The 72,089-nt window shown below is 42.4% G+C and overlaps 4 protein-coding genes and 1 long non-coding RNA gene across 7 annotated transcripts in view; 2 read left to right on the forward strand and 3 right to left on the reverse strand.

Annotated features, from left to right (window-relative positions):
- Nucleotides 1–21,368: 21,368 nt before the first annotated feature.
- LOC306936149 (cytosolic phospholipase A2 gamma-like) lies at nucleotides 21,369–23,856 on the reverse strand. Its single transcript, XM_079519619.1, has 4 exons — nucleotides 23,817–23,856; nucleotides 22,619–22,767; nucleotides 22,110–22,278; nucleotides 21,369–21,580 (listed from the first exon to the last, which is right to left on the reverse strand). Exons 1-4 carry the CDS (start codon nucleotides 23,821–23,823, stop codon nucleotides 21,408–21,410), a joined length of 498 nt encoding a protein of 165 aa, XP_079375745.1. The 5' UTR covers nucleotides 23,824–23,856; the 3' UTR covers nucleotides 21,369–21,407.
- A 955-nt stretch (nucleotides 23,857–24,811) lies between these two features.
- On the reverse strand, nucleotides 24,812–30,271 carry LOC306936588. Its single transcript, XR_013791511.1, has 7 exons — nucleotides 30,158–30,271; nucleotides 29,613–29,670; nucleotides 29,419–29,530; nucleotides 28,227–28,389; nucleotides 26,947–27,066; nucleotides 26,116–26,244; nucleotides 24,812–25,899 (listed from the first exon to the last, which is right to left on the reverse strand). It is a non-coding gene; the product is annotated as an uncharacterized lncRNA (long non-coding RNA).
- A 4,045-nt stretch (nucleotides 30,272–34,316) lies between these two features.
- On the reverse strand, nucleotides 34,317–42,191 carry LOC306937191 (cytosolic phospholipase A2 gamma-like; the record flags this gene model as incomplete). The annotated part of the gene is made up of 9 exons (XM_079520857.1): nucleotides 34,317–34,402; nucleotides 34,990–35,151; nucleotides 36,139–36,202; nucleotides 36,370–36,437; nucleotides 36,797–36,937; nucleotides 38,615–38,735; nucleotides 38,869–39,070; nucleotides 39,943–40,085; nucleotides 42,180–42,191. The coding sequence occupies 9 exons, from the start codon at nucleotides 42,189–42,191 to the stop codon at nucleotides 34,317–34,319; spliced, it is 999 nt and encodes a 332-aa protein (XP_079376983.1).
- Nucleotides 42,192–55,871: 13,680 nt separating this feature from the next.
- Nucleotides 55,872–63,930, forward strand: LOC306936737 (uncharacterized protein). Of its 2 annotated transcripts, none has more exons than XM_079520357.1 (6): nucleotides 55,872–56,046; nucleotides 56,155–56,368; nucleotides 58,307–58,402; nucleotides 59,755–59,853; nucleotides 60,210–60,305; nucleotides 60,672–63,930. In XM_079520357.1, exons 2-6 carry the CDS (start codon nucleotides 56,185–56,187, stop codon nucleotides 62,645–62,647), a joined length of 2,451 nt encoding a protein of 816 aa, XP_079376483.1. In that variant the 5' UTR covers nucleotides 55,872–56,046; nucleotides 56,155–56,184; the 3' UTR covers nucleotides 62,648–63,930. The 2 variants fall into 2 exon arrangements, with proteins under 2 accessions (XP_079376483.1, XP_079376484.1); XM_079520358.1 differs by having other exon boundaries at nucleotides 56,234–56,368.
- Nucleotides 63,931–67,696: 3,766 nt separating this feature from the next.
- LOC306936880 (uncharacterized protein) overlaps nucleotides 67,697–72,089 on the forward strand; it is a 9,468-nt gene continuing 5,075 nt past the window's right edge. The window contains exons 1-2 of one of the 2 annotated variants that reach the window (XM_079520530.1): nucleotides 67,697–67,894; nucleotides 68,636–68,812. In XM_079520530.1, the coding sequence (XP_079376656.1) occupies nucleotides 68,776–68,812 (37 nt within the window). In that variant the 5' untranslated portion in view covers nucleotides 67,697–67,894; nucleotides 68,636–68,775. Of the gene's footprint in view, nucleotides 67,895–68,199; nucleotides 68,357–68,635; nucleotides 68,813–72,089 lie in introns of those variants that run through there. The other variant, XM_079520531.1, reaches the window with a different exon arrangement.

Consider the following 72,089-nt stretch of genomic DNA (forward strand, 5'->3'; position numbering starts at 1 on the left):
AAATGAAAGAAGCTGACTATCAAACACCCACATAGTACACTCACACCTCATTCATTTTTATGTTCATCTTTCTGTTCAATTAAATAAATTGTATCCAGGCCTTGCTGTGAACTTTTACTCTTTTAGGTTGTTTTATTAATGTCCATTTTTTACCAAGTATATCCATTTTACCATTGTGTTTTAGAGGATGGGTTCGGACCATGGTTTAGGTATGCGGTCTAGTCTAACTTGGACTCAGGGGGGTGGACGCCTCTGCCTTGCATAGTCCCCAGTGAATAGGCAGGTTGCCCTTCACTGGTAACCTTACTTTGGATTTTAAATATATTAAGGTATTGTAGGCTGGGATTTTACAAAAAAGCCCCCCTTTTAAATACATACAGACATACAGACATACATACATACTTATAAGGTATGCCATCTGGTGGCTAATGAACCAAACACACATTCTCAGAAGTTGAAGCAGTTTTAGAGGACCCACTTTTAGGCCAGTGCAACAGAGCATGCTTTTGCCTTTTTTAAAACCTTACCCATTTTAACCAAATACATACATACATACATACATACATACATACATACATACATACATACATACATACATACATACACATGTACGGTGGCTCATTGCTGCCATGTGGGATTATGGTAATGTGCATTGTGCATAGTCCCCAGTGAATAGGCAGGTTGCCCTTCACTGGTAACCTTACATTGGATTTTAAATATATGAAGGTATTGTAGGCTGGGATTTTACAAAAAAGCCCCCCTTTTAAATACATACATACATACAGACATACAGACATACATACTTATAAGGTATGCCATCTGGTGGCTAATGAACCAAACACATTTTCAGAAGTTGAAGCAGTTTTAGAGGACCCACTTTTAGGCCAGTGCAACAGAGCATGCTTTTGCCTTTTTTTAAAACCTTACCCATTTTAACCAAATACATACATACATACATACATACATACATACATACATACATACATACATACATACATACATACATACATACATACATACATACATACATACATACATACATACATACATACATACATACATACATACATACATACATACATACATACATACATACATACATACATACATACATACATACATACATACATACATACATACATACATACATACATACATACATTTCCTCTGGCGCCCCCCCAGCCACAGAGAGCAAAACCCAATAGGACCAGCTCCCGGTTTACCCCTACAACCCCCCTCCCCCCGGTCCCGGAGGACTCTACACTGCCTTCCTCTTCTGCACCCGGACCCCCTAACAGGGTTCGGGAGGTGGAGGTGGCGGGCAGCTCACCCCATCCCCTCCCTTCTGCCTCCTCGACACCCAAGCCTACCCACAGGACCACTGGAACCTCTCCCCGTTTCCAACCCATAGAGTACTCCACCTGTGAGGAGTCCACAGCCCCAAGCCCACTCCAACCCACCTCACTAGTCCTTCCCACCACACCCACCACTCCCCAGCACACCCCAACATCAGGCATTGAATTAAATTCCATTTCCCTTTCCCCCACAGGAGGCGCCGGTGTGAAGCGCGGGATCGGTACCCTATCCCGGGTAATGATGAGTAGGCCACTATACGGCAACAACCGTGACCAAACAGGCCCCTCTGAACCCTGTCAGAACCACCCGATCCCGCAGCCTCTCACTACTGGCGCCTCACAGCCACACACGTCACCACCCCCTCCGGCCCCAGCACTTCCCTGCATACCTACATATCACAAGGCCAGGCCTAAGAGAAAGGTGCAGGACTGGAACATTTTGGTCCGAAAGCCGGTGGCCCTCTTGGGGGACTCCAATTTAAATAGAATCCCACCATCACACCACACTATTATGCAAATAGACAGCTACCCTGGGGCGACCTTCAACCACATGACCAAGGTCTTTGAAAAGGCGGAGGTTCACCCCAGGGTAGAAGAAGTGATTCTCTCGGTGGGCATCAACTGCAAGGACAATGATACGGACCAGACCTCCTATAGGCAGCTGAATGGAATGCACAAGGAGGCACAACGGACTTTTCCGAACGCAACCATCCGTATTCCCCTCATCAACTTCTCCCAGTTCCTAACACCCAACCAGAAAAAGAACATCACACTCATGAACCAGTACATATCAACACATTTCCCATACATTCCACCAGTTGACCCCGGCCAGTTTCACACAGAACCCGACAACATACACTGGACACACACCACAGCAGTCACAATTTTTAACCATTGGTGCACACAGTTAAATTTTCCCTAAACAGGAGCCGAAACCTGGATTCCTGTCCTACCTCTCCTCTCCCTTTGGTACCTACCTTGTTCCCAACAGGCTCCCCTCCTCCTCCTCCTCCCTCTCTATCTCCCCCCCTCCCCCCTCCCCCCTCTCCCACACCGCCCATCACCATTCCTCCCCCCTCTTCCTCTTCCTCTCAACCTCCAACAGCCATTCAGTCCCTCCGACTAGCACCTGACCCCCACTCCAATGTGTTGAACCTGTCCAGGTCTGTCCGTCTCACGGCCGCACAGGCCCAGTTGCTGGAGAGGGGCCTCGCCTACATTCCTCGACCTACAAGGACAGACTGGGAGGCACTTCGAAGGGACACCCACAGATACCATAGGAGACTTAAATTAATAGACTTTTTCAAAGACACACAGACAGACGGACATACACCTTTTGTCCTGCCCTCCACCTGGGAGCCAAAACTCTCCCAGGTGGACGGCAGGATACGAGGCCTCATACAGCTAGATAACCATACACTCAATCAGTACCACCCATCACCAGACAGACCTGACAACCTGACCACAGACGAACGGAACAGCATCACAACACTGCGGAACAACACACAAATAGTTATTAAACCAGCTGACAAAGGCTCAAAAATAGTAATTTTAGATAATTTCCAATACACATATGAAGCCAACAGACAACTATCCAACACAAGATACTACACTCACATAGCAGCCAGCATACAGCCACAGACTCAGGTCAAATTCAGACAAATCATTACAACACTCTATCACCAAAACTACATCACATCCAAACAACGCGACTTCCTCTATGGACCGGATAACCCCAGACCTAGAATATTCTATTTACTACCCAAAATCCACAAGGATCCCCAGACTTGGACTATTCCCTTCGAGGTGCCTCCCGGCAGACCTATAGTGTCAGACTGCAGCAGTGAATCCTACCACATAGCACAATACATAGACCACTTCCTCAACCCCCTCTCCACTATACACGCCAGTTATTTAAGAGACACATATGATTTCCTAGAAAAAATCAAGCCCATAGCCGTGCCACCACACACATACATTTTCACCATAGACATTGACAGCCTTTACACCAACATACATACAGCCACTGGTTTACAGGCAGTTAGAAATCTTTTCCAGACACACCCGGACAACACTAGACCAGACAATGCCATTTTACAACTATTAGAACTCAGTCTCAATTGCAATGATTTCACCTTTAATAACAAACACTACTTACAGATGGAGGGCACGGCTATGGGCAAGAAATTTGCACCCGCTTATGCAAACATCTACATGAGTGAGTGGGAGAGAGAGGCCTTGGCAAAGTGTCCACTACAACCCACCATGTATTTCAGATTTTTAGATGACATCATAGGGCTCTGGCCACACACCTTACAACAGTTTGATGCATTTTTACAGATTTTGAACACACACCATGCTTCCATAACCATCAAACACATCATTCATCCAACAGAGATTAACTTCCTGGACACCACCGTATTTTTTCATACAATAGATCATACACATAAACGACTACTGACAAAAATATATTTTAAGGACACAGACACACACGCACTACTCCATAAACACAGCTACCACCCAAAGCACACCTTTGCAGGAATCATCAAATCACAAATCATTCGGTTTTTCAGGATTTCATCAAATAGGGAACATTTTAATCAGGCCACACACACACTTTTCACAGTCCTCCGTAGGAGAGGTTATAGCAAAAGGTTCTTGCGGACAATCAAGAGCAATGCCCTGGCCTCTCTCTCCCCCACCTGGTCACTTTCCACCAACATACTCTCGGACACTCTGCCGCCCACCCCTAACCCTCCCACCCCTAATTCTAACCCTAACCTCAGCCCTAGCTTTCCTCCCCAGCAACATCAGAGCATGCAGCAGGAGCAGAGGCCTCTCTCTGGCGCGGGGACAGGGACGGACCTGGACGGGGCCCATGCATTACCCTCTCCTCTATGTCCTCCCTTCTCCAACTCTTCTTCTCACTCTATACAGTCCACCGGCTCCTCTACCACTACAACACTAGTCCCATTCATAACTACATTTTCACATACTCTCCAACCACTACACCATAAATTCAAACAGAACTTCGCCACTACACAACAATCCTACCCCCCATTACAAACACATCAGGTCATCTCTGCACTCAGAAGGAACAGGAACCTGGGAGACCTCCTTGTGCATTCCACATTCTCCACTTTACCTCCCAAGCCCCCACAGCCACATACACTCCATTTTAAGCCCCGTAAATTCATCAACAACCCCCATAGTCACACTTCCTCCCCCATTCAGGATCCCCTGTCTCTGACCACCCCCAATATAGTTTATATCATCACCTGCACACAATGTCATAAACATTACATAGGAGAAACCAGTCACACACTAGAAACACGCCTCAAACAACACCTATATCACATCAAACGAGCAGACCTACACACTACCCTGTACACACACTTTCAATCCCATCCCATCGCTAACCTCATCGTTTCAGGTCTGGAATGTGGAGTCCGATGGACCAGTGGACAGCGGAAACTAATGGAGCATAGATGGATTAATAAATTGCAAACAGTAACACCCACTGGTCTAAATGAAAGAAGCTGACTATCAAACACCCACATAGTACACTCACACCTCATTCATTTTTATGTTCATCTTTCTGTTCAATTAAATAAATTGTATCCAGGCCTTGCTGTGAACTTTTACTCTTTTAGGTTGTTTTATTAATGTCCATTTTTTACCAAGTATATCCATTTTACCATTGTGTTTTAGAGGATGGGTTCGGACCATGGTTTAGGTATGCGGTCTAGTCTAACTTGGACTCAGGGGGGTGGACGCCTCTGCCTTGCATAGTCCCCAGTGAATAGGCAGGTTGCCCTTCACTGGTAACCTTACTTTGGATTTTAAATATATTAAGGTATTGTAGGCTGGGATTTTACAAAAAAGCCCCCCTTTTAAATACATACAGACATACAGACATACATACATACTTATAAGGTATGCCATCTGGTGGCTAATGAACCAAACACACATTCTCAGAAGTTGGAGCAGTTTTAGAGGACCCACTTTTAGGCCAGTGCAACAGAGCATGCTTTTGCCTTTTTTAAAACCTTACCCATTTTAACCAAATACATACATACATACATACATACATACATACATACATACATACATACATACATACATACATACATACATACATACATACATACATACATACATACATACATACATACATACATACATACATACATACATACATACATACATACATACATACATACATACATACATACATACATACATACATACATACATACATACATACATACATACATACATACATACATACATACATACATACATACATACATACATACATACATACATACATACATACATACATACATACATACATACATACATACATACATACATACATACATACATACATACATACATACATACATACATACATACATACATACATACATACATACATACATACATACATACATACATACATACATACATACATACATACATACATACATACATACATACATACATACATACATACATACATACATACATACATACATACATACATACATACATACATACATACATACATACATACATACATACATACATACATACATACATACATACATACATACATACATACATACATACATACATACATACATACATACATACATACATACATACATACATACATACATACATACATACATACATACATACATACATACATACATACATACATACATACATACATACATACATACATACATACATACATACATACATACATACATACATACATACATACATACATACATACATACATACATACATACATACATACATACATACATACATACATACATACATACATACATACATACATACATACATACATACATACATACATACATACATACATACATACATACATACATACATACATACATACATACATACATACATACATACATACATACATACATACATACATACATACATACATACATACATACATACATACATACATACATACATACATACATACATACATACATACATACATACATACATACATACATACATACATACATACATACATACATACATACATACATACATACATACATACATACATACATACATACATACATACATACATACATACATACATACATACATACATACATACATACATACATACATACATACATACATACATACATACATACATACATACATACATACATACATACATACATACATACATACATACATACATACATACATACATACATACATACATACATACATACATACATACATACATACATACATACATACATACATACATACATACATACATACATACATACATACATACATACATACATACATACATACATACATACATACATACATACATACATACATACATACATACATACATACATACATACATACATACATACATACATACATACATACATACATACATACATACATACATACATACATACATACTGCTCCCGGGGTGCCGTCTACATTCCGGCTGTCACCCGTCTCTCCGGTCACCAGACTATACCTGGTTGTCACATAGTCTATTCCTATGTGAGTATCTAGAATACCTCAGAACTAAAATTCATCGCATGCACCTGGGACGTATCCTCAGTGATGTATCCCAAGGTCATTGGGGTTTCGGGTCTCCTGAACATCATACCCCTCACTCAGGTGACCCAACCGGGGTGATAAGGCTTACGTCCCCGTAGCTACCCTCGATCAGACCCACTAGGGAAAGACCAGGGCCACACAATCCGTTGGAACCACTCCAAACTACAACTGAAAACGTGCTGTGGATTGTTAATTTGTTGTATTTAATCAAATAACAACAGTGACAGCATGAAGCACATTTCACAGCTGCTTATAGGCTAAAAACGAAGCGAAATGCACGCATTTCAGGCAGTGTGTGTGTGTGTGTGTGCGCGTGCGTGGGCATGTGCGCGCGCGCGCGCGTGTGTGTGTGTGTGTGCGTTTGTGTTTGCCGTGTTGGCCTCGTCAGGTGCCAACGATTGATCAAGTACACGATTGATCACCGTCATTTATAGTGGCATTCCCCATGATAACAATACTCCTCCCACCTGTGTGTCATATACCGAGAGAGAAACTACACCCATGGTGTGAATTACACACACAAACATACAGGCCTTTACACAATACACCCCATGACACAGAACCACCTTATGCGATTATAATCAATTTCTAATGGATGAAGCCTTGGGCCTCATTCACACGTACCAAACACCAATCAAGCAATGTTTGGTCGTTTTTTTGTTTTTTTGGGCCACCACAATGCTTTTCCAATGGGAGTCACATGGTTTGATCAAACATTTGTGTTTGATCGCTGATTAATGATTGCTCCCCCCTCATCAAACAAAAATGTTTGGTCAAACCATGTGACTCCCATTGAAAATGAATTGGAGCAGCAATCAAAAAGCAATCAGGCATCACACACGGACCAAACATTTGTTGTGTAGGTGTGAACTAGGCCTTGGGCCTCATTCACACGTACCAAACACCAATCAAACAATGTTTGTCGTTTTTTTGTTTTTTTGGGCCACCACAATGCTTTTCCAATGGGAGTCACATGGTTTGATCAAACATTTGTGTTTGATCGCTGATTAATGATTGCTCCCCCCTCATCAAACAAAAATGTTTGGTCAAACCATGTGACTCCCTTTGAAAATGAATTGGAGCAGCAATCAAAAAGCAATCAGGCATCACACACGGACCAAACATTGTTGTGTAGGTGTGAACTAGGCCTTGGCCTGGAAGAGAGGTCATCAGGTGGTCTCAAACCTGTTTGATCAACCCTCAACCACTACACTCTCCAGTTGGCGGGTCAGCAGCGATTGGCCATGCCCCGAATCCGCGGAGGGGCGCCCCAGGCGCAGCCACCACCGAGGCGCAACCAGCACCAGCTATAGCATATTGGCCACACCCGGCCAACACGGAAGTCCGTGTCCTGCCGGCCAGGTGCAGCAAACCAGTGCTGACCACACCCCAGTGACCGCCGCGCCCAGGGCACCCCCCTGCGGAACCGCCCACTGTCCTTTCTCTCATGCCAGAACCAACAGCCTTGTGTGTTCTTGGGAGGCTGCAGGCACTGAGAGGTCTTGATTGGACTTTGACTCTAATCTGAAATTTACTTTGGAATGTAGCCAAGCAAAGGTACACTTTCTGGACATGCATGCATGGAGGCAGCTTATCTACCACATATCAGAACGCAACTGATTGTAACTGTTTACTGGCCACTAGTAACCTCGTTATATTACCTATCAGTCAGTTTTACAGACTGAGAAGAGTTTGTTCCTCTGAGGACTTTTATGGAAGTCCTCAGAGATGAAAGTCAGAGGGTACTCATCTGAGTGAATAGACAAATCATATATACTGTATACGTTGGCTTTTATTAACAGAAACTTAAGAAATAGGAGAAGAAATGTTCTGTAACGTGTCATAGATAATCTCCTCATTCTCATAAGAAAAAAATCTTGTTTAAAAAGTATTGCCACATTTTAACTTCTGACCCTGAATCGGCATCGACCCTCTGTTTCCTTCAAACTGTGAAGGAATTTGAGAGACCATCTTGTGCACGCTGGCTTTAAGTCTCCCAAGGTCACACTTGACCCTGTTAGTTCCCCTACCAAAAGGGCAGCTATGTGGCAAAGTGTTTGCTGGTAACACTTACAAGCCACCTTTGTAATCATCTTCATACTGACAAGAAGTTCAAGATGAATAGTATAATTATTATTTGTGTCTCCACACATGTTGTATGTGGTTTGGTATACATTGGTAAATGTCTCTAAATAAGAGCTTTATTTGTAGAAATGACATAGTGACTATCCTTTCAAAATATGAGTGTCAATCTGCTATTTATGCCCTTCCATTTTCCTCCTTGAACTTCTTGGCCTTTTCTGTGCATGTAATCATTAAAATTACATTTATTAATTAAAATGTCCCATTCAGACAATTTTGTCTTAAGAGTATAAGACTTAGCCCTATATCTTGTGCCACCCCTTACCCCTTATCCCTAGACTTATTTGCCATTTTTTACTATTTTAAAACATTTTAAAATAGTACAAATAGCCGATATACAACGTGTCGATGTAGATTGGCCCATATGTGTAAATTATATGTAAAAAGCACAACATTTATTTCCGTGATGCATTAGAATGGTGGAGGTGCTTGTGTTCTGTACCTTTAAGGTCACTTGACTGATTGATTGTCAGTCAAGATGTCATTTCTGATTGGTTGTTTTGTACCTGTCTGGATGTAGCCTGGGCAGCATTCCATTTCGGGTTTATTATGATCTGGTCGGGAGCGGATGGTAACTTTCGTCATGTTGTAGTCAATGATTTATAGTCATCTGGCAGGAAACCAAGACGGAATCAGTACTATGAATGGCAGAATTCTTATTCCGCCTTGTGGTTTCCTGCCTGATGACTACAAATCATTGACTACAACATGACGTATTTTACCATCCGCTCCAGACCGGTTCACACAGCGATTTTGGAACTCAGACCAGGTTTTCCTCCGAGGTGGAAAGCCTGGTGACGCGAGGTTAGTTAGGCGGGGGTTGGTGAAAGGGCCTTTCTGTGTGGAGTTTGCATGTTCTCCCCGTGTCCCCTAGGGTAGGTACCCTCACAAAAAACATGCAGTAATCCTGGTCTCTAAACTGCCCCCCCTGGCCAGCCGGGGCGCCTGATGGAGGGGAAAGGAACTGGTTGGAATAACGTGTTCCTTCCACGCTCTACGTCCAACCAGGGAAACTCCCCCCTGTCAGGTGTAAAGGAGCTCATGCATGAAGGAAGCATGAGTTCAAGTCTGTTGCTCTCCCCAGGTTGGCGGAGGATGTGTAAAGCCCAGGATCACATTAGATAATTGACACAGGGGTGAAAAATGGGTTACAAAATCTTGGGATAAAAATGTAAGGAAAAACAAAAAAAGTCTGGATGTATTTAGTAACACAGCTGGAGTGTGAGCCCTGAAATTGAGAGTGCAGGGTTCAATCCTCAGCTCAGTCTACAGTAGATAGTAGTACCCAATGTTGCTTGGCACTCAGCATAAAATGTAAGGGTTGGATTGCAGGTTAGTCCCTGGCCTGCCGTCTGCCCTATGTCACCTGAATACAATTAATTTGGGGTCTGAGATCCTGAATTGGTTTCGATCTACACAGGAGTATGCAGACTAAAAGACTGGAAAAGTAAGTTCAGACACACACTTGCAAAATCATACATGGCCAGGGGTACTAGGGGCACAGAGGCTCTCTGCACCTGCTCATTGTGCATCCAGAGAGGCACACTCAACTGCGTCTTGACTTTGCCAGGAAGCTGTGTTTCGTAACACTTAATTAATTTATTGAGATTGCAGTTTATATTACAATCTCAAAATAATTCAGTTAATGGCACCTGTCTTTTGAAACATGTGATCATGCTGAAAGGCTAGCTAAATAAACAACAAAAAATCACACCTGTGTGAACTGAGTGGTGCAACTCAGACCCCCCCCCCTCTCTCTCTCTCTCTCATTAGCAGGCAGCAGTGCAGCACTATCTCTCTCTCTCTGTTTCTGGCACAACAGCGCCACTTTTGGTAGTCATTGGTACTCGTGCTCATAGTGACATAGTCACATACTGTGTAGGTGGACACATAGGTGAACACGGACATTGCTGTTCCTTGGAGTGGTTGCACCACTCAAAAACAACCTGGTGTTATGTCCAGGGGGTGTACTGTATATCAAAAACCAGAAACAAACATTAACGCACACACACCCACTCACTAAACTACTAGGTGCCGGGGAGAGGTCAGAATCCAAATACAATACAGTCTGCACTGGATCATTTGCCAATGTTTAACCATTTTAAAACCAATAAATAAATGTTTAACTTTGGAGCATGATCCAGCGTACAGACTTTTTTATTTTTTGTAAGCTTATATCAAGCTGCCTCACACTTAAGTAAACAGGAGGTCATGTCATGCAGATTCATCACTTTGTGATTTGAGAGAGAGTGGAGTTGTGAAGTTGTCAACCATTTTGACAGGTTGTAATTACAGTATACAGTTGTGGTTGTACTGTAAAATTGTCTCAAACAATAATGATAAAATAAAACTTTACATGAAGCCCATGTCTATAATGTATTATTGCGACCATAGGTCGCATTTACTATGAAAACCTGTATCTCCCGTCCGTCAGTTTAGTCACCCACGCCCTCCATATATGGTCACGCCTTGTGACATCACGCCTCCATATATGGTCACATCACACCTCGTGACATCACGCCTCCATATATGGTCCTTCTCGCCCTCAAGGCGTCTTATACAACTATGAAAATCTGCAAAACCCATCCGTCCGTTGGTCACGCCTACATACAGTATATGGTTGCCAATCCATCATGCCTCGTGACATCACACCTTGTGACATGTTCCATATGTCAATCTGACATCATCAAACCCTCTACACTCAAGACACGCTATATATGGCCATGAACCCTGGCCATACCTGTTTTTCATTTCATTTCAATTTTTTGGTCAAAGTTGATCCCATGCCAAAGCAACAGCACTCGCCCAGCAGTCTGCCGTCACCCAGGCCGATCTGCCCCATCAGCGTGACCTCCACACCCTCACAGAGGAGACTGCTGACGAGCGGCGCCACCGTCTGGCCAGTCTCGCGGAGGAGGCCGTCGCGAGTACATAATTAATTCCATTTGTTGATCTGACCCCCCATGCCAAAGCGCCAGCGCTCGCCCAGTTCAGTAGAGGCTAAAGTATAACACTAAACTATAGAGTATGTAATTAGAGACGTTCTTTTTTCATCTCTTTATAATTTAGAGTCGCCAATTATTTTTCACAACCTTTTCTCCCCATTTTAGACATTATGCCAATGTATTCCTCCCCACACACATTTCTGTGTTGTCACTGTCATCTTGGAGCCCCCACCAAGAGTACATAGAGCCCCCACCAAGCCCCCACCAAGCCCCCACCAAGAGTACATAGAGCCCCCACCAAGCCCCCACCAAGAGTACATAGAGCCCCCACCAAGCCCCCACCAAGAGTACATAGAGCCTTCGTCCTACTCCTCCCGCCCAACACTCCCCGCTGACAGGTGCCACCGCCCAGCACGTAGGAGTATGCCTATGTGCTATGAATATGATAATGATCACCCTCCCTGCCTGACTTCTGTCCCCCAAACACGTGTTCATGTAGACCAGTGGTTCTGGTGACTGAGTAACTAAGGGACTGCAATGGAAATAAGCCGTTGGCTTTCTTGCATTTATCCTTTTGATGGTGATGTATAAGTATGTGCATTTTTCTGTACATTGTCAATAAACATATCAATAAACATATCAATCAAAAAACAATTTACATGTGTTATTTGTAAGACGTCACATGTAAAATAGGTTTGTGTGAATATTTTCTTGGTGGATTAAATTCCCCATCTCCATCCTTTATACGCACACGTGTGAATAATATATACCATACCAAGTGAAGATTTAAACTAGTTCTCATATTCTAATAGTTCTCACACACAAGCACTTGTATTTTTCAATATATTTACCTTCATAATCATAATATGTGCCCACAAAGTGTGTGTGATGGCTGATTTGACTGTGGAACAGGCTGCTAGTTTGAACACAGTAGATACATTCAGAGACATTTTACCTTCTTTTGCAGAGAATTTGGGGAGATGAAAAGGATTATACATCTTCTTGCTGTCACTAACTTCCTCAATATATGAAAAACACGTGATGTTGAAGTGATCGTCCTGAAAGTAAAAGGTCAAGTTACATTTGCTTGTTGAGATGGTTTAAATGATTCTGTCGTCAAAAACAGTCTTCAACATGCATTAATGTACAGCGTGTTCCACGGTGCCACAGGGTTTTGGGTCGAGTCGAAGTTGACCAAAAACCACCTGGTGACGAACCGTGACAGCTGAGCTTAACTTAAGGAGAAGAACCTTACATGGGGTGAGACACAACATGCAGCACAAGTCAGGTGACTCAGGTCCCGATGGAGGCAGATCGTCGAAGCCTTTTATGCCCCACTTGGGACAAAGAGGATTAAGTATAGTAAGTAAGTGTTCCACATTTCTAAAATGATAGAAGTGTAATGTTACTAAATGTCAATCAAAGCTACTCTGACAGTGTGGTCTGCAGTACATCAGGAATGTAGGCCTATTTTAATGTAGGTGTCTGATCATACGAACTAATAAAACCAAAATGAGTACAAACAACCATTGCACTTGAAACAAGGTATTGTTACAATTTACAATTTACAATTTAGGCATTTAGCAGACGCTCTTAATCCAGAGCGATTTACATTTAGCAAGAACAAAAGCATGGGAATACATCACATATATAAAAAGCATTTATCAAGAAACATGCGTAAGCTAAGAACGTAGCTAGAACATATCTATATAATGACACTGTACATATAAACTATACATATATACTATACTATGCTGTACATATATACTATGAAGTGCTATGACTACATACAATGCAATTATTGTGCTGTCTACATAACATGCTATAAGTCTGTATCAAACGCTATCTAAGTCTAAAAAGTGCTGTCTAAGGGGGCTATTGTTACCTGGTAGTTCTATCTGGCCATCATCATTGAAAAGAATTTGCCGCACCAGAGACAGCTATAGAGATTCCAGATCCAGCTGAAAAATAAAAAAAGATATATAACTTTCCAGACACAAAACCCACAAGGAGAATGACCTTTACGCCGTCTACAAGCTACGTACAAGAACATCAACACTGAAATGCACAGGGAGAAACTTGACCCCAAGTTATAAAAGTCATGTGAGTGTAATGTCCCGTTCACAACTTGTGGCTCCCGTCCTGTGGGTGTGTTCCCTTTTCTAGGAAGAGGCGGGAGGCTCGTCAGAGAAATGAGGAAAACATACACCAGAATCAAGCTGGGCTTTTGTGTTCTTTTGTTGTTCGCAATTCATATCTTGCAACACCCCACACATTCTCCACAGTCCACACATGCACTCAGCTACATACTGACAATACTGACTTTGCCCACAACATAAAATTACTGTTTTGTTAGTTTATCTTCTTTAGCAATATTGTGTGTCCAAAGGTTATCTATGACACTGACAGCCTGAAATACTTGAAGTACAGTATAGAGCAGATTCTCATCCTTTTTTGGTCAACAACCCTATCTAATGCTTAAAGCCCCACACCCAGTGAAACGTACGTTCGTTATTCTGTTTCTAAATTAATTGAGGAAACATCTAATCACATAACAGATTAAGAACACATTAAACTTGAGTGTTATCTGGGCCATGGCCATTCAGTCTGACAGAAACCAACGCTGCAATCTAATCTAAGCACCTTGGAATGGAATCATTTTGTGATGTGTACTACAGTTAACATGACTCAGCTGTTTGTGTTCCGTTCTCTATGTGGGTCCGCGGACCCCCAGGGGTCCTTGGGGGGTACCAGGGTCAGTGTCCCCAGCAGATTTCTTTTTAATATCGTCACAATCATTTTAACCACTTTAACCATATAGCCTATTAATAAAGTGTCACTGCTACTGTGCCTTATAAATACATTTGAGAATAATAATAAGGTGTAATCTATGCATAATTTATTCTAATAACAATAATATAAATCTAAGCAAAATGTTCTAGTTAGTTAGGTCTACTTTAGTAGCCTACTTGTAACTTAGGTCTGAGTCTGACCGTCTGATTCGGAATCAGGGGTAAGCGGTGATGGTTAGGTTAGGACGGGGTGGGCAACTTTGAGGATGGAGAGGGCCACTATAGTTCCACACTCACTACAGAGGGCCACATTGCATATTAACTTTATGAACAGAAATACAACATTGGACATAAAAAAGACGATAACATTTTAAAACTATACTCATTAAGCTACATAGGCCTATATATATATTGACTGAAGTAATTCATGTGGGTCATGTTTGCATGTTTGGAATAGTTTTTTGCTCGTTTAAACTGTGTTAATCGTTTAAAAGGAATATTTTATTGACAGATCTTTGTCAAGAAGTGAACTATATTTCCTCTTTTATTTGCAGCGCAGCAGCGAGGTAGTTTTTTGTTTTTGTTTCAATGTGCGATGTTTTAGTAGGCCTACACGACTCTGCAAGCTCTCTGGTCCATACTCTGGTCCATAGCATTAGAAGTACCAGAGAGCTCTAGCCTATGTTTGCACTTTCATGACCTGCGTTTAGGTCCACCTTTCTGGATTCTTATCACTTCTGAGGGAAGTAGAAGAAACAGGGAACATTCTGAGGGAGTATGGAACATGCACGAGCGCGCGCACACACACACACACACACACACACACACACACACACACACACACACACACACACACACACACACACACACACACACACACACACACACACACACACACACACACACACACACACACACACACACACACACACACACACACACACACACACACACACACACACAGTCAAATCTTAGCCGGAGATAACGGTGAAAAGTTTTCAGCCTCGTGCTAAGAGCAGGTGCATTGTTGGCTTCCAGTTCATTCAGCCAGGAGGGGGTGTGGTTTTCATGAGTTGTCACTGCAGGCCAGCGTGGGGTAGGATTGCCCTTAATGTGCTGCGTACTGATGGATGGTGTTATGTTGATTCCACGGATGTGCATGCAGGCAGAGAGGAGAGTTGGCTGAAAATTAAGCCTATAGAGACAGTGGTGGGACATAGCTAAGTACTAAGTAGACTACATTCCAAGTACTGTACTTAAATACAATACTGAGGTGTTTTTACTTTATTTGAATATTTATTTATTTTTTGACATTTCTAATCCACTACATCAGAGCCAAATATTGTACTTTTTACTCCACAACAATTATTAGACAACGTTAGCTACTCACTAAGTCACTTTGTGTATTATTTTCATTTTTCTGTTGAGAGATTACATTTTTAGTAACTCAGCTATAGAGCAATACAGAGCAATAGAGCTATAGGAGGGATTGGTGTCTGGTGCATGGTACGGATGAGTGTGCAATCATAATGGGTTAAATATGACATAGCCTACCAATGAAGCAGTGATATGGTAAATGAACTAGATGATAGACAAGTTTAAACAATGGACATACTTGCTGGGTTCCATTTGTCTGTCACTCCATCAACATGACTCAACCACAATGTGGTCATGGGTTTTGGATTATTTCATTTAACCTAATTTGACAAGCCAAAGCGCAGACGCACAGCAGACATATAGGATTACAGCCAAACTAGGAGTCAGGGGTCATTGCAGGACCACATTGGAAACAAGCGAAAATATTGTGTTCACTCGTCTTTCCGTTAACAATATCAATCTTTGCATTCTTCTAGCTCCAGAGTCCAGCCTGGCCAGAGGTTAGAGAACCACATAGGGAATCGGGATAATATATAGCCTTCCTTTATGGGTTATTATGAGCTATAAGAGTTATATAGCTGCTATATAACTCTTTTGGGGAATGACTTTGGGTGGTGTGTAATTTACGTGCTGTGCCACTAGAGGGCTGTGTTATCATTGTCTGGCATGGAGAGAGAGTATGTTTTGCACTCTGTCCGTGTGTGCATCTGTCACACCTCTCCGGCACCATTAACCCGGTCGATGCCAAATTTGGCACACACACTCCCTGGATGCCAACGATGAACATCTATCCCAACATTTCCAGAACGGCCTGTTTTAGCGCCAACAGGAGGCCGACTTTTGAAAAACACTTTTTTTGATATTACTCCTCCAGATTCTGTCCAAAAATCCAGCAAATCGTTACACACTATAGTCATGTGTTCAAGACGGATCTGTCCGATATTTCATATTCCATCCTAATTGGCTAACATTGGCTTTCAAAGTTTGCAGGATTGGCCCATTTTGAACAAAAAGCCTCAAATCATGAACGCAGCGTGCAATTTACGTGAAATCTTTCATAGACTTTCCTACTATAGGCTGAGGAATATATCCCACCATTTTCACATTGGCCATTGGCACCAACAGGTGGAACAGAAACGTTCAACAAAATGCCTCAAATCATCCAATTGCCATCCAAGGCGTAAGAAGAAATTGCACCCTTTTCACATTGGCCTATTATAGCACCACTAGGAGGCCACAACCTGACCTGCCCTGGTGGAGACCTATATGCCACTTTTTCTAGTTGTTTTTCATTTTGTCTCTCTCTCTCTCTAGCTGTGTGTGTGTGTATGTGTGTGTGCGAGCACGTGTGTGTGTGTGTGTGTGTGTGTGTGTGTGTGCGTGCTTGTGCGCGTGTGCGTGCGTGTGCGTGCTTGTGTGTGCGTGCGTGTGCGTGCGTGCGTAATATTATGACAAGCTGGGATAATCTACTGTGTATATATCTAGCAATTAATGAGACAGGCGGATGTCAAAGCAAAGTGGCATAAAAAATACATGACCTCATGATTAAATGCTGGAAGAGAGACATTTTTCAATCACTACACTTTGTTATGGGATTTGTTTTTTTAATTAGTGATATGTGATGTGGCTTAACATTAATTAAGGTAACCATGGTATCAACATGTATTTTAATTTCAGTGCAATTACTACCCAATTAGGCCTATCTATGTATTCAGATTTTAGTCAAAAGTGCAAACGACCTATAGAAAACATGAATGAGAATGAACAAATCACATGCATTGCATTGATGCATAGTAGGCTAATTGTTTTATCTAAATTGCAGTTTTGTATGACCAAAAGAGCAAAACTGCTCTGCAATGGTAACAGTTTTGTTGTGATGCAGAGATGGTTGAACCCAATATGCAGAGTTACAGGAAACAGTGTTGATTTCAAAGTATTTAATAGGAAAATGAGGCATACCATACAATTAAGTAGAACTCAGGAATCAAGGCATAAAACTCCACTTGATTAGAACGCAGGAAACCAGAACTAAACTCACACTTGAGTAGCAGGTATCAGTATGCAGTATGCAGTATGCAGGAATCAAACAGAAAATGACAACGTAGTCAAACAGGAACATGCACCGACATCAAACTATGATCTGACACTGAATGTTTGCAATGAGTCCAGTCTTATAGGGGGAAGGTGATTGTGGAATAGTTCACAGGTGGGATGACGAGGGAGTTGGAGACAGGTGAGTAATTGGGACTGCAGTGTGGAATGGAAAGGTGGGAGTGGCCAGGGCTGACATGGTCTGTGGAGAGACAGATCATGACAGTACCCCCCTCTCAAGGGACGGATACCAGACGTCCCACAACATTGCCAAGGGACGAGCAGGGTGGGTGGAGGGGGCCTGGAGGAGGGAAACTGAGGCGCAGGACCAGAGCAAAGGGGATCTTCAGGGGGGCGGCCAGGACGACGGCCAGAGGGAGGGCTGGTGACTTCAGGGGGACGTCCAGGAGGATGGGAGGTGGCAGAACGAGCGCCATCGGGGGGACGGCCAGGATGCTGGGATGAGGCAGCAGAGGTGTCATCTGGGGGACGGCCAGGATGCTGGGATGAGACAGTGACATCATCCGGAGGGCGGCCCGGAGGTCGAGACGTGGATGCGTCGTCCGGAGGGCGGCCTGGAGGCCGAGACGAGGCTGTGGAGGCGCCGTCAGGAGGGCGGCCTGGAGGCTGAGATGAGGCTGCGGAGGCACCATCAGGAGGGCGGCCTGGAGGCAGGGATGCAGGCGGAGCTGCCGACACTGGAGGCGGGGATGCAGGCGGAGCTGCAGACACTGGAGGCGGGACTGCAGGCGGAACTGCAGACGATGGAGGCAGGGCTGCAGGTGGAAACGCTGACACTGGAGGCAGGGCTGCAGGTGGAACTGCAGACACTGGAGGCAGGGCTGCAGGCGGAACTGCAGACACTGGAGGCAGGGCTGCAGGCGGAACTGCAGACACTGGAGGCAGGGCTGCAGGCGGAACTGCAGACACTGGAGGCAGGGCTGCAGGCGGAACTGCAGGTGGAGCTGCAGGCGGGACTGCAGGCGGAGCTGCAGGCGGGACTGCAGGCGGGACTGCAGGCGGAGCTGCAGGCGGGACTGTAGGCGGAGCTGCAGGCGGGACTGCAGGCGGAGCTGCAGATGGGACTGCAGGCGGAGGAGGCGGAGCTGCAGGCGGAACTGCAGGCGGAGGAGGCGGAGCTGCAGGCGGAACTGCAGGCGAAGGAGGCGGAGCTGCAGGCGGAACTGCAGGCGGAGAAGGCGGAGCTGCAGGCGGAACTGCAGGCGGAGGAGGCGGAGCTGCAGGCGGAACTGCAGGCGGAGGAGACGGAGCTGCAGGCGGAACTGCAGGCGGAGCTGTAGGCGGAGAAGGTGGAGCTGCAGGCGGAGCTGCAGGCGGGACTGCAGGCGGAGCTGCAGGCGGAGGAGGTGGAGCTGCAGGCGGAGCTGCAGGCGGGACTGCAGGCGGGACTGCAGACTCAGGACAGGCGGAGGATGCTGCAGACTCTGGAGGCGGGACCCCAGAGGACTCTGCACACCCAGGGGACGAGGAGGATGCTGCAGACTCTGGAGACGTGGAGGATGCTGCAGACCCTGGAGACGGAACCCCAGTAGACACTGCACATCCAGGAGACGAGGAGGATCCAGGAGACGTGGAGGATGCTGCAGACTCTGGACACTGCACATCCAGGAGACGAGGAGGATGCTGCAGACTCTGGAGACGGAACCCCAGTAGACACTGCACATCCAGGAGACGAGGAGGGTGCTGCAGACTCTGGAGATGGAGAGCCGGCAGACAGCATCGGACGGAAGCAGCCTAACAAAAAGGCCAGGGCCAGAGCTTCCATCACCTCGGTCTGAAACCGATCACCATTGGAGATGACCGACAAGGGCTCTGGCAGGTCACTGGCTGATAGGACTGTCGAGGGTGCAGAGGGCGCAGGCAGGACATCTAGGGAGATGGCTGGCAAGGGCTCTGGCAGGTCGGCAGTGGATATCACCGGTGAGGGTGCAGAGGGCACAGGCAGGTCAACAATGGAGACAGCAGGCTGGGAGGGCTGGTGGATGCTGGGCAGGCTGGGCCGTGGAGAACTGGGCGGTGGAGAGCTGGGCAGCGGAGAGCTGGGCAGCGGAGGTTCCTGGTGGTGTTGGTGGCCACGCCTTCTCCTACCAGGCCCACGGTTCCCCCCACTGTCAGGACAGACGGGGCGGGTGGGCTTGGTGGCTGGGAGACCCCCCCGCCTGTTGACACAACGGGGCCCCCCCCTAGAAAAATAATCCATAGACTGGGTGCCCTGCTGGTTAGCATCCAGGCTAGTGGGACGTAGGCTCATCACTCCAACCCTAATTGAGTGAGGAGCTGGCTGGGAAACATGGGGTGAGCTGGTCTCCACAAAGCTATTAAGCCTCCCATTAACAACATCCATGTAGGGAACAAAATGGTTTGTCCATGGCCTCTCCTTGAACCACTGCTGGTGTACTGTAATCTCCTTCTGGAGTTCAGCACGCAGGTTTGGAGGAGATGCCACAAGACAATCAACCACAGTTTCAAAGTTCAGCACCTTCCTTGTCAACACTAGTAACTCTGCTGGGTTCATCTTATTGGTCAGATCATACTGTTGTGATGCAGAGATGGTTGAACCCAATATGCAGAGTTACAGGAAACAGTGTTGATTTCAAAGTATTTAATAGGAAAATGAGGCATACCATACAATTAAGTGGAACTCAGGAATCAAGGCATAAAACTCCACTTGATTAGAACGCAGGAAACCAGAACTAAACTCACACTTGAGTAGCAGGTATCAGTATGCAGTATGCAGTATGCAGGAATCAAACAGAAAATGACAACGTAGTCAAACAGGAACATGCACCGACATCAAACTATGATCTGACACTGAATGTTTGCAATGAGTCCAGTCTTATAGGGGGAAGGTGATTGTGGAATAGTTCACAGGTGGGATGACGAGGGAGTTGGAGACAGGTGAGTAATTGGGACTGCAGTGTGGAATGGAAAGGTGGGAGTGGCCAGGGCTGACATGGTCTGTGGAGAGACAGATCATGACAAGTTTGTGATTACATTATATTACACTTTAGCTGCCATGCTTTATTTCATGTCTTTATTGGGACCTTCTTGGCCTTCTCCATCTCCCCCAGCAGTGTGTCCTTGGCGAGCGTCACATTCATTTGGGCCATCTTCATCAGGTCAGAGATCATTTCTGGGCGGTACGGTAGTTGGAAGACGCCATATTTTTTCCTATTGTGCTCAAGAACCTGGTGGCTGCCTGAAAATTTTGAAGAGTTTTTTATTTTTTTGTTTACTAACGTGCACAACTGCCCACATGCATCCTCACTTGAATCCAACAAAGTCATTTTCACAACTTGTCAAACTACCAAAAGGAATATTGGTTTAGCCTATATTTTTTGCATTTAGTTTGTAGCGTTCATCAGGCACTTGAATTAGAGTTTCAAATTGACTGGGCCAAGAAAACAATAACCTACAGAAACTTTAAAGGAATTCTCACCCAAATGTCATATAGCATTGTGTTTTAAAGTTTAAAACACAATGATACATTCTTCCTAATACAAATATCAATTTCTAATCAACACTACAACGGAGCACATTGAAGCAAAACCATCCAATATTGGGAGAGTTTTTTGTGCCTCGAGGTCTACTTTCATTATCATGAACAAACATGGGTGACACTTTAATTTAGCAAAATCCATGATCCTTCAAGATGTGTTTACTGAATATATTTGGAATTGACAGTACAATTAGTATTTTCATAGAAAAGTACTATATACTATAGTTACCATCACAGTTTTTCATGTTGAACAGGGGCATGTGGATCACGGTTGGGATTTTGCCATCTCCTGGACACACATAGTAGGGGTCTGGAGAGACAGCGGCGTTGCTGGGTAGGTGAACATGTGGGAAACCTATACCCATCGACTTGGACATGCGTGAAGCTTCTTCCAATGTCTGTATAATTAAGGAACTTGAGTCTTAATTCTTAAAATAATATTTACAATAGTTAATTACCTTTTCATATAGGCTACTGTATTAAAAATTGCTATTTGCTAATGATATAAATACATACATACAGGCTGGAGGCATTATAATTAGATTACAAGCTGCACAATGCACATTTCCTGTCCTACCACAGAATAGGCCTACCACAGATTTTGAACTCGTCGTGTGCAAGTACTGGCATTTTACCATTGACATAATAGAGCCTGTCTGCTTGCTCTGGGGAGGAATACAATTTTGACTTTCAGGTTGTGTGTGTGTGTGTGTGTGTGTGTGTGTGTGTGCACGCTACCATTTCAGGGTTCCAACTGCTAAAGTCGAGAGAGATAATGAGGTCGATGTTTCTGTCTTTTCTGAGGGCGGCGAAGTAGGGAGAGTTCAGAAGTATCCCGGCATCTTCGTAGTCCCTCGTTTCGGTGTCCAGGTTTAGATTTTTAGCTTCTTCAGTGGTACAAAAATACATCACAAAATACATTACAACCAGAGCACTTTGTCCAAATCGATACATGTCCTCAGCTGACAACAATCATTTGTTATGGATTGTTCTTTTTTCCCCCCCTTTAGTACACAAATATACCTTGATTTACGATTTTTACTCACAAAGACGACGTAAGAGATTGTAGGCCTATTTGTTTCATTTATGGGACATGACATGTATAATTTCGTTGCTGTCGTGAGGAAACCGCCTAACTCCATTTTTGAGGTTTTTGCATAAATCATAAATTCCCTTTACGTCTGTGTGTTGGTTGGTTAAGGTTTTCTTAATTTCCTGAAAAATATATATTTTAAACATTTTTGAGTTAGGTGGTTTCCTCCCGACAGCAGAGATTTGATACTGTACCTGAGTTATCTATACAGTTCATAGATACATCTAGTCGGTTTGGCAGTTCAAAATTAAAACGCAACATACCACTCAAAGGACCACAATGGAAATAAACTTTTGAGATTTTTGTGTTTCATCCTTTTGAAAGTTATCTACAAATGCATGTTCATGCACTGTTGTTAATATAAAATGTCAATAATAATCAATTAAAAAACAATATTCTTATTTTTTATTGATTAGAGTATGTATCCTATAGCTGTGTTTTTGCAGAAGCAAAAATACATAATGCAAAGTTAGATATAAAACACCCACCCATCAAACACATCAAACATCTGAAAGGTAAAAGTGTTCTCAAACTAAAAGCTAAAATATTTCATATTGTATGTACACAGTATACACGAGACGATCATGATTAAATGTACTCATGATTACAGAGCTGAGATAGTGAATCTTAAAAAATAAATACCTTAATGCCATATCATTTCATATTTGAATTTTAGGCCACATAATGCATGCTGATGTATTTTATTGAAAGTATTAATATTAGAATACTGCCTTTTTTGTGACTGTCACTGAGCGTTGATTGGAATCAAGGGGATTACTGTTTCCTTAACAGTTGAATACACAGATTGATACAGATTGAACAGTGATAGAGCTCTGATCCTACCACTCATGCCATGTAGGAAGTTGTATGTGGTTCCCCACTTCCAAAGAACTACACATTCTATGCCCAGAGGAAAAATCTGTCTCATTTAAAGCTGATCTATTGCTTCTGAGACAGAAAGGAGCTAAACATTTTGTTTCTCATTTGTGTTTCATTTGTAGACCACTTATGTCTCGTTTACTGCTCCTAAAATCCCTTAGGAGCAATAAGGGGAGCTTTATTTGAGATTATATTGAGATTATAGTGAGAGAGAGATGAGACGTAGAGGAGATCTCTCTATTGGCTACTTTAAGTCTCGTTAGTGTCTCATTCTTATGGAGCCACAAATAAGCAACAACTGACTAGCTTTAGTTGAGATTACAGTGAGACAGAAATGAGATCTCTCTATTGGCTCGAGTCCCATTCTCATGGAGCCATAAACAATTGAGTAGCTTTGGTTGAGATTACAGTGAGACAGAAACGAGACATAGGCGAGATCTCTCTATTGGCTCGAGTCCCATTCTCATGGAGCCATAAACAATTGAGTAGCTTTGGTTGAGATTACAGTGAGACAGAAACGAGACGTAGGCGAGATCTCTCCATTGGCTCGAGTCCCATGCTCATGGAGCCATAAACAATTGAGTAGCTTTGGTTGAGATTACAGTGAGACACAAACGAGACGTAGGTGAGATCTCCAATAACTCTCATTTGAGATATAATTGACCTGTAAATGAGATACAGTAAACATGCAAATATTTATATAAAATACAATAATTTCATTCAATAAAACTTTATTTTTTTATAAAGTGCAAGGTATGCAACACTGTAAAGTAGGGATGCACCAATATGGAAATTCTTGGAGGGAGGGCGAGGTGAATACAAACAGCAAACATTATTTAACATATTGGTATCAGTATTTATTAAATTGTTATTTACAAAGGAATCGGCCAAGAATTCAGAAGGAGCGAGGTTGGCCAGGGGTCGGCCGACCGATGGGCCGACCCGGTCAGCCAGGAAATTCACCTCGATCTTCTGAATTATTGGCCGATTCCTTTGTAAATAACAATTTAATAAATACTGATACCAATATGTTTTTTTTTAGTGTTTGCCGTTTTTAATTTACACTTTTTGTGCCAGAGAAACAAATGCATCTTAAAACAAGAAATAAATGTTCAGAATCTACAGCTTGGTAGACTACAGATAAACACCAACACAGCCAATGCAAAATGTATGCTTATCACCACCAGATAAACAGATGCACATTAACATACTCAGTGATGTGCTCAGTGATGACATCAAAAGCAAGAGTACTCATTATGCAAAATGAGACAATACTAGACAACTAGAAACAACTATGCGGGAACTGCTTTCTGGCCTTGACAGCCAATGCCTACAACCAAACAGAAAAGTCCTGTCTGATTGCATGAAACAACGTTAAACTCACTTTGCCACTCACTTTATGCATACCCTATTACCCTTTAAAAGGGTGGGTGGGTGAAATTTGTTTTTGTGCATTTGTGTTTTTTCATAGGGGGCCGGGGGGAAGAGGGCAAGGGGGAAAGAAGATCAAGAAAAGAAGCAAAGTTACACAAAAATTAAATCTACATATTCACATATAAACCTGAGATGATGTCTAAAGGTGCATGAGCATAGCAGCAAGACAAAAAGTCAGCGTGCACAAATGTCAGTCCGTGTCAACAGCATATTCTACATAAAAAGACTGACACTGGTATAATATGCAGATTAGGTCCATGAGGTACTACAAAGAAAAAGATACCTTGTAACTGGTATAATCCACAGGTAGGTTCAAAGGAGAGGTAAATCCAAGTCACTTGTCCCTGGCTGGTATAATCCACATGTGCGTTCAGGGAAGAGCAAAGTTCTGAGACCAGCCTGACGACACCTCCTGTCATCAGGCTGCCGAACTTGCACGGGGAGCTCGCCTCCCATTATGTGCTGAAGTCCACGATCAACCTTGGAAGTACTTGGAGACGTTGAGGACGAGGCTGGCGCAGCTTCTGCATTTATTGGCCATATGGCCTTCTTCAAGCCCTCCGTGTAACACCTAACTGGACAATCTGTCCAGTGTGGCACACCATAAGGCAGTCTGAAGACAGAGAAGATGACATGAGCTACACAAACACACATTCAACATGACCCCCCGCCCGCCCCCCAGTTGGTTAAAACAAAGAGACTGTGTCCCACCAGTTCACTGGCTGCATTTCTTTACTGTACGAAGGCAGACATTATTTCCCAAATGATAATGTATTGGCTACATCATAAATTCAGAATATACTTTACAAAACCAAGATGGAATACTTACTTAAATCGCATCCACCTTTGTCTGGTCCAGTCTTTTTCCCCTTCTGGAATGACACACCTCAACTGAATAATAATCAGTTGCATTCCTTCCTGGCATGCTGGTGAGCTCAGAACATAAGCTGTCCACAGCCTGTGAATAGAGAGCAAATAACACAAACTGCATTTTAAAACATCAGCTTTGCATCCAAGTTGTGTGTGTGTGTGTATGTATGTCACAACTAGCCGGCTCTGGTGTGTGTGTTTGGTCTGGTGTGTGTGTCGCTTCACGTCAAGTCGCAAAAACACTTGTCGTGGAAGGGATCGATGGTAGCATTAGTCCGAGATGCCTTGGTGTTATGTGTTGTTTTTGATGTGGGTGTTTGAACAGACTGTGAAGACAAATATCCTTCGGGACAATAAAGATTATTATTGACATGCGGGAACAACTGTCGGACTACCGCTCAAACATGTGCTCGCTGCTCCCGTGCTTGTGGTTATGGTTAGGGTTTGAGTTTGAGGTAGGTTGTCGGACCAATAATACTGTTGGAAATAAAGCCTGTACCCACCGCGGAAACCCAGCAGTTTACATTACGTCCCATAAGGACATTTTCAGAATGTATATTCTGCTAAATGCAAAACTAGAAATAAACATTCATATCCGTGAGCGATATATCTCAGGACGATAGCGATAGATCTGTGAGGGGCCAAATCAGACAAATATCACACCAATATATCGCTCACGGATTACAGATGAGCATCTGTCTCTTAACATGATTTCACAAAAATGTTGTTTTAATGGTCAATATTAGTGACAGAACTATACTTCTTATACTTTAATTTAACTAAACCTTACCATGTTGAACTTCACAATGGCTTGTCTGGCTGAGAGCTTTCCTGGTCTCTTGTTGCGGCCTTGAGGTGATGTGGCATGAGGTGGAAAAGGAGCAATCTCACTGTCCCATGATCTCCCATCCTGAAAATACAAGAACAATTCAGTTCTTCATTCAATTCAGAGTTATTCTTTTGTTATATAAACTCAACAAAAGTTCGGAAACTTAACTTTGGTCCATTATTTCTCCACTTTATTAATAATACCAATTGGTATTGTATTTTATATAATTTTAATCGTTGATTAGTCACCTTTACAACAAGGTATAGATTGTAAGGATCGGGTGTTCGTGGAATGAGCAACACATAGCTAAATGTGTGGGTAACACCTCCAAAAAATGTGCCAAAATGACAAATGGTTGGTATTCAACCCTTGCTTCGAGTTGCTTAGTGGATTGGATGAATTAACTCTCAGACAGTAATAAGGAAAAAACACCTATTGGCCATTTTCACACGTACTAATTGTACACTCAGTGTTAGGGAACTCAGTAGCGGGTGGAAGATCCAAAAGCAGCTGCAACAGCTTGGCATGGTATGGGGCAGTATCTCTCTCACAGGCAAGTCAGAACAGTCAGAACTTGAGGTTGTCATCATTGAATGCAATTTCAAATGCAGTGAGATATCGGGATGAGATTCTGGAGCCACTATCCCATATTTTCAGAATCTGGGCCCTAACGCCATCCTCCAGGATGACAACACTCGCCCCTACAGAGCCAGTATCTTCACAGAGTTAAGTAGCCTACCTCCAGAATTTGGGAGTAGAGTGGATGGAATGGCCTGCCGTGAGTCCAGACCTCAACCCATTTGAACACTTGTAGGATCAGTTTGGATGTGCTGTACATGCTAGAGCGACCAACAGAACCATGTTGGATGACTTGCAACAAAACATGGCTGAGGAATGGGATGCCATCCCACAACAAAATGTGGCTAGGTTTGGTGACCAGCATGGTGCCAGGCTGTTGCAGCTGCTTTTGGATCTTCCACCCGCTATACTGAGTGGAAAATTAATAAAGTGAAAAAATGACCAATATGTGCTTTTACCTCCCTTGTATTACTGTGGGAGAGTGCAATCATCCAATCCACTAAGCAACTCAAAGTACCCTCTAGTGACACAGTCACTGTAAGCAAAGTGAACATCCCCTTCTTGGCAGAACATGACTGTCACAATCCTCCATCTCTATAATAATATTGCTCTCATCCATGACATATACTGTAAATCACCTGCATTGTATTAAATACACTCACTAATGTCAAGTCAAGTGCTTAATGCAGACAGTCCAGAGCATCCCCGGCGACTGACGTTGAGTTGAGGATGAATATCCAGAAGGTCACGGCACCAGTGTCACAGATACCACTTGGTAGGCACTATAAGCAATGATGAGAACAGGATCCACGTTGATAGTTCATTCTGTAAAACACAGACAAAGGCTAAATAGTTGTCTTTGGAAGTTTGGATGGACACTATATCAGGCGATGTTCTCAGCAAAGCAGGGACTCTACTATATTTTTACCGATAACAGAAAGAAAAATACACACACACTCTAACTCCAAATAAAGTAATTAAACTGCACTCAACACTGAGTTTACAGTTACTTGCTCAATAGTGGGCAATTAACAATTAAATTCAACTAAATACAGTATGTACTTGTCTTGTAAACCAGTGGTTCCCAAAGTGGGGTCCGGGGGTCATTGAGGGAGTTCCAGGGGGTCCCCAACTAAATTATAGTTAGAGTTACAGACCCATAAGGGTCCATTTGGTTCCTGAGAGTGTACAAATGGGCCCTAACAGGTCCATTTGTACACCCTGAGTTAAATTAACATTTTACAATATAAATTGGGGGTCCGGGATCGGGAGATAGACATGCCATAAAATGGGGGTCCGTAGATTAATTTAATGCATTTCAAACTGAGGGTCCTTGAAATTAAACAGGTTGAGAATCACTGCTAGAGCCTTCTCTCATGGGGGTCCTTGGCATATATTTTATAATGGGGGTCCGCAGGCTAATTAGTGTCAATGTGGGGGTCCTTGACATGAAAGTGGGAACCACTGTTGTAAACTGATGAAAATTAGCTTTAGGCTAAATCTGGTCCATTTTCATGGATTTGAAAACTTAATGTGCACTGTGCACAATAGCCTAGGATAGCAATATTGTTATAATGTATAGTGAGCTCGTAGATCGGCCATTTTCAATGTTTGACGCAGATCTGTATGCTCATAGCACAATTCTAGTTTGGTCACCTGAAGGGAAATAAAAACAAGTTCACCACAAGCCTCTATTGCCACAAGGTTGACTCATTTTGAACTTCCTTAATTGACCTTATGGACACCGCTGCCTTCTTGCCATCAAGGTGGTAACTAGGTGCAATTTCCCATTGACAGCCCATACATCCAAATAGAAAAGTCCTATCCCATTGTATTAAACAACGTCGAACTCACCAACAACACAGCAGTAGGAAGATCTTGTGCTGTAAGAGGTAATGCTGGAGGTTCAGGTTAGCCCTGGTTGTCCCTCTGAATCCACGCTGACACTGCCACAGCATCTGGCTTCCTTAAAATATATCAAAATAGTTTATAGTACAACATTGTCTCAATAAAAGTGTATTTACCTTTAAATGTCTCAATTAAATTACCAAGTTGCCATGCAGTCAGCATCTCTGCAACAAAAGTGTCCATGGTGAAACTCCATGACTAGAATGAAATCAGATTATCTAAATTAGAAAACAGAATGACTTGACATTTATTGTAAATTTAGCGAATGTAGTAATAATTTGTGATGAGGCAACCTGCGTTTGCACTACAAAAACAAATAACTATCGAAATTGGTTCTAGCTTGCAAAGCCTATTCTAGTTTAGGCACAACACAGCAGTATAAAGCAGACGAAATAACTATCTTTACATGAAGTCAATGTAATCATTCACGGTGTATTGTCCCTGTTCTCATGCATGCAACATGCTAACCATGCATGCTATGTTTAGGCACAACACTGCCGGTCACCGAGGATAACACCATGCTAACCATGCTAGCCATTAGCCCCTCTGCTCATAGTAGCCTATGAATCTATCATAGGCTATGATAGTTATCCCATGACGTCTCGTTTCTGTTTTGCCAACATGGAGGCTAAAGCAAAGCTAGGCCTCATAGTAGTTTAATACAAGTAATAAAAAGAAAACTCACGATGGATAAACGCCGGTCGGGTGAACTGAGCTGAACTCTGTTGGTGGTTTGTTGTTCTCTGCTTCTGCTTGTACTCACAGTCACTGCTCAGCCGAGTCAGCCCGCGCTTTTCTGTAACGTGTGTGTGTGTGTGTGTGTCACGTGTGTTGTGTGTGCGCGCACCGCGCGGGTGCTGGGAAGTGACGTAGAAAGTACAAAACAGAGTTATATTGCCTCCTCAGACAACAGCTATATTGAAGAAAAGCTTTTACATCTAATAAACAGAAAATCCCAAAGCGCGCGCGAGTGGCATACTGGGAACTTAAAGGTACACACACAGTCCCACTGGCAAATGTCACAAATGTGTTTTTCTGTTCAGGCTGTTAATTTGTTTCCTTTTGTACGCAATTAATCAATTGATTGTTTTATTAACAGTTTGCAGAATTACAGTACATCTCCAATCGTGTCGCCCCCCTGGGGGCGTTTTTTGGGGGTCTCAAGGTTCGGGACCCCTAGGGACCCCCAGGGACCCCCCAGGAACCCCCACATGGTAACTCTTTCATTTCTCAACCGTTTTGGACGGGGGTGGGTTTGTTGGAATCGTGTCACCCCCCTGGGGGCGTTTTTGTCTCAAGGTTCGGGGACCCCTGGGGACCCCCAGGGACCCCCACATGGTAACTCTTTCATTTCTCAACCGTTTTGGACACAAATGCACCCAGTGTCACAAATGCACCCAGAAACGATATATTTCAAATGTTTTAAAATAATCAAGGGGTATGTATCTCCACTTACTTTTTCGACCCGATTCCAACGGTGGTGGTCTTATCTCTCTATGATGTCAGAAAGTGGGTGTAAACGCCTCCTATCGGTCCCTTGCCCTCGAAACACGTCTGGAAATAAGTGAGACCATTTTCGGACTCAGCACGACAAGCTGAACACGCTGATATGTGTTTCCCAGCACACGGACTTACGGTTCTCTTAATTGGCTAGCGTTAGGGTTAGTTTTCAAAGCGCGATAGCTCGGGAACAATAGGTCCGTCAGCCAAGTAATTCACATGGGCGCGTACAGATCTCCAAGATCTACGCTCCGATAGGTCCGCCATTCTCGTGCGACACCCGTAGCAAGAGTTCTCCAACTCTGACCTGTAATCCACAAGCCTTATAGACATGGTAAACCTTATAGTGTATTGAATGGCAAAATGCTAACCCTAATTTTGAGAACCACACGTCCGTGCGCGGGGAGACACATATTGGCGCGTTCGTATAATCGATAGCTATGTGTGGATGTAAAGCACGCCCAATTTCGACCTTTGTGGGAGGAGCTATCGCGCCTCAAAGTCTAAACCTAGTTTTTTGAACCACATGGCCGTGTGTGGAGAAACACATATCAGATTGTTCGTCCTGACAAGCTATATAACATACTAAAAGATGGGCCTCTAACATCCAATGGTTTTTGACTTAGAGGCCTTAGAGAGGCTAGACAAATAACAAAAAACGTTTTTTCAACGGGACCAATTCCATTAAATCCAGCGTGAACAAGTGAGTCAGACTAAGTAGTTTTTGTAAAAAAATAATAATATTTGTGTTAGTGGGGTCCAAAAAACGTGTCTAGGACCAAGTTCAATGGATTCAGCTTGATGAGACGAAGAAGAAATTTGCCTGCTCAAAACAAACGGACACATTTTGGATTTTTTATTGATTTTAACGCGTTGGAGGCCACTAAAAATCAATTTTTTTAAGGATTTCTCTAAATACACTTCCCCCCCCCCTATGTCAAGTAAGGGAAATCTAATGGTGTTAGTTTTAACTGTCTAGAAGACTTAGAAATGGGTCAAATTGCTGTTTGAAAGTTTCAAAAAATCATATTTTCTCGAATTTTAGTCATTTTGCTCCAAAACTCCTTCTACCCCCACTAAACCAATGGCGCCAGAAGTGCCTTAAGTTACCATGTGGGGGGTCCCTGGGGGTCCCTGGGGGTCCCTACGGGTCCCCGAACCTTGAGACCCCCCACCCCCCCGTCGTCGTCGTCCACTCACACACTTAACAGCCTTTGTATTGAGTTTGTGCTTGAAATGTACTGTAATTCTGCAAACTGTTAATAAATATTTCAATCAATCAATCAATCAAGCGGGAAAATCAATAAAGCCAACCTCTGGGTTAAAATAACCCAGCGCTTTGACCCAGGGGTTACCCAGGGTGATGGGTAGACAGAACAACCCAGCAGTGTGTTTACAGTAACCAAATAAACCAGAATAATGGCTGAACGAAATTAACCCAGCAACCTCTGGGTTAAAATAACCCAGGCAGGTGTTGAAGCGCTTTGACCCAGGGGTTACCCAGGGTGATGGGTAGACAGAACAACCCAGCAGTGTGTTTACAGTAACCAAATAAACCAGAATAATGGCTGAACGAAATTAACCCAGCAAGGTGTTCATAGAAATAGCCCAAGACTTCTCTTTGTGTGGCCATATGGAGTACTTTGTCAGGCATTCCCAAATATGGAGGCTATGCAGACGTCAGAATGATGTCAGAACAAGCCAGCTCCATATGGACCCTGGGCAGGGGCCCTGTCCAGAGCCCGGGCAGAGGCCTTTTTGGGGCGGTTCTGGACATGATATAGGCTACTTCAGTGGTTCCCAAAGTGGGGTCCGGGGACCCCTAGGGGTCCTTGAGAGAGTTCCAGAGGGTCCCCAGCTAAATGATGATTAGGAACCAAATGGACCCTTATGGCTCTGTAACACAGAGTGTACAAATGTACCAAAGTGTACACTCTCAGAGTAAAATGATTTGAACTGATTTTACAACATGCATTGGGGTCCCAGAGATAGAAATGACATTAAATGGGGGTCCATAGCCTAATTCAGGTCAAACCTGGGGGTCCTTGAAATGAAAATCAAGAGCCATAAAAATCTTCTCTTATGGGGCTTCCTTGGCATATATTTTCTAATGGGGGTCCGCGGGCTAATGAGTGTCAATTTGGGGGTCCTTGCCTTGAAAAAGTTTGGGGACCACTGGGCTACTTTACAAGTTTTCTGAATATGATGAAAATAAAGAAAGCAAATTAAATGATCTAGTGTGAAACATTATTTAATATATAATGAAATAAAACAGCATCACATTTGTTAAACGTATATGGCGTGTTCTATTAAACAATTTCAAAAGCATTAGACATACAAATTGAACATCAGCTATGATAATTGTTGATCTGATTGATAGCTAGATTACTGGCCAATCTGAGTCTTAAAGGAGATTTAAATGAGATTCTGTTGAGATCTCTTTTACAGATCAACAGAGGTTGTTGTGAGACAAAGCTGAGATGCATCTAAAAGGCTCAAAGGAGATTTAAATGAGATAATGTTGAGATCTCTTTTACAGATCAACAGAGGTTGTTGTGAGACAAAGCTGAGATGCATCTAAAAGGCTCAAAGGAGATTTAAATGAGATAATGTTGAGATCTCTTTTACAGATCAACAAAGGTCGTTGTGAGACAAAGCTGAGATGTATCTAGAAGGCTCAAATGAGATTTAAATGAGATAATGTTGAGATCTCTTTTACAGATCAACAGAGGTCGCTGTGAGACAAAGCTGAGATGTATCTAAAAGGCTTAAATGAGATTTAAATGAGATAATGTTGAGATCTCTTTTACAGATCAACAGAGGTTGTTGTGAGACAAAGATGAGATGTATCTAAAAGGCTCAAATGAGATTGAAATGAGATAATGTTGAGATCTCTTTTACAGATCAACAAAGGTCGTTGTGAGACAAAGCTGAGATGTATCTAGAAGGCTCAAATGAGATTTAAATGAGATAATGTTGAGATCTCTTTTACAGATCAACAGAGGTCGCTGTGAGACAAAGCTGAGATGTATCTAAAAGGCTTAAATGAGATTTAAATGAGATAATGTTGAGATCTCTTTTACAGATCAACAGAGGTCGTTGTGAGACAAAGCTGAGATGTATCTAAAAGGCTTAAATGAGATTTAAATGAGATAATGTTGAGAGCTCTCTCTGAGCTAAGTTTGAGACGCAACAAGTATGCTAAATTGAGCAACATTTGAGCCATTATTGAGATCTCCTTTATAGATCATTAGAGGTTCCATCTGAGACATGTTTCTCAGCAGAAAATGATGAGAAACAGGAGCCATAGCTGAGATCTCCTTTTTGTATCACATTGATCTCATTTATGGCTTGAGAAACCAACGAGAAATAGACGAGCTCTCAATCTTGGATTCTGCTTTCATGGTGCTGATGGATATATCCCACCAATCTGAAATGAGAAGTATATACACTGCACATTGGTACTATAGACAAATAAATATGAACCATATTCAGACTGACTATCAGAAATACAATATGACCAGAAATATACTTGGATGAATTCAGACTTGATTACTAGTATTGTAGTCATCTATTAATTCAAAACATTTTTAAATGCAGGGGGTGTTTCTTGACTACTCTAAAATGGATACATAAATTGCAGCACAAAACACGGAATACTACGTGCGTGCATGTGTGTGTGCGTGAGCGCGTGCGTAGGGACAAATTAGCCATTGGGCCAGTGGGGCCGTGGCCCAGGGGCCCTTGGCATTCAGGGGCCCCTCGGGGAAATTGGACCGTGAGGTACTAGGTTTGACGCCCTGAAAAGGGCTCCTGAGACCCTCCATTGGCTGTTGATTTTGTTAAATTTAGGTAAAAAAGATGATAAAAACACAAAAATGTCGCGTGCACGCGCACTATGGGGGCCCTGCAAATATTACCGGCCCAGGGGCCCTCGTGGGGGTTAATCCGTCCCTGCGCGTGCGTGCATGTGTGTGTGCGCACATGTGTGCATGTGTTTTGGAGAGAGAGACACACCGGCAGCACGGAGACAGTCCTTAGACCAGTCCTTGGCCCAGTCAGAGAAACATTCACAGACAAGCAGTGTGTGAGCCTTCAGCTTGGCCATCCAACCAGCCTTTTCCAAAGTCTTATTGTTTGGGTCCAAGACCACTTCATTGCCTGTCCTGTCCTGCTTGCCTGTAAAGGGGAAAAAGGGGGATGGGATTTTGTTTTTAAGCTGGCAAAAGGTCTGCAGACAAAAACTGACATGATTTGGGCAGGAATTGAGTCAAATGAAATAGGACACATACTGTATAATCCCACACTGACTGATGTATGTATTGGAACAGAAAGTCATGTTTGGATCAATCAATATGACGACATTGTGTACACTGCCTATGTAGGGCTATAGTGGTTTTATGTTGATTTATTTTTATGAATCACAAAACTCTAAACAATGCAGAGACAAATGTTATTTGTTTCACTTAAAAAAATGTTTGAAACATACTCTTTTTGGAAAAAAATAGGTACAATCTTGTGAGTCATACGAGACCGTCAAACAGGGATTTTATATCCCATAATGTTTGCCAGTAATTGTCCTAAATAAAATCATGGGCCCCCCCTTCTTTTATTTATTTATTTCTTGTGCCAATACAGCCAAATGCCATACAGATGCTGGCTGCAACCCACAACTTACACAGCCCTGGCTGGGCAACCCATGCCATCTTTTCTATTTAAGAATTTAGAATACTTTCGCTCAAATTGGCCAGTGTGCATGTCATGCATCCAATGGCAGTATTTTGCATTTGATGATCCATCTGCAGGATTTGAGTTTGACCCACACATCACTATTACTGTAGGCTACCTTAGTCAGACAAACGTGCAAGTCACTACATGGGATGACTTTAGTAGTTTATACCAAACACACTGACTTCGAACATGATTGCTACTTCGAGTGTACCTTCAAACAGCTTGTTCAGTGTTTGGGCATGAAGTTCTGGATATTTAAAAGTGTACCTTCAAGCAGCTTGTTCAGTGTTTGTGCATGAAGTTCTGGATATTTAAAAGTGTACCTTCAAGCAGCTTGTTCAATGTTTGGGCATGAAGTTCTGGATATTTAAAAGTGTACCTTCAAGCAGCTTGTTCAGTGTTTGGGCATGAAGTTCTGGATATTTAAAAGTGTACCTTCAAGCAGCTTGTTCAGTGTTTGGGCATGAAGTTCTGGATATTTCCCATCTTCTTTTAAGGCCTGAATATGCAGGTCCACCAGGGTCTGGAGCACTTTACACCCGTGGCAAATGCACTCCAAATCTAGAACAAAACGTGCATGTGTGTATGTAAAATGTATGTTAAATGCTCGGATAAATAAATGAACCGAATGAAAAATAAACAATTTAAAAAAGGAATAATTCATACGTTGGAAGAAGTTCTTGATATGGTCAAGTACTTGTGGTATAGGCCGGCTAGGGCGCTGCCACACACGCCTACCAATAACAGAACACAGAGCAAGGGTTATTATTCTAGTTAATTAAAACTACAATTAAAAAAAGAAAAGCACTCCCCAGGTATCTCATATAAACATGGCGGCCCAGTAGTTACAAACAATCTCACGTTACAACTAAACAGTACACAAAAGTGTGTTCATGAAAACATGTTAGGCTCTTGCCGAAAATGTTTTCATAAATAGGCAATGCAGAAACATAACGAACGTGTGTCTCTAGCTATACATGTGTCTGTAGCATTATAGTGTGTGTGTGTGTGTAGCGTTAGACTAAGAAAACCAACAGAACAACGGGACTGACCACAGTGGAGTCTCTCTGGGCTAACTAACTATAAAAGTCACCTTGCACGTAGCTCATGTCAATCTCTGGCTGCGGCTTTATCTCGGTCCCTTCGCTGAACTCACTCCCGAAGTGGGCCTGGTCCACGAAGGCCCCAGCGAGAGAGTACCCTGCCTCACTGGGAGTCATCTCAAACCACACGTCTGCCAAGGAGGAAACTTTGATCAAACTTTCAATCTACCAACATCAAATTCAATGGCCACAACACGCTACATAACTAAGTGCACATATTCATTTATTTATCTTTATTGTCTCCCTCCACCAGGCCGAAGGCATGGGGAGGGCATGGGGAGAGAGTATGTTTTGCACTCCGTCCGTCCGTCCGTGTGTGTGTGTGTGTGTGTGTGTGTGTCCGTCCGTCCGTCCGTCCGTCCTTCCGTCTGTGAACAGCTAATCTCCGGCACCGTTAACCCGGTCGATGCCACATTTTGCACACACACTCCCTGGATGCCAACGATGAACCTCTGCCCCAAACTTTCCAGAACGGCCTGTTATAGCGCCACCAGGAGGCCGCTTTGTGCAAAACAAGTTTTTGGACAGTACACCTACAGATTTTGTCCAAACATCACGCAAATTGGTACACAGTCTTTCTAGAGCCATTCAACGAAACAGGTCTTTCAGATTTCTCAGACTCCATCCTGATTGGCTAAGATTGGCTTCCAAAGTTCGCAGGAGTGCTCAGATTCTAACTAAATGCTGCAAATCATGAACACATTGTGTGATTTCCGTGAAATTGTGCACGCACATTCCCACTAGGCCGAGGAAGAAATGCCACATGAACATTTTCAACTCAGCCTCATGGTGGCGCTATAACTGGCCGAAAAGTGTTTTTACATCTAACTGCACGGATCTGTGGATAACTTTGTATGCCAACTCCCTAGAGGCCAAGGAAAAACCTTTGCCTGGAATTTTTCACATCTGCTCTTTATAGCGCCACCAGGAGGCCGACCTATGTAAAACACATTTTCTAATATTACTCCTTCAGATTTTATCCACATTTCACGCAAATCGGTACACATGCTCTTCATAGTCATGTGATCAACACGGGTTTGTTTGATTTCTCATAATCCACCCTCATTGGCTACGATTGGCTTCTAAACCTTTCAGGAGTAGCCCGCTTTGTACCCGTTTTGTACAAATCGCCACAACTACTCAACGCAGCGTCCGATTGTGGTGAAACTGTCCATGCATATTCCCACTAGGCTTTGGAAGAAATGTCACTTGACAGTTTTCAAATCAGCCTCATGGTGGCGCTACAACAGGCCAAGCCTCGTCACACACACACTCCTATCCTCCTGGTGGAGACCTGTGCCCAGAAGGGCACTTTTTCTAGTTAGTTAAGTGTTTTTCTCACAATATGTCGATGATGAAACAATGACTCTGTACATGCGCAGGAGCAGGGATTGAACCCCAAGTCTCCCACTCGCCAGACCAACACACAACCTGTCGTGCCAATAGGGCTGAGCCCGATTGGCAGGGCTGTTGTGGGCCGGGTCTTGGTCTTGGCACGCACGCACGCACACATGCACACACACACACACGCACGCACGCACGCACGCACGCACGCACGCACGCACGCACGCACACACACACACACACACACACACACACACACACACACACACACACACACACACACACACACACACACACACACTCACACACACACACACACACACACACACACACACACACACACACAAACACACACACACACACACACACACACACACACACACACACACACACACACACACACACACACACACACACACACACACACACACACACGCATGATGAAAAGAGAAATTACACTTTACTTTCTGAAACGGTGTTGTTTTTGGCATCCTGTTGGTTGACCGTCTTGTCAATCATGGTATAGATGGGATAGGGGTCCGAGCTGTCTCGTCCTCTCTGGGCTGAAAGCACATTCTCACCTATCTGAAGAGACAACAACACTGGCTGAATGCTTCCTCTCATTCCTCAGATATGTCATATCATTTGTATTGTACATTTGTGTTGTTTGTTTTGCAAGCCACTATGACAGAATATATATACTGCACAATCAATAGACCTCTTTCACGATGACGGGGACAATCATTGCAGACCAGAAATGTGTCAAAGAGTAGTTGCTGTAGTATTCGCTGTAGTACTTTTTCAGCTGTGCTTTCATCTCCTCCCACGGCAGACTCCCAGAACCTAGCCTTGTTACTATGGCGTCTGTCACAGAGGGTTTGGAGGACCAGTTGAGCTCTTGGTACAAGGAGGCCATGCACCTGTGGAGGACAAGAGAGAAATGGGGCGACTGTGGCTCAGGAGTAGCTGTGGCTCAGGTAGTCCAATGATCCATGGGTCGACGGTTCGAATCCCAGCTCCTCCTGTCTACATGTCGAAGTGTCCTTGGGCAAGACACTGAACCCCAAATTGCTCCCGATGTGCTGGCTGCTACCCTGCATGGCTTCCGCCGCAATCGGTGTATGAATGGGTGAATGTAATGTACTATGTAAAGTGCCTTGGATAAAGCTGCTATATACATTTTCCATTTACCAAATACAGCCTACATGATTTAATTAAGCAATATTACATGAGGGTTACTTTATCGTGAATATTGGCACGACAGCGTTGCTGCAGGAACAAGGCTTTAGTTTAATCATGTGGGGACCCACCTGGGGATCCCTAACCACAGGTTGAGAAGCACTGGGGTCTAGTGCAGGGGTAGGCAACAGGCGGCCCGCATAGCCAAAACTAGCCCCCCAGAAATAATATCTAACCCGTGAGAATATATATTATTTTCTAATACAATATCAGACCGACAATCTCACATATAGGCTATTATGTCCAAATGAGAAACTATCACCATCTAAAGAAGGTTTATTATACTTATTATTAATATACTGATACTCCTGTTGAGAGTGACAGTGCAGGGAGAGCAGCTGCGTGAAAAGAGTGTTATATTAATTTAAATTGAGATATTCCTAAAAAATTGACATTTTGTAATGTCAATTGACGCTAAGAAAGGCCAGAAACGTGCGTTGGCCGGCGCCGCGGCCCGGCCCCTCCATAAAAGCCTTGGAGAGATATTGGCCCGAGGACAAACTCAGTTGCCTATACCCCTGGTCTAGTATTCTCTCTCTCTCTCTCTCTCTACCATGTAGATCCTGAGACTCCGGCCAGGTACATCATGCAGTCCAGAAGTCCTTCTTTCCCCAGTTGGAGCAATGATCCCAGCAGCGCCACCATGGCTTTCTCTCCTCCCCCAGAGGCAATCAAAGCAATGTTGGGAACCTCTTCCTTTAAAGAGAAAGATTATTGCTGAATATTGCTCGTTTCAAATCCACAATACTTTTGAGATTATGTTTCCAACTTCATTATTATGCTTCCAACAATTTGCTGGATATTAACCTTTTTCTTTTCTTTTGTTTTTGCTATGACTATATGTATAGCCCATGCATTTTTACATAATGTAAAACATTTCACATCACTGAAGTGTCGATTATGTGAGTTGTTGTGTTTCACTACAATGAACATCACTACACCGGCGCCCACACGGCTCCATTTTATTATTAATGAGATATATAGGTTCCATGGCTGTATAGCTCAAACGATCCCTGGTCCAATTCCTCATGGGGGCCCTGGCCCCCCGGCCCCCATGGACTCTACGTCACTAATAGGTTCCATGGCTGTATAGCTCAAACGGTTCTGCCTGTTCAAAGTCTGCATTTTTGGCCAATGGTTGTGAGTTTCGTTTCTTGGTGAAAACCGACTGCATGGTTAATCCAGAACTGCCCTGCATGGCCCTTCTGTTAATAATGTGTGGTGGAAGCACTGTCTGTACTGATAACACCCAATTATTGAAATCCCAAACATGTTATAGACTTGGACCATGCATATAGGTGCGGCCACACCTATTGTTTTTAGACAGCTGGTGGATGGAAAAGAAGCTCCACCTCCACTGACTTTTTGCGCGACGGCCAGATTCCCGGAAACGCTCTCCTCCGCGCAAAAAGTCTGCGGAGGTGGAGCTTCTTTTCCATCCACCAGCTGTCTAAAAACTCGGAATTTAAGCTGCGCAGAGCTTAAGAAGTGCGCAGCTTAAGACCGTTTTGCGCTAAGGTGTGGAGACGGTGACCGGCACACTGTCTCAAAATAGCTAACCCTGGTATTGGTGAAAATAGGAGATCTACAAGCTGTCAGTCAGTCAGTCAGTCAGTCAGTCAGTCAGTCAGTCAGTCAGTCAGTCTCTCAGTCAGTCAGTCAGTCAGTCAGTCAGGCATACCAGAGTGCAGGGGATGCCGTTCTTCTTCAGGCATTGTTGAACTGTGTCTCTTCGACTGGTGACATACTGCTTCTCTCCCTCATTGAGATAATGACCAATTCTGACCTTGAAAAAAATAACAACATAGAATATATAAATATATAATATCTATAATATCTATATACCTAATCCAAACAATTATGTTTTCTACTTTTTTGTGTGTGACAGAGCTAGCATATTCCGTGTTCGCACAGACACGTACAGGGACATACATAGGGACACACATAGCTGCGTAATGGAGCGGAGGCGCCGCTCAAAAAAAGAAAATCTAATCGTTTTTCAGAAAGTAGCAAAGTAACCCTGACCCAGCCCCATTCAATGAGATGATTTCTATAGGTAGGCATCGGGTAGCCTCGATACCCAGGCTTTAATTTCGTCTGCAGGCATCGGGTGACTTGAAAGTAGGCTACCAAAAGTAAAAGCAGAATTTCAAAGCGTTCAAAATGTATAATAAATATTTTGAAAATAGCAGATTGTGTTTTTTTGTGATCAAGTTTTTTTTGTTTTTTTTTGTTAAAAAAGGGGTTTCAACAAGATATCAACACGATTCTAGATAAAATATATGTTTCTCCTTCTCCTAGTAAAATACAGCAGAATTTCACGAAAGAATAAGAATAAAATAAATAGTGGAGAAAAATACTCCTAAAAGTCCTAAAAGAAATCACACCCGTGTGAAGTGAGGGGCGCTAATATATTAAAGTCTAACTCATGTTGATTAGGTGATGTAATGGTGATGTAAAACAAACGGTGCCAACACAAACATTAAATGCCATTAACAATAAAGAGACAATATAACGTAAATGACACGTTATGACGTACATTTTCCCTTCATTGTCAATGGCGTTTACAAAACAAACATTGAACTAAAGACAAACATTAAACCTGTGTATAGGAGGGGCTGGCGCCCCTCAAAAAATATTTCATAAAATAAGCATAATATAATATCTGGTGATAAAACAGTGTACTGAATGAGTTTCAGAGTTAATCTAATCTATTTTAATGCATTATTTTAAAGCGTTAACAGACTTTCTTTTAACAATATACTTACATAAATAAATAAGGTAACTTACCCATTCAGCCATGTTCTCTGCTGTCAGCCAAATGAGCAAGGTGAGCTTGAATCCTGTGATCTTGAGCTTGAGAGGGCTGTGAGTGTGACACCTATACCTTTATGCTACCTTTATTAATCTGCCATTTCCTTGTAGCCCATGCGTGATGCATGGGCTACAAGGAAATGGCAGATTAATTTCAAGTCAGACTAGTCTGGGGAAAATAAATCTGCATCTAATATGCATTTCCTCATAGTTCATTCATGATGTAGGCCTAGTATGGCACAGTACTAGGGACATTCTAGGCTCACCTGTCTGTGTTCCTATTATGTTCCTATGGCGGGTGCTATGTTGAGTTCTATGTTCCCCAGATACTGTAGTTTCTATGGCACCCCCCCCCCCCAACCCCCTCAGACCTGGTCTTGACTTGGGCTTGACTTGGGCTTGCTTTATATTAGGTGGACTCGACTGCAACGCACACAACAACCTGGGGCTTTTGTATACATGCACTCCAACATTATGTTGAAACACATAATTCAGCAGTGGGTTCTGAATGACACTCAACCCAACACAGAAACGACACAGCAGCAAATATAATAACATATCTTTCTTGACTATGTGCATGCAAAGTCGTTAAATATATCTATAATCTTTACATCCTGTAATACCTGATGACAATCTCCCAGACACCAAATAAAAAGCATGCAACACCAAACAAAAGGCATGAATACCAAACAAAGAGAAAGAACAGTATACAGCAGCAGGTAGCCTGCATTCTGAATCGTGACTATATATGTATTCCAGCGGACGCCAACGCTGGGCACTTTAACCATATAGCCTATATTAATAAAGTGTCACTGCTACTGTGCCTATACATTTGAGAATAATAATAAGGTGTAATCTATGCATAATGTATTCTAATAACAATAATATAAATCTAAGCAAAATGTTATAGTTAGTTAGGTCTACTTTAGTATGGCAGATTAATTTCAAGTCAGACTAGTCTGGGGAAAATAAATCTGCATCTAATATGCATTTCCTCATAGTTCATTCATGATGTAGGCCTAGTATGGCACAGTACTAGGGACATTCTAGGCTCACCTGTCTGTGTTCCTATTATGTTCCTATGGCGGGTGCTATGTTGAGTTCTATGTTCCCCAGATACTGTAGTTTCTTTAACCATATAGCCTATATTAATAAAGTGTCACTGCTACTGTGCCTATACATTTGAGAATAATAATAAGGTGTAATCTATGCATAATGTATTCTAATAACAATAATATAAATCTAAGCAAAATGTTATAGTTAGTTAGGTCTACTTTAGTATGGCAGATTAATTTCAAGTCAGACTAGTCTGGGGAAAATAAATCTGCATCTAATATGCATTTCCTCATAGTTCATTCATGATGTAGGCCTAGTATGGCACAGTACTAGGGACATTCTAGGCTCACCTGTCTGTGTTCCTATTATGTTCCTATGGCGGGTGCTATGTTGAGTTCTATGTTCCCCAGATACTGTAGTTTCTATGGCACCCCCCCCCCAACCCCCTCAGACCTGGTCTTGACTTGGGCTTGACTTGGGCTTGCTTTATATTAGGTGGACTCGACTGCAACGCACACAACAACCTGGGGCTTTTGTATACATGCACTCCAACATTATGTTGAAACACATAATTCAGCAGTGGGTTCTGAATGACACTCAACCCAACACAGAAACGACACAGCAGCAAATATAATAACATATCTTTCTTGACTATGTGCATGCAAAGTCGTTAAATATATCTATAATCTTTACATCCTGTAATACCTGATGACAATCTCCCAGACACCAAATAAAAAGCATGCAACACCAAACAAAAGGCATGAATACCAAACAAAGAGAAAGAACAGTATACAGCAGCAGGTAGCCTGCATTCTGAATCGTGACTATATATGTATTCCAGCGGACGCCAACGCTGGGCACTGCGGGGGAGAGAGGGGCACATAAACCCCATAAATCAGGGGTTTTCAACTGATTGTGAACCAGGGACCACCACCTTGACTAAGAACCAACCTGGGGACCACTGTTGCAATAGGATATGGGCTAAGATGAGTGCTTTCGTAACACTTGCTATGGAATGCATCCCATGTATATACTGTTTCTCCACATTTCCTAATAATGATGACTCAATCAGGCAAGCTGGTACACTTCACCCTTCTTGAGATGGAATCATTTTGTTAACATGACTCTGTTGTTTGTGTTCCGTTCTCTATGTGGGTCCGCGGACCCCCAGGGGTCCTTGGGGGGTACCTGCAGGGTTTTTAATATAGCGTCACAATCATTTTAACCACTTTAACCATATAGCCTATATTAATAAAGTGTCACTGCTACTGTGCCTATACATTTGAGAATAATAATAAGGTGTAATCTATGCATAATGTATTCTAATAACAATAATATAAATCTAAGCAAAATGTTATAGTTAGTTAGGTCTACTTTAGTAGGCCTACTTGTAACTTTATAGGTCTGAGTCTGACCGTCTGATTCGGAATCAGGGGTAAGCGGTGATGGTTATAGGACGGGGTGGGAAACTTTGAGGATGGAGAGGGCCACTATAGTTCCACACTCACTACAGAGGGCCACATTGCATATTAACTTTATGAACAGAAATACAAATACATTGGACATAAAAAGGACAATAACATTTTAAAACTATACTCATTAAGCTACATATATTGACTGAAGTAATTCATGTGTGTCATGTTTGCATGTTTGGAATTGTAACAGCTGAAATCAATATAGGCCTACTATATAATATTCTGATATTAACCTGAGGGCCGCATTAAGTGAAAGTGGGGGCCACATGTGGCCCCCGGGCCGCCAGTTGCCCATATATCATATGGGTTAGGAGGGTAACAGGTCAGGTCGCCCCAATTCCATCTCGCCCCGCTTTTTTCCGCCGACCTCACGCCGACAGCTCGGTGCGGCGGTTCTTGTATTCTTTATTTTGTTTTACTGAGAATAAGGTTAGAAATAAGTTTAGGGTTAGGCATAGTTTTACTGGGGTTAAGTTTAGGAATAGGGTTAGGTTTAGGCATTGTTTTACTGAGGTTGAGGTTAGGAATAAGGTTAGGTTTAACCGTTTAAGCATCATTTACTTAGATTACTTTAGGAATACCGGGCCGCGCTGTTCCACCGGCTGTACGCCCGGGGCGAGTTGGTAATGAAATGAAATGAAATCTATATTTACCCAGGATATCTGGGCTAAGCTCAAGAACTTGTTTCCAGCCAGGCCATGCTCATAGAACACATTTCATCGTAGTGGTTCAATGCCTTGTTCAAGGGCACTTCAGCGGTGGTCATTTTAACGTGTCGGACGGCTGATTCGAACTAGGAACCTTCCGGTATCAAGACCGCGCCGCTATCCGTTCGGCCACCGCTGCCAAGGGGTAAAGGGGTGAGCATTCTCGTATTCGTTAGGAGAACCATTAGGTTATCTGCATGACTCGAGAATCAAAACGAGCGCTCACTCGGATCATCCTCTGTGAATCCCAGAGTGGCCGTGGCTAATATGACACACACCCGTTGCAAAGGATGAGAAGCGCAGCGGCAATATTTTTTGCTCGTTTAAACTGTGTTAATCGTTTAAAAGGAATATTTTATTGACAGATCTTTGTCAAGAAGTTAACTATATTTCCTCTTTTATTTGCAGCGCAGCAGCGAGGTAGTTTTTTGTTTTTGTTTCAATGTGCGATGTTTTAGTAGGCGGCAGGCCTATACGTCTGCAAGCTCTCTGGTCCATATACTCCATAGCATTAGAAGTAGACTACCAGAGAGCTCTAGCCTATGTTTGTACGTGTCGTGATATGGATGCGTGCTTTCTTATTTTGACTACTACATCAATAACAGGTCGACGGTCGGCTTGACGTGACGTGACGGTGATGTTGACTCCAGTGCATTTAAGCTGAATAAATCCAGACGAACGTTGGCGCCGTGTATTTCCTGGAGGGACTGGAAAACATCACAACAAAGAGAAAATAACCCAAACTGCTCACATTTAATCTCAACCAGTGTTCATCTCTCTCACCCTCATCTTCTAAGGAGCTAGTGGCATCAACACTTGATATTGATAACCATGTTGAACCCAGTGGTCAAGTTATACAGAATAGGTATGTCAATGTAGCCTTATGTGTATTTGAATGTTCAAGTTACGTCACTAGCCTAAACGGTTAGTTTATTAACTTATGATTCCATGTCTGCATTCTATAGCCTGCGTATAATGCATTATAATTTGCGTATAACCCGGCACAATATAATAGTTGTTCACGCATAAACAGCCTAAACAGGCCTATATGTCTACTCATAATGCTATATCTAACACGTTATGAAGCATTTTATGACTTATAAGCAGATTGCACTGCACTGTAATTACAGTTAAGACAGTCAAGTAGCCTATTATAATGCAATCATAATAACACTATATGCCTTTAATAATTTTCTTATAAGGTCAACAATAGCCTACCCTACTTCATAACTAATGGTCACTCACTGACTTTTCTTTGGCCAGGATTGTAGTGCCTATTTATATAAATCTCATCATCATCATCATCATCATCATCATCATCATCATCATTTATTTAACTCACGACCATATGTTCACATGTTATGGAGAGCAGCTTCATAATTAGTGTACAATAAAAGTATACACAAGTATATAGAGTTGAATGCATTATAATCACTGTTAATTTGGGTGCTTTAAATAAAGTAAAGAAGAGACAATAGCAACAGTGATGCATGAGCACTAGTCTATAGGCTGGGATTTCATTCATTTCATCACATCTTTTTCATTATATTATTTTCGACTGACAGACAAGGAGAAATTGTTATTATTAAAGGGTAAGACCACTTTTGTAGAGGTTTGGGTTGTGTAGTTACCTTGCCATGATGTAACTCCAAATGTGGACAAGAAATCAAAAATAATTTCTCCAGTGATTAGAAATTGATAATTCAAAATATGCTCCTCATTGACTTACATTGTACGCTGAAACAGCTCTCAAAGTCACTCTTTTAGTACGTAAACAAACACAAACAAAGTTGTTTCAGACAATATAGAGCAACACCAAAACTCATGTGGTTTTATTTTTTCATAAAAATGTTAACTTCCTGTTGATTTGTCCATTTTTATTCAGAAGAAAACCCGGACTGGATCCATGGATCCGGATCCAGATCTTCATATAGTAAAATCAACAGGAAGTTACCATTTTTATGAAGAAATAAAACCACATGAGTTTTGGTGTTGCTCTATATTGTCTGAAACAACTTTGTTTGTGTTTGTTTACGTACTAAAAGAGTGACTTTGAGAGCTGTTTCAGCGTACAATGTAAGTCAATGAGGAGCATATTTTGAATTATCAATTTCTAATCACTGGAGAAATTATTTTTGATTTCTTGTCCACATTTGGAGTTACATCATGGCAAGGTAACTACACAACCCAAACCTCTACAAAAGTGGTCTTACCCTTTAAGGCTCACCCTTCAGCAATTAGACTTTTTTTCCCTTCTTTTTTTAGAATGACCACATTAGTGGTTATATGTTTACTTATTTACACATGATATGGAATAGAATCAGAATCAACTATATTGTCACATCACAGGTTTACAGGTGTAAGGGGACATTTTGTTTGTTTGTTTTTGTTTATGGGGGTCAATTCTTCTTTTTCTGAAAAGAACCGGAGACCAGTGAATTAGAAAACAAGCCTAATTGTTCGATCGTTTATTCGTTATAAGATGATGGACACTGGTTAGTGTTTAATCACACCCAGATATCTACAGCTAAAGGTTCTAGTAACGTTGATCTTTGTTTGTGAAGCTTGGGAATGTATTTTGGATCACTGCTCTCTCTTTGAAAAACGTTGTATACCTTCTGTATCCCTCTTGTTTTAGATGAAATCTTCATCTACAACCCATGTTTTAACATATATATATCATATTCTGTTCCTTCATTTCAGATCCATCTCCACTGTTCAGCCTGCAGGTGAAGATGAGTCCTCCAGCATCAGCCAGGATGTCTGCTTCTATTAAACAGGAACCTGAAGACTACAAGGACCTTAGTAAGCTTTCTTTCTTTCTTTCTTTCTTTCTTTCTTTCTTTCTTTCTTTCTTTCTTTCTTTCTTTCTTTCTGTTGTTGGGATATTGCCCTATCAACTTTCCACTATAGGATGATTATGCCAGCTGTTGTTTCGCCTGACAGAATGTTCAGATTTATAGCCAAATCAACCATTACATAAGGCTGCATAGAATTGCTCGTGGTTCGCACCCAGGGATCATCACCATGCATGCTGGCTAGTGGTGGCCATTTTGGTCAAAATTAGAACATTATAATGGACGGATGTTGATGACCCCTCTACACACTAGCCTGGCTAATAAGCCAGACTCAAATCACACTGTCATGTGGTATTTGAGTCTGGAGATGCTGTGTATGGATCTTGTTTCCCGGGGGGCGGGTTCAAACATTTTCTCTTTGACGCAATTGGTCAGAGCTACTGTCAGTCAAAGGTCTCAAGCATTGAACGTCACTGTACCAAAGCCCGCCCATATTGCATACCGTGTCCCGATTGGCCACACCAGTTCTCTGGTGTAGGAAATGGGCTTACAATTGAGCCTCTCCAGACCGTAATCCGCCGGCAGGCAATTTCTTTTTGCCAACGGCTGATTCGGTCTGACTCTGGCTTATTAGCCAGGCTATCTACACACCACACCACAGTTGCTGTTAAAAAGGGACATATATTGAAAGTCCAGATCAGATTATTTCACAGTTCAGTTCAGTTTCAAACTAGATAAAGTGCCCCTCGGGGCACAGGTCTCCACCAGGGCAGGTCAGGTTGTGGCCTCCTAGTGGCGCTATAATAGGCCAATGTGAAAAGGGTGCCATTTCTTCATACGCCTTGGATGGCAATTGGATAATTTGAGGCATTTTGTTCCAAAAATGTGTCACACTGGCCTGTTATGTGCCATCTGTTGGTGGCGCTATAACAGGCCAGTGTGAAAAGGTTGGGATATATTCCTCAGCCTAGTAGGAAAGTCTGTGAAAGATTTCACGCAAATTGCACGCTGTGTTCATGATTTGAGGCTTTTTGTTCAAAACAGGCCAATCCTGCAAACTTTGAAAGCCAATGTTAGCCAATTAGGATGTCCGACATTTCATAATTGGACAGATCCGTCTTGGACACATGACTATAGAGATAGTGTGGAACAATTTGCGAGATTTTTGGACAGAATCTGGAGGAGTAATATAAAAAAAATGTTTTTCAAAAGTTGGCCTCCTGGTAGCGCTATAACAGGACGTTCTGGAAAATTTGGGGTAGAGGTTCATCGTTGGCATCCAAGGAGTGTGCGTGCAAAATTTGGCACAGACCGGGTTAACAGTGTCGGAGATTAGCTGGTAACACACACACACACACACACACACACACACACACACACACACACACACACACACACACACACACACACACACACACACACAAACCATACTCTCTCCCAAAACAAACTGGTCAGGCTCCTACTTGGCCTCACCCCCCGAACCCACCTCACCCCTGCCCACTTTGACAGGCTGGAATGGCTTAGGGTCGACGACAGAGTACAGCATCTTGCAATGGGTCTGGTCCACAAGATTCGATACACCACCAAGATACCCATGTACCTGTCTAGATACTTCCTTAATGTTAACGAAGTCCACACCCATAACACCAGAGGAAGTGCAACGAACCATGTACAACCCAGATTCGGCACAAACAAGTGACTAAATTATTTTCGCTCCTATGCCACCAAAATGTGGAACGCCCTACCAACAGTCATTAAGACATGCGACATCCCTTGACTCCTTCAAAACCGCTCTCAAAGGGCACCTACGGACGGCTGCAATTCGAAACTGGCCTCCGTAAAATCTGAATCCCGCCCCCCACCGCCCACCCCTTTTTCCCCTCACTGTATATGTTTCTTTTCCCTTTTTACCACCCTTATGATGAATTCCTGTTCTGTTCTTTGACTATATATAGAAGTGTCTATTTGTACGTCTCTAAATGTTTTGATGAATTGAACAAGGTGGACCCTCTTGTAAACAAGTGTAATGCTTAATTGGGTTGTCCACTCACAGTTAACAGTCTTTGTATTGAGTTTGTGCTTGATAATTCTAATTGGTAATTCTGCAAACTGTTAATACATATTTCAATCAATCAATCAATCAATCAATCAATCAATCAATCAATCAATCAATCAATCAATCAATCAATCCCCATGCCTTCGGCCTGGTGGAGACAATAACCCTGCAAAGGTACCAGCTTGCCATAATGAACACCTATGTTTTGCGTTGTTCCTTTGTTACTCACGGACAGAAAGCGTTCGCTTGGTTACATCCACACTCCTTTGAGGGTTCACTCACACCGACCACAACGATCAGAGCAAATGTGTCCTCTTTTAAGGCCTATTCATACTCCAGTTTTAGATGCTAAGTTGAGCACTGAAAACGACAAAATGACATCATGACATGTCGCGGTGGTAAGCGACTCATTGACGCCGACACACAGACATGTAGAGTGACGTCAATCCTAAAAGAGCGTGTGGCTGGGCAATGTTATCACGTGACTGAACTGAATAGAAACATATTTAGTGGACGGGAGTGGCGAGGCTCCACTAATCGCCACAGTTCGTAGGACAACCAGGAAGGTCCAAATGTAAGGGATCTGTGATATTATATCAAAGAAAAAGGTCCATCAAAGTCCTTATTCTATTCCTTCATTTCAGACCTGTCTCTACAGTCCAGCATGCATGTGAAGATGAGTCCTCCAGCTCCAGCCAGGACTGTTTCTATTAAACAGGAACCTGAAGACTGCAAGGACGTCAGTAAGTGTCATGCTGTTTCGTTTTGGTTGTTCTTATGCACTTCCTTCCTGCCTTCCTTCCAGTTGTAGGGCTGTTGCCTTTTCAACTTTTCACTGTAGGATTATTATAACAGAAATATCACAATAATGATAATATATGTAGTGCCACTGATGTCAGGTAATGGTATTGAAAAACAATATCTGACACAAAACCGCTTTTACTGGTGTAGTGGGAAAGCTGCCTATTTGTTGTGGCAACCAGGTCAGAGCCCTCCTGTGACCGCACTGCCACTAGATATGTTTAAGAGAATGTTAACATATCTAGGGGTTTTCCTTGGCCTCTGGAGAGTGCACATAGCAAGTTGTACACAGATCGGTGCAGTTATAGGTAGAAACACAAATCGGCCTGTTATAGCGCCACCATGAGGCCGATTTGAAAATAAATTAAGTGGCATTTCCCAGTGGGAATGTGTGTGCATAACTTCACGGAAGGCGCACTGTGTTCAGGATTTGAGGCATCCCACGCACGCACGCACGCACGCACGCACGCACGCACGCACGCACGCACGCACGCACGCACACACACACACACACACACACACACACACACACACACACACACACACACACACACACACACACACACACACACAGACGGATTGCAAAACATATTCTCCCCATGCCTTCGGCCTGGTGGAGACAATAAAAATGTCCTGTTGTAATGATCAAAGTGTACCGCTGTCTGCACAGATTTCAGTGCAAGATCCTCTCAGTAAAGTGTCCATTTCCAGTTATTATAATCTAATGCAGATGTTTTGGACACTGGTAGTAGGTTTGAGTGGTCAGGCAGCATTGACTGAATTATACAGTAAGAAGAAAGTAAGATATAGCTTTAAATAGCTCTTCAGCTAGGATGATCAATGACCGAAAATGTTACATAATGTAAAACATTTAATACATTGTAGAATAAATACTGTAAGAGACAGAGACCAGAGCTTTTTGTTGCAAATGACAATATAAATACATGCTATTGTACATAATGAATTATGTATGAATCATCTGTTGTTTTTCTATCTCAGATACCTGTCCTGCCCTGTCCCGGGTGTCCCCAGTGAAAACAAAACGTCCCTGTTGTAACCAGTGTGGGAAAAGCTTCAGCACAAATGCTGTCCTAAAAAAGCACCAGAGAATACACAGAGAAAAACCTTACTGCTGTAGACATTGTGGGAAAAGCTTCACCACAAAGTCTTATCTTGAGATACACCAGAGAATTCACACTGAAGAAAAACCTTACTGTGGCAAGTGTGGGAAAAGCTTCACCACAAAGTCTTATTTTGAGGTACACAAGAGAATACATACTGGAGAAAAGCCTTACTGCTGTGACCAATGTGAAAGAAGCTTTAAACAAGTGTCTCAACTTAGGACACACCAGAAAATACATACTGGAGAGAAGCCTTACTCCTGTGAACAATGTGGGATAAGTTTTCGTCATAAAGGAAGTTTAAATGGTCATCAGCGCATCCATACTGGAGAGAAGCCGTTCTACTGTGACGAATGTGGGAAGAGTTTTCGTACTTCAAGTGATTTAAAAAGTCATCAGCGCATTCATGGTGGAGGGAAGCTTTACTCCTGTGGCCAATGTGGGAAGAGTCTTCGCCATAAAGAAAGCTTAAAGCTTCATATGCGCCTTCATACAGGAGAGAAACCGTTTGGCTGTGACCAATGTGGCAAGAGTTTTCGTCAACAATCAAATTTAAAGATTCATCAGCGCATCCATACTGGAGAGAAGCCTTACCGATGTGACCAGTGTGGAAACAAGTTTGCTCACATTACTTCGTTAAATAATCATCTGCTCCTCCATGCTGAAGAGAAACCTTTCTGCTGTGATCAGTGTGGAGCGTGTTTTCGTCAGTCAAGTAAATTACATTATCACAAGCGCACCCATACTGGAGAGAAGCCTTATTGCTGTGACCAGTGTGGAAAACGCTTCCCCAAAATGTGTAAACTTAAGGATCACCAGAAAACACACATTGGGTTGAAGCCTTACTGTTGTGAACAATGTTGGAAGTGTTTTGGTAGTCCAGGAGCATTCAAGTACCATCAGCTCATGCATGCTGGAGAGAAGCCTTATGGCTGTGATCAATGTGGGAAGAGTTATCGTAATTCCAATCAATTAAAGAGTCATCAGCGCATTCATACTGGAGAGAAGTCTTACTACTGTGATCAGTGTGAGAAAAGCTTTAGACACCAGAGTACTCTTAAGTCACACCAGAAATCAAAGCATATTGTAGAGAAGCCATAATAGTGTGAGCGGTGTAGGAAAGCTTCAAAACATCATCTTATCTCAAAGCACACCTGAGAATTAACACTTGATAGAAGGTGGCAATACAAGGTGGCAATAGTTTGAATTATTCAGAAACTAGTGTGGCAATTGGCAAACATTTCACAAAAAGGTAATCTTTGAAAAAACACCAAAAATGAACATTAGAGAGAAACCTTTTTAAAAGTCAATCAATACGTTTAAAGATTCATCAGCACATCCATATACACATCATATACCAGAGGGTGCAAAATGATCAACCCATTAGATTTTCATCTTTATCATTTTCTTTACCAGCTGTTCATGTTCATATTTCACGTTTATATTTTTATTTAGAGAATGTGTTGCCACTGCTATATTTCACATTATTGAATCAGCTACCATTGAGGAGGATACAGTGCCTCCATCCTACTCCTTCCATTCAACATTTACAAGCTTAATGTGAGCTTGCAGATTAACTATTGAAAATAAACAAAATGCTTATGTGTACTACATCATTATGTATTTTAACAGTCGGACATGGATCTTGATGCCGTGATGCTGATGTTGACTGAATTGCATGTAAGCATCTATGATGTATAACTCATGTTTGGGGAACATTTCAGCTTTCAATTATAAATTATAGAATTATTATAATTATATATTATAATTATATAAATAATTATAAAAAAAGAAAAACGTTACGCATGTATAGCTGGGAAGTCTTACAAATTGAATGATACCAGTTAACTGTGTTTAATACTGATACTTTAAACAAGTACATTCTGACCTCCCATTCTTATCGCCAATGTACATCAGACAGTTTGTGACACTACCAATATGTTATATCAGTCCTCCAAAGGGGGAGGTAAATATCACGTTTCCACCATTTCTTTATCTTTTTTCTATTCTGTGCATATGTTTAATATTTAATTTCTGGTGTTATTTTTCACATGTTTGAGTGATTGAATAGTTTAGACAGAAATGTTTAAACAGCAATAGAGTACAGTCAACCACTTAGTCTAAAAGCAGGGGGGTGGTGGGTGATCACCTGTATAGTTTGAAGGGAGAAGTGGTCAATTTTGTTGATGAATTGGATTGCATAGAGGACCCCAATGGAAACAGGACAGTAATGTAGTTTTGAATGAAAACTCAAAGTGTATGCTACGATTAAAATACTATTTTCCAAGCATTATTCTGTGCTTATTGGCCTACTAGTTACTCCAATGTATGTGTTTTGAAGCAGTTCAGTTCTGGTTGTTACTATTTCAATGAAAAGGCCAAGTAAGAGGAATGTGTATTTCTATTTTCTATATTAATTAATTATACTTATTACACGGCTTGGTTGAATGCTTGATTCTAATTGGTCAATCGCCCAGTTCAGCAGTCAGTTCAGCAGTTATTTTTGGATAATGACCGCTCCGCTCTATAACAGACTGATGCCTAATACCCTCAGAGCACTTGTTGTGCCCTGCTGATACTGCTGTTTCCAACATGACAGCCATGTAAACAAACACAATGTAATTTACAGCTAAACTTGCTCTCAAAAATGTTTTTGAAAACATTTGAGCGAGCAATAGACGATGCATTACCCGAAAATGGATTTGATCAACTGCACTTCCTTGTTTTCGACTGTGCTGCAGCTGGGCAGATGCCGGCCAGCGCGACACTTATGGAATACTTTAATTACCAAGCAAGGAAATACTCGTTTGGTTGCGGTAAATGTATTAATTTATGTATTAAAGTAGCCGTGTAATAAGCAGGATAATGTATGGCTGTCGAGTGGTCATTGTTTATAGATAAATGGCAGTCGGTGATTTATCTATAAACAATGACCACTCAGCCAATAGCCATACATTATCCCTGCAGGTAGGCCTATAGGCTTTCCTAACCTGACACATTGAATCACTCCACATAATTGCACACTTGTTTTGTTAATGAAATATCAGCTGAGTCATGACGTATGTAAATAAATTAATATTTTCAGCTGGTCGAAAGATAAATACATTAAATTAATTTGCTTATAATCAGGGCAGCACAGGAATTATTCTAATGCTTATCAAGTTATCATGTGAAATAAAACGAGCGCTCCCTCGCCCCCTCCGCGCATCCTCCCAGCATCATCCCGGTGTTGCCATGTCCGCGTATTATAAGCGACTTTGGGCTTGCTTTTCTATTTGTGGGTTTTGGGGGGGCCTAGTTTGTTTCTAGTAGTTCTAGCAAGTGTAGTTGCTTATTTGGACTTGCTATAATGTTTAAACCAGTGGTTCTCAAACATGTTCATGTCAACAGTCAACCCCAAAATTAATGTAGGCCTACATTTCTGTGTAGGCTATATCTGAAAACATAATGTGTGCCACTTCCAGGGACCTGGCTTGATTTGTGTGAAAATGTCCACTTTTCTGCCCCAAATAGCAGATCTTCAAGCTCACAACGCGTCGCAACACCGTTGTATATTATGTAGAAAAAAAGACTTGTGTTAGTGTTTATTAGTAGTTTCTTTTTGGCTTGTTTTCATAGACCTGGTTGCTTATTCTCTTGCTAAATCTGGCAACACCACTGCTCCACAGTCCACACGATCACTGGCAAAGGAGTCATAAGACGAACGTTTTATATTTGCAGTTAAAAGTAGAATCGTTAAACTTTAAAGATTGTAGACGCCCGATTTTTCGTTGAAGTCTAGACTCGCCCCCCTTGGTTGTGTCTGTGTGCAGCGCAGCAGCGAGCCGAGGTATAGGCCCGCTTTAATATGGAGCTATTTGAGGCTTTATGATTCAATGTGCAGTGGTAGGCCACCCGGCCTATGTCTGAATAACGCGCGTACTATTTATTTGTGTAGGTCTACTACATATTTGATGATGGCGTGACGATGATGTTGACTGAAAGAGCATTTAAACTGAATGAATCCACCACAACAGACAAAGAACGGTGCCGTCTATTTCCTGGAGGGACTGGAAAACATCTTCTGAGGAGCAGAGTTGTAGCATCAACGTGCGCTACTACCAGTACCATAATCACCATGTTGAACCCAGTGGTCAAGTTATACAGAATAGGTATGTCATCTACATTTAACTATATAGGCCTACGTTATTCAATTCAATTCCATTATTGCATTGCAATACGAATAGTAAGCCTGCAGTTTCTAGCTTGAATTCATCATCGATGATGTCACAGGTGCACAGGTTTCTGAACTGCTCAAAGCCCTCCTATATGAGACACAGACTGAGTAGAAAAAAATTGTAGTATTTTATCATGAACATTGGTGAGGACCAATTATATGAAAGCAGTTTGAAAAGTGGTGAAGTGGTCATCATAACTCATAATTTAGAGACATACAAATATACACTTCTATATAGCCAAAAAAATCACACCCGTGTGAAGTGAGGGGCGCTCTTATCATCTTATAACATCATTGTGTTACTTTATTCAATGGTTATGATTAGGTGATGTAATGATGTAAAACAAACGGTGACAAAACAAACATTACATTCTCTTTATTGTTAATGGTGTTTTTAAAACAAACATTAAACTAAAAACAAACATTAATTTCTGTCCATTGTCAATGACGTTTTTAAAACAAACATTGAAGTAAAAACAAACAAGTGCTCTTTGAGAGCGGTTTTGAAGGAGTCAAGGGATTCGCATGTCTTAATGATGTTCCACATTCCACATTCGCTCCTAGGAGCGAAATTAATTGTCACTAAAATGTGGAACGCCCTACCAACAGCCATTAAGAAATGTGAATCCCTAGCCTCCTTCAAAACCGCTCTCAAAGAGCAAACAATTAAGTTAAAGTCCCCCCCTCTATTTTTGAGGGGCACTAGCCCCTCCTATATACAGGTATATATATATCCATTGACAATGGACAGAGTTTAATGTTTGTTTAGTCGCTAACACAAACATTAAATGCCATTTACAATAAAGAGTTTAATATTTGTTTTGTCTGTTTGTTTTACATCACCATTACATCACCTAATCATAGCAACATGAGTTAGACTTTAATATATTAGTGCCCCTCACTTCACACGGGTGTGATTCTTCTATACTGTTCACATATTGCCTTTTTGAGTGGTGTAAACCACTCCTACAACTGGCTTTGTTAGTTTACGTGTCTGTCTGTCTGTCTGTCTGTCTGTCTGTCTGTCTGTCTGTCCGTACCCAAAAAAATGAGCATGGTTGCTATGGTCACCCAGTTCACACGGGTGTGATTTCATTACTTCAGACCACAGCTGATCAGTCTATATAAGACCTTACACCACTCAGTTCACACGGGTGTGATTTTTTTTCTAACACTGTAGTTCCGGGATAGGCAACCTTTTGGCACCGGTGCCAACATTGGCACAAAGGAGGGTGATCACTGGCATATGAGTCTGAGGGACTTTTGATTTAAAATAAACTATTTAAAAAGAATAGTCAAAGTCCCTCACATTTGTATGTATACCAATGACATCCATTCTACATTCCTTAAAACTCTGAACTCTGACTGGGGAGTCAGAATTTTCCCTAATGGGACTGGCTACTGGGACGTAAGTCGGGACTTGATCACCCCGGCTGGTTCACCTGAGTGAGGGGTATGATGTTGGGAGACCCGAAATCCTGATGACCTTGGGATACATCACTGAGGATACGTCCCAGGTGCATCCATGCGATTATTTTTTTAGTATGTCTTTAAATGTCTTGATGAATTGAAAATGGAGGAACCTGATGTAAACAAGTCTTGTTGCAGATTTTGTATTGACCTGTACTTTCTTTGAAATGCACCCATTCTACAAACTTAGTCTGTTAATAACATTTTCAATCAATCAATCAATCAAATCACAACAAGTTGTCTCAAGACACTTTACATGTAGGACCGACAGAGACCCCACCCAGAGCAAGCAATTTTTCAACAGGAGGAGGGTGTCCACAGATTACAACACTGATGATTATGTGTCCCAAGTTTGTGCATCAGTAGATGTTTTATTTACTAGTCTATAATTCCTTCATTCCAGACAAGTGTCTACAGTCCAGCCTGGAGGTGAAGATGAGTCCTCCAGCATCAGCCAAGGCCGTTTATAAACAGGAACCTGAAGACTACAAGGACATCGGTAATTTTCATGCCCTTTCTTTTTCTTTTAATCCTTCCTGTGAGGGATGTCACCCTGTCGTCTTTAAACTATAGGATTATCATGGAACAAGTATCACGATGATATCATCATCATAATGGGGATGGGCATTTGGGGGGAAAATGTTAACGTGTAGTCGTGTACACTTGGCCACACACAGCTCCGTAAGGGAGTGGTTGCACCACTCAAAAATCAGGACTTCAAAGTGACAGTACTCACATCTGTCTGCTTGAATAATATTTGGAAAGCCTAGTAATTGAGTGTTTAGCAAACCTTTTGCTAAATTTGCCAACAGCAACTACCAACAATAGAAAAGGATTGATTACAATTGACAAAATCAGAGTTATTGCTTCTGTTGTGTGCTTGTTGTTATTGATAAATGTGTCTTAACACGTGCTAGCGAGCCACCGCAGCCTGATTACCTCTGACGCTACGCTGATAGCATTGGACGACCAACCTAGCGAGAAGCACCTCAAAAGAAAGCTTAATTTGTCCACTCCAATTTTTAAAAATAAATGATTTTACCATCTTCCATTCTGGAGATATTTTTTTATGTAACACCTGCTTTTGTAGTAACGTGCTCTTCTAGAACAGAAAGCCTAGTTAGGGACCGTTTTATGTCAGACGTTGACAGGCAGTTATATAAATGAACACAAAAAATATCCTATACATACTATACACAGAATAAAAGCCCTGAATGTCTACTTTTACGAGGAAAAAAGTACACATTGATCCCATCTACCCTTCGTCGGTAATTGGCTTTTGTATGAGTGTAACGCCCGGGATTCGAACTCGGGCCTCCCACGTGAAAGTCCAACATCTTAACCACTAGACCAAAGGGATATCCCTCTGGACCGGGGGAGATATTAGACTTTTGAGGCCATCAGGCAGAGGCTCTGAGCCACTCTGCTACACTCACCTCCATTTTGACCTCCTCCCATGGGGAAACCCAATCCGGGTCACGGCACCAATGTAACTCCCAGGATTCGAACTCGGGCCTCCCGTGTGAAAGTCCAACATCTTAACCACTAGACCAAAGGGATATCCCTCTGGACCGGGGGAGATATTAGACTTTTGAGGCCATCAGGCAGAGAGCCACTCTGCTACATGAGCTAAAGAATGAGCATAGGGACTGAGGGAACATATCGGGGCTACGTTACTACTGTTTTGTTTATTTTTTATGATGATGATGCAAACGGGCAAACGCCAGGCGGGCAGATAAAACTATGCAAAGACGCGTTGTCATTATTTATCCATCTACCGGTATGTACGTGTCTGTCACTGTGTATCGTAATAATATATTAAACATAACATATTAAATTCCTTCATTTCAGACCATTCTCTACAGTCCAGCCTGGAGGTGAAGATGTGTCCTCCAGCTTCATCCAGGACCGTTTCTATTAAACAGGAACCTGAAGACTACAAGGACCTCAGTAAGTCCCATGCTGTTTCATTCTTTCATGACATTTTTATCTTGCTTTCTGCCCCCTTACCCTGCCTCTTTGTGGCGGAAGCCACCAAGATTATAAGATCTCTTTTTGATCAGCTCCTATGCACAGCTTTGTGTGTATGTCTGTCTGTTTAAGCACGGAATGTGCTCAGCTGATTGGCTGAGCGCTGAATGTGATGTATGATGATAAAGTGTCGCTCACGTCACACAAGTGTGATTAAAAAAACAAAAACAGAATTGAGACAATTTGTGATTTACCCAAGGTAGTATGCATTTCTCTTGTAAGGGTATGTGTTTCTCTATTTGGGACACACATGATGTGTTTTTCCTGTGTTACAGGTGAAGCCATGGACAGAGAACTGCACCTGCAACAGATCCTTCAAATATTTAAAGAGGAAAGTGATGAGGAGGATTTCCTGGGATTTCTTGCGTCAGGTATGAACGAGGATATTAGTATTAAAAAGAGAATGGAAAGATAGAAGAAAAAATATATTTTAGTGTTGATATTTATTAAACCCAAACCAACAAGATCAAACGGTCTTGTTTACAAAGTGAAATAGAGCTAAAGTCTATGGTGGCGGTACTGACAGCACCCAGGGGTTTTAGTGGTGGGTTATGAGTTAAACATGACTATAGGAATTCAGAATGGGAGACAAAAACGTCACCCAGGTACGATGCGTAAATTGCGTCAGACTTCGGTGCTCTACTTAATAAGTGACAGAGACAAGAGCTTCAATTATTAACAAATGACAATAAAACTACATGCTATTTATTTATTTTATTTTCTGTTTTCCATCTCAGATACCTGTTCTGCCCTGCCCCCAGTGAAACCAAAACATCTCTGTTTTGACCAGTGCGGGAAAGGCTATACCACAAAGTCTCTCCTAGAAACACACCAGAAACTTCAAACAAGAGAAAAACCCTACTGCTGTGGCCAGTGCGGGAAAAGCTTCACCCAAAAGTCTTATATTAAGATACACCAGAGACTTCACACCGGAGAAAAGCCTTACTGCTGTGACCAATGTGGGAAACGCTTCACCCAAAGGCAGCATCTTAAGAAACACCAGAAAATGCATCCTAAAGATAAGCCTTACTGCTGTCGCCAGTGTGGGAAAAGCTTCACCACAAAGTATCTCTTAGAAACACACCAGAGAATTCACACTAGAGAAAAACCTTACTGCTGTGACAAGTGCGGGAAAAGATTCACCCAAAAGTCTTATATTAAGATACACCAGAGACTTCACACCGGAGAAAAGCCTTACTGCTGTGACCAATGTGGGAAACGCTTCACCCAAAGGCAGCATCTTAAGAATCACCAGAAAATGCATCCTAAAGAGAAGTCTTACTGCTGTCGCCAGTGTGAGAAAAGCTTCACCACAAAATATCTTCTAGAAACGCACCAGAAAATTCACACCAGAGAAAAACCTTACTGCTGTGGCAAGTGTGGGGAAAGATTCACCACAAAGTCTTCTCTTAAGACACACCAGAAAATGCATTCTGAAGAGAAACCTTACTGCTGTAGCCAATGTGGGAAAAGCTTCACTACAAAGCATGACCTTAAGAAACACCAGAGAATTCATACTGGAGAAAAGCCTTACTGCTGTGACCAGTGTGGAAATAGCTTCAAACAAGTGTCACAACTTAGGTCACACCAGAAAATACATACCGAGGAGAAGCCTTACTGCTGTGAACAATGTGGGAAGAGTTTTTGTCATAAACAAAGTTTAAAAAAACATCATTACAGCCATACTGGAGAGAAGCCTTTCTACTGTGACCAATGTGGGAAGAGTTTAGGCAGCTCTCATGCATTAAAGCTTCATCTGCGCCTCCATACTGGAGAGAAATCTTTTTACTGTGACCAATGTGGCAAGAGTTTTCGTCAAAAAACACATTTAACGAGTCATCAGCGCATCCATACCGGAAAGAAGCCTTACTGTTGTGGCCAGTGTGGAAATTGTTTTTCTCACAGAAATACATTAAATCTGCATATGCGCCTTCATACAGGAGAGAAACCGTTTGGCTGTGACCAATGTGGCAAGAGTTTTCGTCAACAATCAAATTTAAAGATTCATCAGCGCATCCATACTGGAGAGAAGCCTTACCGATGTGACCAGTGTGGAATCAGGTTTGCTCACATTGGTTCGTTAAATACTCATCTGCTCCTCCATGCTGAAGAGAAACCTTACTGCTGTGATCAGTGTGGGGTGAGTTTTCGTCAGTCAAGTAAATTACATTATCACAAGCGCATCCATACTGGAGAGAAGCCTTATTGCTGTGGCCAGTGTGGAAAACGCTTCTACAAAAATTGTAAACTTAAGGAACACCAGAAAATACACACTGGAGTGAAGCCTTTCTATTGTGAACAATGTGGGAAGAGTTTTCGTCATTTATCAGGAATAAAGTATCATAAGCGCATACATACTGGAGAGAAGCCTTATTTCTGTGAACAATGTGAGAAGTGTTTTCGTGATGCAAGTCAATTAAAGAGTCATCAGCGCATCCATACTGGAGAAAAGCCTTACTACTGTGATCAGTGTAAGACAAGCTTTAGACACTTGAATGGTCTTACGTCACACCAGAAATTAAAGCATTCTGTAGAGAAGCCATACTGGTGTGACCAGTGTGAGAAAAGCTTCAAAACAACTTCTATTCTCAAAATGCACAAGAGAATTCACACTGGAGAGAAGCCTTTCTGCTGTGAACGATGTGGGAAGAGTTTTACTCAGTCTGGACATTTAAAGCGTCATCAGTGCATCCATATTGAAGAGCTTCATTAGGTGATTCAATAGCCAAGTGTTTAGGGAGCATGCCATGCTGTGACCACTGGAGGGGCAGGTGCTCACATTTCTTCAAAAGGGTACATCACACCATACACCAGGGTCTGAGCTTGGTCCTGGCAAGGCTATTAAAGTGGGATAGTGGGGGTGTAAAACAAATCACACCTGTTAGTGAGGGGCGCTCTTATCATTGTACATCATCCAATACAAAAATGAATATACTTCCTCATGAATTAATTTGTCAACTTGTATTATCCTTTAACCATGATACAATGTTAAAAACATATTAAATGTATTTAATCATGTTAATATAATACAAAAATGTGAACTCTATATGGAAAAGAATGATACAAAATAATGTACTTATAACTAGTAACTTGTCCATAAAAGATAATTATAATTTAAAAACACAAGAATTTCATATTTAAAAAAATAAGAATTCTGAAAATGATGTGGAAAATGTTTTTTTAAAGGGTGGTCCTGTAATATTCTGCATATATTGTATATTTCTAGCAACTATTTTTGGATGGAGGGAGTATCGCTCAGTGAATCATACACTTAAATGGTTCAAAGCATTACGAGGCAGGAGGGCACACATCACTACTGGTGAAAAGTGAAACTGACAGATAGTGGCAAAGGAAACTGTGCATCACATCAGGTGCAACAATATCTGCATACTGGACACGTTCGGAAATAGCGCACTGAGTGCAATGCAAACTAATAGGCGAGTGCGTGCCGGTGCAGTATTTCCGAACGTGCCCTTTATGTGCATGCGGCTTTAGAGTAGCCAATTAGTTTTACTCCTTTTGTTTTGTTTCAATTTAGTTCTGTAAATGACTCAGACCCACACATTTCTGTGTTGCCAATGCTGTTGATTTACCCTACTGGCTCACCTGACCAGCAAGCATGTAGCGCCTCCTTCCTATTCCTCACATCAACATCCCTACTTTGCATATAACCAGTTATTCACATTTTTTGAGGGGTGCTAGCTCCTCCTATGTTCAGCTATTGGTGTAGATTTTTGTCTCAAACAAACATTAAAATCCCATTGACAATGAATGGAGACTTTTACGTCATAGTGTCTGAGCAAATCGTGTTAGTGCCCATTTTTGTCTTACACAAACATTAAATTCCCATTGACAATGAATGGGGGATTTTACGTCATAGTGTCAAATAGGCATGGGGTCTATTTTACATCATGATGTACGATAAGAGCTCCCCTCACTTAGTCACTTCACATGCGTGTTATTTTATTTCTTTATTAAAACCAATTATTCATGTTTGATCAAACTGATTTTGATTATTTGATAATGCTTTTTCTTTATAAATAGTATACGTGTACAGGAGGAATCCAGATATCTTTCAACATTGAGTATCTGTTTCTGATATGCCACAAATAAACAAGTTCATCAGAATAATATTTGTGCATAAATGCATGATGAGTTTATTATGAACCTGGAAAAACGGATCACCTAAAATGTACCAGGGGCAGTGGTGGAGCTGGCCGTTCCATCAAGCTACAGAAATAATAGTCCTACCAACAACGGTAGAATGGAAAATCATTGTTTTAATTTTTACTTTTGCTTGAGATACTCCGTTGTGCTACTATAACGGCATCATAGCTTTGCCATTGCACCATGCACCCTAGCATTTTGTGCAAATACCATATCTGACTCTACTGAATATCTGAGCTGCTTGTATAATATGTATATTTCTCACTCAACTCATATCTGGAATATTTGAATGGCTGACCTGTTTATCTTGTAAGGGAAAACAGCGCCCTCTTTTCCTTTGAGCTTAGCTGACAGGGGGAACGTCACTTAATTCTCACTTCTATCACGTGAATGAAAAACGAGCGCTCCCTCTTGGGTGCGCATGCTTGACCAGTCACGTTGGGTAAGTGGAATGTTTGGTCTTCAGCTGGAGGGATGGCGGAGGACACAGGAGGTAGTCGAAAAGGGAGGAAGAAGGGGCGAGTGAGGAAGGTGGCGGGGAACGGTACCGAGACGACTCGCCCCTTTTCCAACTCGCCCTCGCGAAAAGTGAAGACGGCTCGCCACAGAATTTCGAAACGTGAAGACGGCTCGCCAAAGAATTTCGAAAAGTGATGACGGCTCGCCCCGAGCCGTGGAGAGCCCGCCCCCATAGTGTGGGCGGCTCGCCCCACAGCGTGGATCTCTCGCCCCAACGCACGGATATCTCGCCCCGTGTTTATTTCATGTTTATTTTACCTTATTTATCATATTAGAACATTGTTTGTCAAAGGAGAACATTTAGAACCAGTTAGAACCCGTTTGTTTGTTGTTGGTAGTGGCAGCGGTGGCCGAACGGATAGCGGCGCGGTCTAGATAACGGAAGGTTCCCAGTTCGAATCAGCCGTCCGACACGTTAAAATTACCACCGCTGAAATGCCCTTGAACAAGGCATCAACCACTACGATGAAATGTGTTCTATGAGCAGGGCCTGGCTGGAAACAAGTTCTTGAGCTTAGCCCAGATACCCTGGGTAAATATAGATTTCATTTCATTTCATTTCATTGGTCAATGCATGGATGATGAATGGCTTACTCCCCTCCATTGTTCTGGAAATTCTATTCCAAGTACAGTACTTGAAATTATATGCACTCATGTTTACATAAGTACAGTACTTGAAATTATATGCACTCATGCACATAATGTTATCCAGTAACATTCGTTTTTGCATGTCATGGTATGGAGTTGCTTATTTCATTGTTTAGCTGGGGACCTGGAGCCTGTGAAATCTTTCACAGACTTACAGTGCCACCAACAGGTGGATTTTTGAAAATGAATGAAGGCAATTTACTGGAATCTTTCACAGACTTTCATACTAGTCTACTACTACTATAGCCATATGCACTCATGTTTATGTTGCATGTCATATGCACTCATGTTTATGTTGCATGTCATGGTAGGCCTACCTGCAATTTTGTTGTTGTACTAATATACATAATAATAATATAGGCCTACCTGCAATTTTTCTACCTGCAATTTTTCAGCAGGTGGCACTAAAGTTCTTGTTGCTGGGCCATTCTGTAGAACAGAATTCCATGAATTAAGGCAATGAATCAATGATGGTCTGGAATGTAGCCTACAGAATGCAAATGCTCCAACCTCAATACAGATCCATATAGTCCTATAGATTACAGGAATTTAAAACCCGACTATGATGGCCTGCCAGACACCTTTGATGATGGGCCAGCCGTCTCGTATTCCGGGGAACGAGAGGGGGTACAACCCATACAACCCCCTGCCGTCGAGGCCCACTAGTCCGGTCTACAATCCGACTATGTCTGACGATGACGAGCTGGGACAAATGAGAGAAAATCCGTGCTACAACCCGACCGTGTCTGACGATGACCTGATACAAACGAGAGAAGGGAGTGAGGAAGTGGCATCTTGTGAAGAAGATTTGGAGTCGGACAAGGAAGTGTCAGGTGCTGAAGAAAGTGAGGACAGAAGAGTGTATGGGAAAAGGCGGAGGAGCGAAGCTAGTGGGGCCAGGGATGACAAGGACAAATGTGCTGTCGGAATGACAGCGGTGGCTCAGAGAGATGGCGTCTTCAGTGACCCACGTCAAGTGGGAAAGTTTGTGGAGAGAGCAGTCGGGAAGGTGGAACTAGTGAGGATCACGAGAACCGGAATGGTCATCATACAGTGCAAGGACGAGGAGCAGGTGGGAAAAGCTGTGCAGATTAAAAAGTTTGGAGAGTGCCCGGTAAAATGCTTTCGACTCGAAGGAAGAGAAAGGAGAAGAGGAGTAATCAGCGGAGTACCGACAACAATGAAGGAGGAAGTATTTTGCGAGGTCAGTGGAGTGAGTGAAGCTAGAAGGCTAACACGCTTTAGAGAAGGGGAACGGGAAAAATCCAAGTCAGTACGCCTGACGTTTGAGGGGACTGCGCTACCAGAAAGAATCTACATGGATTATATATGCTACAGGGTCAGGCCTTTTGAAAGAGCACCTCTGAGGTGTTTTAAGTGCCAGGACTATGGGCATGTTGCGGCCGTATGTGGGGGAAGTAGTAGATGCGGGAGGTGTGGGAAGGACAACTGTTGCGAGGAAAAGTGCAACAGAGAAGAAGAACCCAAGTGCTTGCACTGCAGTGGAAACTGGAAAGCATTACGCAGGGGCAGCGGCATGCCCAAGAAAAGTGAAGGAGGCGAAAGTGAGCAAAATCCGGGAAGAATCGAAGGGAGTACTGTCATATGCGGAAGCAGTGAGGAAAGTGGAGGGGAGCACGAGTGAGGCAGAAAAGGAGAATACAGAGGAGACTCAGGAGAATAATAACGATAAGAACATCACTATGGATAGAAGGCAATTTCTAGCGTTCATTGCTATGGTTATCAACTGTGCCGCGGATATAAAAACGAAGTCGGAGAGAATTAAAATGGTGCTGGATGCAGCCAGAAGGTTCCTCAATGTGGTGGATGTAACAGGAGAAGATCTGGACACTACGCTAAGGGAGGGATTCTCGTCCACTCCGGCGAGTGGGCCAGGGAGTGGATGACCAACGAGAGATGAGAAGGGGGGGAAATGGGAGCACAGATGGAGATGGGGTAACATCATAGAGTATATAAAAGGATAGAGACTGATCTGGCGCGAAGCTCCGCCCCCCAGCTATTCATGTCAGTGGAAGTTGCTCAGTGGCGTTTTGAAGCACCCGGAAGACTGCCGGAAGTACCGTCTGAGAACGTCTACTTCCGCATTTGACCACCAAATTTTGGTGGTCAAATGCGGAAGTGCAACCGAGCGCTCAATGTTAAAGCCCAGCTGCACGGGGTTTCCCGGTCATGAATCCACGGGTCCGCCTGTAGTCCCTCCTCCTACCACTAGGGAGGAGAGCTTCAACGTTGAATAGCCTCACTGGCCCCTTGGGTAACATGGGTGGACTAAGCCATTTTAAAGAATGAGATAAATCATAAAGGAGTTTTACTCCCGAACTGTGGAGGGCAGTAATACGCCTAGTAGCGTCTACACTGCCGGAAAACCTAAAAGAAGAAGAAGAAGAAGAGCGCTCCCTCCTTCCTTCCGCGCGTCCCAGAGGGAGGGGGCGGGGTTTGTAGCTCCACATTGACTAAGCAGCCAAGAAGGAGAAGCGGGAATATTTATGCATGCTTAACATTGTAATCGTTTAAGAAACAGTGTAAGCCTGTTGCCTTTTGTTAAGACGCATTTTTGGTGAAGTGGATTCGTTCCCTTCTCGTTTGTGTGCAGCGCAGCAGCGAGGTAAGCCTATGCCTATGTTTATTTATTTAGACTATTTCTGAGGTTGATGTTTAACGAGCGTAGTGACGAGACGTAGTAGCCATGTGAATGACGCCCATGTTTCAGGGCTAGAGAGAGAGAGACGTAGTGAGTGACCTAGAGCCCACTTTTGGCGTCACGTTGTTTGCAAATGCAAACTGCATGTGGTCCTATGCATGCTTCATGTCTGGCAAGCAACTATACTTGGACTGTCTACACACTATCTTTCATCTGTCGGTCAAGCAACCATAGGCAGCGGTGGCCGAACGGATAGCGGCGCGGTCTAGATACCGGAAGGTTCCCAGTTCGAACCAGCCGTCCGACACGTTAAAATTACCACCGCTGAAATGCCCTTGAACAAGGCATCAACCACTACGATGAAATGTGTTCTATGAGCAGGGCCTGGCTGGAAACAAGTTCTTGAGCTTAGCCCAGATACCCTGGGTAAATATAGATTTCATTTCATTTCATTTCAGGCTTGGGGTGGACTGTGCGATCTTAGAAGTAGTAGCTAGTTTGTTTAGTCTTAACAAACAAACAAACAACATGGTGACCGGAACAAGTCATTTTTAGGCACGCTCCCCGCCCATATCTCTCTCCCTAAGACGAATGCGTTAGGTTACTTAATTATTGTGTTTCATCATTATATGCAATATGCATTGGTGCATTTTCTGGCGTGATGTTGAATGAAGTGCATTTAAACTTAATACATCTACCAAACAGACGAGCGACGGTGCCGTGTATTTCCTGGAGGGACTGGAAAGCATCACAACAAAGAGACAACCCAACAGCTCACAGTTCATCTCCAGTGTTCATCTAAACGTCTTCTGAGGAGCAGAGTTGTAGCATCAACACTTGATACCATGTTGAAGCCAGTGGTGGTCAAGTTATACAGAATAAGTATGTCTACATTAATTAACATTAAAGTTAGTTTGGTAATACGATATTATGCTTCCCAATGATCCCATGTATTAGTCTAGACTCTACAGACTGTAGCCTACCCTAATGCATTAATGATAACAACATTAGAAAGTAATTTGTGGCTTACTGGCTTTGTCTGCTTATAATAACACTGGAATTGGGTTACGGACGGAAGTACACATTTTAAATTATAACAAAGCTGTTTATATATGACTAAGGTAAAGTAGGCTATCACACTTCTACATTGGTCACTCACTGACTTTCTTTTGGATCCTAGTGCTATATAATTCTCACAATTGTAATTCATTCTAATCGTTTCATAATGCGTTATATTATAGGGTCATTATATGTGGCCATGCCCACATGAAGGACCCTCATGTCATTTTCCAGGCAGGCTCCACGTGGTCATTGGTGCTTTGAATGAAGTTTAAAAAAATATCAACGCCGATGCAGGCAGAGATATCGAACACTACGCATCTTGTGTGGTGATTTTGGTAAAATGTTTTTAAAACCACCGGTAACTGGCCAAATACCAGGCAAAATCAGGTTACAAAGAGAAGAAAGTTAGCTGAATATTTGAGGGAGAGTGACAGGCTGTAAACCACTTGTGTTTAACTGCTGGAGTTATACTGTATAAAGTAGCCTTTTGTCAGATCTGTATTAATTAGAGGTGCTCCGATCAGGTTTTTTGGGACCTCCGATACAGATCATGTACGTATGGCGAAAATTGTAATATTTCCTAAATTATTTTATGTCAAAACCCACATTAAAACTGTTCCCTGTGTGTGGGGAGTGATGTTTAGGTCTATCATAAAGATGTAAAACAATATTATACTATATATCTGATTGACTTTGATAAAAGATTGGTTTATCCATATTGGGTAAATCAGATCACCGATCACGTCATTTGGAGTGAATATTGGCCGATCGATTGTATCATCTCTATTTTAATGCCGACCTACAACGTGCAGACAGGAGATAAAATATATAGGCTACTCTCTAAAGTATACAGAAGTGTACGTCTGCCAAAATATTATGATACACAACACGCAAGTCATGAGTTCTACTAAATCAGCCTACAAAATAACTGGGTAGCTGCAGTACAAATGTGTGACAAGAATGTGACACCTCTTACTAAAATAATCAGATATATTAAGGGTTAAGAGTAGCCTAACATAATCTATCTTGTAAAAATAATACTCATAGCAGATATGTTATTGTATTTATTATGCAATGACCATGATATTTTCAATCTAATAAATTAACAATTGCTTCATAGCAATGCAGTTATATTGTGTGTTTACTTATTTGCACATGATATGGAATAGGTAGATATCTTTGTTTGGTTTTCTTTATTTTTTTCTTCCTTTTTATTATGAGCGTTAATTCTTGATTGATGTTTCTGGGCCAGTGATCTTGGAAAGCCACTGACCCTCCAAAAGGGCCAGAACCAGAGGGCCAGTGAATCGGAAAACAAGTCTAATTGGTGCAAACTTATTGCTCAGAAAATGATTACCAGGGACAGTGTTGGGAAAGTTCATTTATTTTATGAACTAGTTCAGTTCACAGTTCAGAAATTTAAAAAGGAACTAGTTCTGTTCATAGTTCCTAATTCAACATTTTGAACTAAAGTTCATGGTTCCAAAAAATGAACTATTTTAGTTATTTTTTTCTTTTTTTTCTTATTGCCACAGCCCATAGCCATATAGAACCGCAGACTTTATTGAATACAAAAATCACACCCGTGTGAAGTGAGTGGTGCAACTCCGTGTGGGGGTTCCAGGGGGGGGGGGGGGGGGGGGTGTTCCAGACCCACAGGATGCCGGCCCGGCGAGCCGCCCAGCGTCCGAAACGGTTGAGAAATGACAGAGTTACCGTGTGCCGGTGGTTGCACCCATAGATATTAAGAAATAGATGCCTCATTTGCCGCTGCAGTTCATTGGAGCGACGTGTATCCCAATGAAGGCGGAAGTGCAGTGCTGAAGGCTTTTTTTTTTTTTTTTTAACAAATCTTTATAACAGTCATGACCGTATACATTACAATACAAAACAAGACAAACAAACAAACACAACAACAAAGTTATTAACAATACAACATCAGAGCCAGGGGGATTAGATTACTAACAGAAAACATTAAAGAGTGAACACAAAGCAACAGTTCTCCGCAGCTTTATTATTTAGAAGTGCTGAAGGCATTCGCTGTCACTCAAGTGACTACTGGCCAATCACAGCGCGTCTTTTCCGGGACTTATGTTACGCACGCGGAAGCTTGACAAGCTTCCGCTTTGCTTCCGCTATTCTTCGCAAGGAATGTCGGGAAAATAGTGCCTTCAATTTTGACACACGCCTCAGAGCCGGAAGGGGCGTCTATGTATATATGTCTATGGTTGCACCACTCAGTTCACACGGGTGAACATTTTGGGGAAAAAATAGCTCTTTGCAATGTGAAATGCCACCGAATTTAAGGATTGATCCTTTTCCTTGTCTTTATTATGGGCCAACTTGTGAAAGCTACATGCTTTTATTGTGAAGGGTCTCAGTTCTTACAGCCTGCAAGCGCACAGCCTCACAGCCACAGCCTACAAGCTCACAACGCGTTGCGTCCGCAACGCGTTGTGAGCTTGTAGATCAACTATTTTCAGCATGGAACACGTGTACGACGAAGAATAAATCAGGCATCACTGCGCTTCTGTGGAGGGAGGGAGATATATTTTGTTGGCCGAACGAGGCGATCATGTATGGACAGTTGGACACATACGACATACCTCATCGACGCAAAAATAACAAGCAATTGGGATCTATTTTCCGTGGCACATTATAAACACGTTTACTTTACCTCCTCAGTGTTTGGGTCGCCGGGACATGTAGGACTGTATGTGTCTGCGTGCATATGCGCGCTGCGTGCTCCAGTGAAATTGTGCGGCTTGAGAAAGATTAGTTAATTTGTGTTGGATAAGGGCTTATTGGTGGGTTTTCGGCTAGATATTAAGGACTGGTTAGGGTGTGTTTTAGCGGGGGTTTCGCCTGGAAGGCTCACTCACTTTTTAACGAAGTTGAACGTGAGCAAGTGACGTTCACACACGCCAGAAATGAACGCGTTCACAATGACGTTCATCAGGCAGAAATACAGTACGTTCAGTTCACGTTCAGCCGAAATAGGAACGCGTTCGTGAACTATCGTTCTTTGAACGTGTTCGGGTACATCACTGACCAGGGAATATGGATTATAAAGATGATGGACACTATTTGGTGTTGT

The sequence above is a fragment of the Electrona antarctica genome, assembly GCF_951216825.1.
Source record: "Electrona antarctica genome assembly, chromosome: 14".
In the NCBI taxonomy this organism is placed as follows: Eukaryota; Metazoa; Chordata; class Actinopteri; order Myctophiformes; family Myctophidae; genus Electrona; species Electrona antarctica.

Bases quoted from the DNA above. Each gene is read 5' to 3' on its own strand.
- LOC306936737 (XM_079520357.1), top strand. From the start codon at position 56,185: ATGATGTTGACTGAAAGAGCATTTAAACTGAATGAATCCACCACAACA. The intron at 56,369-58,306 runs GTATGTCATCTA...CCTTCATTCCAG, and splicing joins GGTCAAGTTATACAGAATAG to ACAAGTGTCTACAGTCCAGC. The intron at 58,403-59,754 runs GTAATTTTCATG...CCTTCATTTCAG, and splicing joins TGAAGACTACAAGGACATCG to ACCATTCTCTACAGTCCAGC.
- LOC306936149 (XM_079519619.1), bottom strand. The intron at 22,279-22,618 runs GTAGCGTGCACA...TTAATTATACAG, and splicing joins GCAGTTGGAACCCTGAAATG to ACATTGGAAGAAGCTTCACG. The intron at 21,581-22,109 runs GTAACTATAGTA...CAAAATTTTCAG, and splicing joins CAACATGAAAAACTGTGATG to GCAGCCACCAGGTTCTTGAG.